Source organism: Sinocyclocheilus grahami, unplaced genomic scaffold (assembly GCF_001515645.1).
Source record: "Sinocyclocheilus grahami isolate Dianchi unplaced genomic scaffold, SAMN03320097.WGS_v1.1 scaffold231.1, whole genome shotgun sequence".
In the NCBI taxonomy this organism is placed as follows: domain Eukaryota; kingdom Metazoa; phylum Chordata; class Actinopteri; order Cypriniformes; family Cyprinidae; genus Sinocyclocheilus; species Sinocyclocheilus grahami.
The window spans coordinates 947,898-1,001,759 of NW_015505410.1; the positions used below are offsets into that span (position 1 = coordinate 947,898).

General features: G+C 37.4%; 5 protein-coding genes and 1 pseudogene across 5 annotated transcripts in view; 4 read left to right on the plus strand and 2 right to left on the minus strand.

Annotated features, from left to right (window-relative positions):
• The window catches only part of LOC107597390 (REV1 DNA directed polymerase), a 17,599-nt gene extending 10,096 nt beyond the window's left edge, over positions 1 to 7,503 (plus strand). Inside the window, exons 12-22 of the mRNA XM_016288422.1 lie at positions 1 to 114; positions 706 to 926; positions 1,151 to 1,323; positions 2,096 to 2,337; positions 2,588 to 2,781; positions 3,548 to 3,781; positions 3,896 to 4,007; positions 4,810 to 5,003; positions 5,139 to 5,289; positions 5,379 to 5,481; positions 7,075 to 7,503. The exon at positions 1 to 114 is cut by the window's left edge and continues 6 nt beyond it. Coding sequence (XP_016143908.1) covers positions 1 to 114; positions 706 to 926; positions 1,151 to 1,323; positions 2,096 to 2,337; positions 2,588 to 2,781; positions 3,548 to 3,781; positions 3,896 to 4,007; positions 4,810 to 5,003; positions 5,139 to 5,289; positions 5,379 to 5,481; positions 7,075 to 7,186 — 1,850 coding nt within the window. The 3' untranslated portion in view covers positions 7,187 to 7,503. The remainder of the gene's footprint in view (positions 115 to 705; positions 927 to 1,150; positions 1,324 to 2,095; positions 2,338 to 2,587; positions 2,782 to 3,547; positions 3,782 to 3,895; positions 4,008 to 4,809; positions 5,004 to 5,138; positions 5,290 to 5,378; positions 5,482 to 7,074) is intronic.
• Positions 7,504 to 16,631: 9,128 nt separating this feature from the next.
• Positions 16,632 to 21,256, plus strand: LOC107597391 (thioredoxin domain-containing protein 9-like). Its single transcript, XM_016288423.1, has 5 exons — positions 16,632 to 16,734; positions 17,476 to 17,684; positions 17,858 to 17,976; positions 19,747 to 20,001; positions 20,617 to 21,256. Exons 2-5 carry the CDS (start codon positions 17,499 to 17,501, stop codon positions 20,735 to 20,737), a joined length of 681 nt encoding a protein of 226 aa, XP_016143909.1. The 5' UTR covers positions 16,632 to 16,734; positions 17,476 to 17,498; the 3' UTR covers positions 20,738 to 21,256.
• A 60-nt stretch (positions 21,257 to 21,316) lies between these two features.
• On the minus strand, positions 21,317 to 23,082 carry LOC107597392 (39S ribosomal protein L30, mitochondrial-like). Its single transcript, XM_016288424.1, has 4 exons — positions 22,893 to 23,082; positions 22,781 to 22,812; positions 21,812 to 21,853; positions 21,317 to 21,714 (listed from the first exon to the last, which is right to left on the minus strand). Exons 1-4 carry the CDS (start codon positions 23,052 to 23,054, stop codon positions 21,582 to 21,584), a joined length of 369 nt encoding a protein of 122 aa, XP_016143910.1. The 5' UTR covers positions 23,055 to 23,082; the 3' UTR covers positions 21,317 to 21,581.
• A 769-nt stretch (positions 23,083 to 23,851) lies between these two features.
• LOC107597427 (ES1 protein homolog, mitochondrial-like) lies at positions 23,852 to 26,236 on the plus strand. The gene is made up of 4 exons (XM_016288475.1): positions 23,852 to 24,093; positions 24,511 to 24,682; positions 24,766 to 24,964; positions 25,957 to 26,236. Exons 1-4 carry the CDS (start codon positions 23,986 to 23,988, stop codon positions 26,150 to 26,152), a joined length of 675 nt encoding a protein of 224 aa, XP_016143961.1. The 5' UTR covers positions 23,852 to 23,985; the 3' UTR covers positions 26,153 to 26,236.
• A 1,111-nt stretch (positions 26,237 to 27,347) lies between these two features.
• Positions 27,348 to 29,881, minus strand: LOC107597428 (cis-aconitate decarboxylase-like). The gene is made up of 5 exons (XM_016288476.1): positions 29,860 to 29,881; positions 29,536 to 29,697; positions 29,348 to 29,437; positions 29,004 to 29,203; positions 27,348 to 28,371 (listed from the first exon to the last, which is right to left on the minus strand). The coding sequence occupies exons 1-5, from the start codon at positions 29,869 to 29,871 to the stop codon at positions 27,402 to 27,404; spliced, it is 1,434 nt and encodes a 477-aa protein (XP_016143962.1). The 5' UTR covers positions 29,872 to 29,881; the 3' UTR covers positions 27,348 to 27,401.
• A 2,217-nt stretch (positions 29,882 to 32,098) lies between these two features.
• Positions 32,099 to 33,082, plus strand: LOC107597429 (BTB/POZ domain-containing protein KCTD12-like; annotated as a pseudogene).
• Positions 33,083 to 53,862: the final 20,780 nt, after the last annotated feature.

A 53,862-nucleotide genomic window follows, 5' to 3' on the forward strand; every position in this document is an offset into this window, starting at 1 on the left:
ACATCCTTCTTGCTCGGATGGCAACTCGTAAGGCAAAACCAAATGGGCAGTACTTCCTCAGATCAGAGGAAGTGGATGATTTTATCAGGGATCAACCTGTCTCCAGTTTGCCTGGTAAGAACAGAGCATCTTACATTCACTACCATTCAGAAGTTTAGGTAGTTTGGAACGATTTTTAAATGTTTTTGAAACTCTTATTCTCACCAAGGCTGCATTTATTTAATAAAAAGTACAGCAAAAGCAGTAATACTGTGAAATATTATTACAAAACTTACTATAAAAGATAAGTTTTCTCTTTTAATATACTTTAAAATATAATTTATTCAGCCATTACTCCAGTCTTCAGTGTGACATGATCCTTCAGAAATAATCAGAATATGCTTGTGCTCAAGAAACATTTCTGAAACTGTTGAAAACAGTTGTTCTGAGTTTTGTGGAAACTATGACACATTTTTTCAGGATTCTTTGAAGAATAGAAAGTTTAGAATAACAGCATTTATTTGAAATAAAATTTGTAACATTGTAAATGTCTGTACTGTCACATTTGATCAATTTAATTAATCCTTCCTGAAAAAAAGTATTAATCTTACTGGTCTAAAACTTTTGAATGGTAGGATATTTTAATCTGAATGCAGTGTTTTACAGTGGAATTTATTGCTGTATTTGTGTATGTGTGGACCGGTGCTTCTGTGTTCTTATGTGCAGGTGTGGGTCGCTCAATGAGCTCCAAGCTGACCTCCCTGGGTGTGAGTACCTGCGGTGACCTGCAGCAGTTGTCCATTTCTCGACTGCAGAGGGAGTTTGGGCCACGGACAGGACAGACACTTTTTCGCTTTTGCAGAGGACTGGATGACAGGCCAGTGCGCAGCGAGAAGGAGAGGAAGTCTGTGTCTGCTGAGATGAACTACAACATTCGGTTCACACAGGTTTTGAAGTTACAGCAATCATTGCAGATCATCCTGTATCTGTCATTGTCCTCAGTCTGTTGACCTCTCTCATAAGTTTCCCATTACACTGCTCCGGGTGTGTGTTCACTGCTGTGTTCACTGCTTCCTTTGGATGGGCTAAATGCAGAGCACTAATTCCAAGTATGGGTCACCATACTTGGCCACATGTCACGTCACTTTCATTACCTCTAATACTTTGCTAGGTTGAAGAGGCGGAGTCTTTCCTTACGAACCTATCTATGGAAGTGCAGAAGAGGATGGAGGGGGCAGGGCTTAGAGGTCGCCGGATTACACTGAAGGTCATGATGCGGAAACCAGGGGCTCCAGTAGAGCCAGCCAAATATGGTGGCCATGGGATATGTGACAACTTTGCCAGGTGACTTGCACCAGGATAAATTAACAATGTCCTATCAAATAACCAGTGCATTTGTTTTTGGGTAGTGATCTGCTACAGATCATTTCTATTGTGACGTACATCTGAGTGAAACGGATTATTAAAAAAGAAAAATGTTTGGTTCAGTTTGTGGTTGTTGATTGAATGGAGGCAGATCTGAATGCAAGCTTGCAGTTGATTAGTAAGAAAGCTGTGGTGTTTAAGCAGACTAATGAGTAGAGTTTCAAGTTTTGACATTTTGATTAAGAATTATGAAAAAAACAAAAAAATTAAACATGCATGAATGAATCATTCACAATAAGTTCAATAACATGCATTTAGAAAACAGGCTCAATTTACATTTAAAATTCTGGCTAATAGGTAAGCTAAAGGTAATTCTTTTGATGTTGTTGTCACTATTACAATTCTATACAATTTTGTCTAAATATAAAATATCTGATTTAATTTTTTTATTTTTTATGCGGCAAGTGAATTTAGGCATCACAACATTGTAACGTACAATATGACTTTTTTTTTATTTTTTTACTTTTGCTTAAGAAAGAAATTATTCAATTATAAGTGGTTTTCAATATTAACGTTGTTACATGACAGCAAAGGTAATTAAAATTTAAAAAGCAAAAATGAGCATGCACAATTAAACATCCAATATCAACTGTTATAGATTTAATTAACTTTAATTTAAATCTTTAATATTGACTGATAAGCAAACTATTTTTGATACATGTTTGAGATTCTCAATACTGTCATATTGCAGGTCTGTTTTACTAGCTCAGCCCACTGACAGTGGTCAGCTGATTGCAGCAGAGGCCATTAAGCTATTCTATGCCATGAAGCTGGATGTAAAGGACATGAGGGGAGTGGGACTGCAGGTGCAGCAGTTGGAGGGATCATATGCAGATCCATCAGGACAAGGGCCCTCTCGTGGTCGCTCGATCAAAGACCTGCTGCTGGCCAAACAGCCTGCCCACAGCCCCAGGAAAGACCCTCTAGCACAAGGTCAGAGCAGTGTGAATAGGACAGAGTTCTTCAAATCCAGCCCTGGACTGTTCTGCAGAGTTTAGATCTAACCCTGATCAAACACCTACCGGTTACTCTGAAATTTTTTCTTCTCAGGTGTGTTTGATTAGGGTTGGAGCTAAACTCTGCAGGGCCAGAATTGAAGAACTCTGGATTTATAGGATATGAAGTGTAGGATTCATGTTGTTATCTAACTCTTAACATACTTTTCTTGTTGCTTGTATTTTAGATGGTTTAACCGGCCCTTCTTCATCCAGAGCTTTCTCCTCCAATCAGGAGAGAGTTACCCCTCCATCATCACCACCTTCCACCAGCTCGGATCCAATGCCTGGAACAAGTAAAGGAGGTCTTCACCATCCACACACCCCCAACCATGTCAGGACATACCTAAACGTCAGCATTGAGGTGCCATCCCCCTCTCAGGTTAGATTCTCCTCGCTTGAATGCACCTGAGGAACAAAAAAAAGAAAACTTCTGTTTTTTTATTTCAAGTATTTTTTGTGTGAGCAATTAACTAAGTGACACACAAATGTAGTATTTCCTGTTGGTGCAAATATTGTTGACAGCTCTTAATATGTCCTTAAAAATGGATGTTGTTTTTGTCATTTTGCAGACAATAAGGATGAAATAGAGCTTTGTGTGGTTTCTTTGTTGATTTATTTTTATTTAGAATGTTTATTGACTGTTTACTGTTTAGTCTTACACAGACAATGCTTAATATCCCGACAACAAGGTCATCTTTTTAAAAGAAATAAATACTTTTATTTAAAAAAAAGATGTATCAGATCGATCAAAAGTGACAGTGAACTTTGTTTATCAAAGAATCCTGAAAATATATCAGTTGCCACAAAAATATTAAGCAGCACAACTCTTTTCAACACTGAACAATCAGCGTATTAGAATGATTTTTGATGGATCAAGTGACATTGAAGACCGAAGTAATGGCTGCTGAAAATTAAGCTTTGCCATCACAGGAATAAATGGCATTTTAAAATATATGAAAATAGAAAATGTTATTATTTTTTATATATTGTCATTTTAAATTGTAAAAATATTTCACAGTATTGCTGCTATTTTTAAATAAATGCAGCTTCTTTCATTAAAAACAATTACAAATTTTCTGACCTTGAGCTTCTGAATGGTAACATATTAAATGAAATGCAAGCGCCTGTTTTCCCTCTTGTTTCAGGTGGACCAGTCTGTTTTAGAGGCTTTACCTGTAGACATAAGGAAACAGGTGGAGCAGTCCTGGAGACACAGAGAGGAGCAGCCCAGCACCTCATCTCATCTCTCAACCCCACCTCGAACCTCCTCATCTCTACCTCCAGGTCCATCGCTTGGCACGCTTGTATTGCAGCTCCCAGACCAGCCAGGTCAACCATGCACAACAGGCATTATACTAGAGCTCCCTGATTTCTCCCAGGTACATGCTGTTAACATTGCAACCACAGGGGGGAAACATGGTGAAATGGTGTTACGTTGACCATCAGAAACTAGTATTTTAGATATCCTCCTAACACACCTGAACTTTTAACAGGTTGACCCAGAAGTGTTTGCAGCTCTTCCCAGAGAGCTTCAGGAAGAGCTGTGCTCTGCTTATAGAAACAAGGGAAATGCTCAAGCCCATGCTCAAGCTCAAGGCAGTGCTGGTGAGTAAAAATGAATAGGGGTGCGCAAGATATCTGGACTGTATATACAGTATATATATATTGTCTCTTGAAGAGTGTTTTCCCTTTAAGGCCTCATGTTGGAGTGAATTGCTTTGCATGTACATAATAGTTGAACTGTGTGCATTTAAAAAAAAATTTGTTTCTAGTTTTACTTTGGAAAGTGCAGTAAACGTAGTTTTTCAAGACTTATCTAACCAACATCCAAAGCTCATTCCTCTATTATTATGAACACTCACACAGTACTTTTTTTAAAACTAATTTCATCTTACTGAAATCTGAAATATTAACAAAGTAGTATAGATATATAATATTTGCCAGTTATTGACATTTGCTGTAAAATAACAACTTTCAGCTTATCGATTTAATGTTGATGTGTCCACTAAAATTAAAGGGATAGTTCACCCAAAAATGAAAATTCTGTCATCATTTACTCACCCTCATGTCGTTCCAAACCTGTATGAGTTGCTTTCTTATGTTGGACACAAAAGAAGATATTTTGAAGATTGCTGGTAATCAAACGGTTGGTGGTTGCCATTGACTTTCATAGTAGGAAAAAATACTTTGGAAGTCAATGGCAACCACCAACCGTTTGATTACCAGCAATCTTCAAAATATCTTCTTTTGTGTCCAACATAAGAAAGCAACTCATACAGGTTTGGAACGACATGAGGGTGAGTAAATGATGACATAATTTTAATTTTTGGGTGAACTATCCCTTTAAGTAATCAACCACTACCACACGCCAAACACAGTGCCTCTAACCTTTCTCTCGTTTCTGTAGTGGAACAAAAAAACCCATTTCCTCAACTAAAGCAGCCTGCAGTGGGGAAATTGAAGCGCCGCTACAAAAAGAGAAATGCTAGTCCTGCTAAAAAGGGTCCAAGTCCACTAAAAAAACTATTTCCTGGAAACAGCCCTGCCAAATCCAGCCCCTCCAAAACTCTTCCTCTGCCACTCAAACAGCCATGCCTCAAAGTAAGCCTGTAATCCAGTTATAATATTCTTCTGTTTATCTATAATATCTTCAGCCGCTTGATACACTTTAAATACATCGGTGTTCAAAGTTTTGGGGGAAAAAAAGTATTAATTTGAGATGTTTCTCGTTGGTAGACTGAAAATGTACAGTGCCCATCCTCTCCGAGCATAGATGTCCCAGAGACACTGTCCAAATTGAATCCCCGCCCAGTCCCAACCCTAGCTGGAGCTTATGAATTCAGTGACATCAGAACTCTGCTTCGTGAATGGGTCACCACCATCTCTGGTATGGACGAACAGCAAGACCTTTTGAAATTACCAGTATATATTTGAATTGTGCAGTTGGTTTATTTGTGTGGTGCTACGTATTCACAGAACCAATGGAAGAGGACATTCTCCAGGTGGTGAAGTACTGCACAGAACTCGTGGAAGATAAAGACCTGGAGAAACTCTACCTTGTCATCAAATACATGAAGAGGTATTGCTCTGAATTCTCCCTTACTAATTCATATAAATAAACACAAGCACATTATAAATCTCACCAGTATTAGGGATCATATGATGCGATTTCAATTTTTCCTTTTTCTTTGGAGTGTTACAAGGTCTTGGTGCATAAAGAAGATCTGTAAAGTTGCAAAGACTAAAGTCTCAAATCCAAAGAGATAATCTTTAGAAAAGTTAAGAGTCAACCACGCCTACCTAAAATGGCTCGTTCTAACACGCCCCCACATGTCTATGTCACTATGTGGGAAAATTTGCATAACGCCGCCCAAATGTTCACGCAAAGAAAGAAGGCGTAACTTTTACTCTCGCTTTAGTATTGTTGCTGCCGCCATGTTGTGAAGGTGCTGTGTGTTTCGTTGTGAAAGAGAAACTACTTTGTTTGGCCTTCCAAAAGAGGACATGACTAGAAATCAAGTTGTATTTAAATCAAGTTGGTTAAGTTGTATTTACAACACTGTTCCAGAACAGTTTAACCCAAATATTCAGATGTGTTCAGCGCATTTTATGGAGGACTGTTTCTTGATCCTGGTAGAGTAGACTACAATGCCGGCTGTTCTGACTCACAGCCTGTAAGTATGTTTTTTATATTTAAAGAATTTGCCACTGATGATTCAAACACGAGTTTTGAGCAGTGTAGGGTAGCGCTTGTAGTTTGTCATTTCTCCGATCACAAATGCAGACATGGTTTTATGTTTACGCGGCACGATGCAATGCACCGCATAAAAAGACAGTAAGTCATTATAATCAGTAATTATGTCCCACTGGATGCAACAAATGCCTCGTTTATAATGGGTTTTAATGTATTTGTCTCGTCGCTCCGGCTGGACAGGGCATCACAATATGGTAAGGGCGTAACATTTCCATCACACGCTTGAGGTATTCAGCCAATCACAGCGCACTGGATAGCTGACCAATCACAGCACACCTCGCTTTTCAGATCGATGAGCTTTGTAAAAATCGACGCATTTCAGAAAGGCGGGGCATAGAGGAGAAACAATAATGTACAGTATGTGGAAAATAATGTGTTTTTTGAACCTTAAACTGCATAAACACATTTCATTACACCAAATACACAAAATAATGTTCTTTTTAGCAACATCATATGACCCCTTTAAATACACTACTTGACCAAAAGCGACAGCAAAGAGATGTAGTATGTTTCTATTTCAAGTAAATACTGTTCTTTTGAACTTTATATTCATCAAATAATCTTGAAAAAATTTCACTGTTTTCAACGTTCTACTTATCAATGATTCTTTATTAAAATGATTTCTAAAGTATCATGTGACAATAAAGATTGGAATAATGACTGCTGAAAATTCAGCTTTGCCAACAGGAATCAATTTCATTTTAAAATATAATAAAATCGAAAACTGTTATTTTAAATTGTAATATTGTTTCCTAATATTACTGTTTTTACTGTATTTTGATCAAATAAAGATGCAGCCTTGGTGAGCATAAGAGACTTCTTTCAAAATCTTACTGACCCCAAACCTTTGAACAGTTAGTGTAGGTTGATTGGGCCTTTCTGATTAAACCATGTCATTGTTTTAACTGTTGGTTTCAGACTTATGCAGCAGTCCTCAGAGTCAGTATGGAGCATGGCCTTTGACTTCGTCCTTGACAATGTGCAGGTAGTGGTACAACAAACCTATGGTAGCACTCTGAAGATCACATAGGAGGACCGTCCTAACCTCAGTCACTGTGACATCAGCCCAGACCTGCCACCTCATCATGACGTGTGAGAGAGACATCAAAACCACTCGAGCCTGCCAATCATTGTAGCATTGCTTGTCCTCTTGTGAAATCACTGATTTGAGCTTCTCAGAGAACCCAGAGAAGTTCCATGCCAAGATCATGCCAATGATGATGAGGAACAGATGAGCATACCAGCTACATTCAGAAGCAGCTGAACACTGAACTTTTCTTTCATCATGATGTCAATTCTCCAGACTAATGTCTAGAGGTATTTTGGTAACACTTTTCAATCAGGTTGTGTTTGTTAACATTAGTTAATGCATTAAGTGTCATGAACTAACAATGACTAATTTTTGACAGCATTTATTAATCTTGGTTATAGTTAATTCATACTATTTTACTAGTTCTTCTTAGTTATTAATGCATTAACCAATAGTAACATACAGTACATTTGTAACCTTTAAAGATGTATATGTAAAACTTAACATTTTACAGCACTTATTAATCTTGGTTAAAGAATTATTGTTTTTTAGTTCACGGTAACTATTGGGTTAACTAATATTAACATGTACAACCTGGTTATAAAATGTTACCAGAACTTTTTTGAATGTTTTAAATGCACTGACTGTCTTAAACCAAGCAGAGCAAGCTTCTTTGCTTTCTGTTAGCTTTTTGGATTTTTTTCTTTCTTGTCTTCATTTCTCATACTCCAGAATGTGTTTATCTTAAAAGCCTCAGAAATATTTACAGACTTTGTAGCAAAGCAGAATAGAGTGGCATGTTATTTGCCTTTTATGGGTCAGTCCAAGATGTTAAAAGTGGAAATCGGGAAAACCGCCTCTTCTATCAAAGTCAGTTTAGCATGTGGTTACTAACATTTTATGTAAAGCTAACATTTATGTTTTTCTAGAAAAATATTACTCCCTCTTCTTGATTATTTCTTATTGTATGTTTGTCCGTATGTATAAAAGAGCTAAGAGATAGAGAGATACATATTTATGAAGAAAAAGATTAAAACATTGGCCAGGTTAATTTTACTAAATTGAGTTTGAAATGTCCTGTCATGCTTCTCAGTCTTTTATTCTAAATTTGTGGATGTGGTGCTGAAGGAAAGGAAGGGTTTTCCAATCCGGTGGCTGTGAACTGCATAATAGGTCAAAGTGGATACTTCATTACAACATTCTAAATGAAGCATTTTCCTCTCAATTCTTGTTCAATGTAAGTCTGGCTTTATGTATAAACAGAATGTACTTGACTCCTCAAAGTTTGTACTTTCTTGGTTGTAAGAAGCTGCTCAAGAGACAGACATCTGTTATTATCTCACATTATCATGACATTACAGAGAGGAAGGCCTAAAAATTCATATTTGGTCAAAAATCTGTCACGACAGAATGACCCGTGCCTGAAGACCTGAAGCTGTGACATAATTTGTATGTTTTCTAAATTTGCTAATAAATTTGGATAAGATAATACTATCTTGTTTTTTTTTTTATTGTTTTTATTTATGTACAGTATTTATCATTTGTGGATCAGCCTGTAATTGATCTATAAATAATGTCACCAACAATGATGATGTAACAAAACATCTCATGCCAAGCTAATTTAATAAGATACCTAAAAAAAAAAAAAACGATAAAGAAAAAGACAAAAGGCATTTATCTCTGGTGAAATCTGTGCAGCTGTAGAGGACTATTTAATAACACTGAGAAAAGTTGCAGCTTGTAGTGATGTACAATACAAATAATGCCACAAACACCGAGGTACAACATTTTAATGGAGCATTTAAGAGGCAGAATCAAATTCAAAGATATAAATTTAGTAAATTTGTTTTGCATTCATATATTTGGTCATATTTGATAATTAAAAAAATTATACTGATCTAAGTTAAATAAAAAAGAGGAGATTAATGTTTACATATTAAAATATACTTATTGACCGAGCTGTCTTTTGTGTAATGTTGCAAAATACTACAGTTACAGTAACAATAATTATAACTATTGTTTTACTATGGTATATAAGTATGGTTATGGTTACCATGTACTGCTTTTTACATTTGTAAAGAACTGTACGATAGAACAATAAAATATTATTTTTAAATATATTTATATTGTTTCTAAATGCGTCGAAAGCGCTACGATTGCATGACGTGATCAGTCGACGCCATAGTTGTTCTTTTTTTTTTTTAAAGTTGCTTGAAAAAATCCCAGGTCGTGGGTTGAGGTTTTTTGGGCTTATTTTTAAAAATATGGTTGCTTGTTAGGGAAATCTGACAAGCAACTTCGTTTCTTTATTTAATGTTCGCCGTATTCTCCAATGCATTGAATGACACTAGGCTTGTTTGAGATGAGCAAAATCTGCGCAGAACCGATCGTAAGTTATGACTATAACTATGGATCTGTGAGACCGAAGGATGACCGTCACTAACGGTCTAAATAGAATAATAACCTTCGCCTTCTCTCAAGACCTTATGTAAACAAAGTCATGCCCATGACCCCGGAGGCGGAACTCCCGCACGTATAAAAGCGGGATTTACTTCCGGCTCGTTCTCTTACCTTGAACGCCCCAGAGATCCGAGCGACAAGGATTAGTGACGGTCATCCTTCGGTCTCACAGATCCATAGTTATAGTTTTGACCTCACTCTGACCGTCACTAACGGTCTAAATAGGATGACTCATGTCAACAGGGTCACGAGGAACTACAAATCCATACCATTCGCTCCTCGCTGGGCAACAGACATTAAAACAGCAGTGCTCACTGGTGTTGCGCTAGTCACATCAACTCCGTAAAATTTTGTGAACGTACATGGCATAAACCATGATGCTGCAGCACAAATATCCTCTACTTGAACTCCCTTTAGTGCAGCCCATGAAGTAGCTACACCTCTGGTTGAGTGGGCCCAAACTCCTACAGGAACTGGCAACTCTCTCACTGTATAAGCATGGGAGATAACATCAACCAACCAGTGTGACAAACGTTGCTTCGAAAGTGGCAACCCTAGCCTGGTCTTTCCATGACAAACAAAAAGCTGAGAATGAGATTTTCTCAAAGGCTGAGTAACATTCACATAAGTACGTAATGCCCTTACTGGACATAGGGAAAGCAAGCCTTCCTGTTTTGTCTGTGAAGGAGGTTGAAACTGAGCCATCTCCAGTATTTGATTCTTAAACTGGGGATTAATTACTTTTGGTAAAAAGGCAGGGTTTGGCCAAAGTGACACCCCTGTGCCCTCTGGTTTCCAACGTAGACAGTCATCGCTAACAGATAGAGCACATAATTCTCCTACCCTTTTTGCAGAGCAAATGGCCAAGAGGAAAGCGGTCTTAAGAACCAAAGCTTTAAGATCTGTGTTAGCCAATGGTTGATACGGGGGCTTAGTTGCGGGAGACTCTAATTGTTTAGAGTCTCCCGCACAGCATCATCTAGCTGCTGAGGGACGGGCTCTGCAGGGACCACACCCACAAGCGCAGAGCCATTGGGTTCTGATGCCAAATTTGGCCACCCACTTGTGACAGGAGATCCGCCCGTGATGGTAGCTGCCAAGGTTGACCCAGAATCAGCTGAATCATCTCTGAAAACCATGGCCTTCCTGGCCAACGTGGAGCAACTAGCAAAATCATGTGGCAACCTTCCCTGATTCTCAGAAGAACTTGAGGTATTAGGGGAAAGGGGGGAAAAGTGTGCAATAAGTCTGTCGGCCATTCTTGTGACAGAGCTTCCAGGCCCAAACTGCCGTCCTGTACTTTGAGAGAGTACCATCTCGGGCAATGGGTCATTTCCGCTGATGCAAAAAGAACTACATGGGCTGTCCCATATCGAGCCCAAATTTGGGCTATCACCTCTGTGTGTAGCCGCCACTCCCCTGGGAGAGGCCCCGTCCTGGACAGAATGTCGGCTGCTCTGTTCGCTGTACCCAGAATGTGGATTGCTCTTAGCGAGGACAGCCGTGGACATGCCCATGTTAATAGATCTGTTGCCACCTGAAGGCAACTTAGCGATCTCGTCCCTCCTTGGTGATTTATGTGGTAAATTGCAGAGGTACTGTCCGTTCTTATCAGCACATGTTTGTAGCAAATAATCTGAAATAGAGCTTCCAGAGCAAGATTTATGTGCTCTGATGACCAAGGGGGTTCCCACTTGCCGCTCACTGACCTGCCCTCCCAAACGGCTCCCCGACCTGTCAGTGATGCATCGGTTGTGATCACTGATCTCCTGTGGGGAATATTGCCCAATGGGGCTCCCCTGCAAAGGATACTCCTGTTCCTCCAGGGAAGTAAGGCTCGCATGCAGGCCTGTGAAACACAAAGCTTCTTCCTCCGGTCCTCTCTCGGATGAAAATGAAAAGATTTGAATCACCGTTGTATAGGGCGTACCCTCAACAGACCTAAGGGAATTACTATCGATGCCGCTGCTATCATGCCTAATAGCTTCTGGACCCTGTGGGCTGTCACAATCTTCTCTGTTTAGAAGTGATTTATTGCTTTTTCCGAGGAGTAAGACATACCTCCATTGTCAAGGAATTGAACTGTAGACCCAGGAAATCCACCTGCTGTTTGGGCTGGAGACTGCTCTTCTTCCAATTCACAGTGAACCCCAGGAACTGAATATGGGCTAGAACTTCTTCTGTGTTCCGAATCACCTGCTCTGGAGAATGAGCACAAATTAGCCAATCGTCCAGATATGGCAGGATCTTGATCCCGTGTAACTGAAGGGGAGCTAGGGTGGCTGCAACCACCCGAGTGAAGATTCTTGGTGCTAATGACAGGCCGAATGGTAGAACCCTGAACTGAAAGGCTTGGCCTTGAAAAGCAAAGCGGAGGAAGGGCCTGTGCTCTGGGCAAATTGGAACATGAAAATAGGCATATTTTAGATCCAGAGATGTGAACCATTCTCCTGCACTTATGGACTGCATTACAATCCTTGTATGGATAATTTTGAATGGAAGAACTTTCCATTCAAGTATTGGTTGAGTCCCCTGAGGTCTAGAACGGGACGATGACCGCAGTCTTTTTTTGGCACTATGAAATAAGTTGAATAAAATCCAGTCTGCTGTGCGTTGAAGGGAACCTTTGAAATTGTTCCTTTTTGTAAAAGATTTTCTATCTCTTCTAACAGTATAGTCTTCAGTAGTGGGTCCCTGACAACAGTCATTCGGACTTTTGAAAAGGGTGGAGGGCGCCGTCGAAATTGCAATCTGTACCCGTGAGCTATGGTGGATAAAACCCATGGGTCTGAGACTATTTTTTCCCAACTGGCCCGCAAAAGTTGGGAGCAACAGTCGACGGCTGGCCCCTGATCCCTATGCAGGTCCGTCTCTGCCTGCATACCTCTGCGAACTTCCCTGTTGCCCCCCCGGGGCTAAGAATTCCTCTGGGAATATGTGGGAGGATTCCGCCCTTGGGCACGAAAGCTCTGCCCTTGAACAACAGCTGGATTACTACCCGTGCGCCTAGACCAAGCAGGTTGCTGCATCCCCTGGGATTCTTTATACTTCTGACTGGAGGCTGTGGGAGGTTTATGACAGGCTCGCTGAACAGTTTCCCTCATTGTGATAGAGCGCTCTGCCCTATCCATATTGGTTGAGTCCCCTGAGGTCTAGAACGGGACGATGACCGCAGTCTTTTTTTGGCACTATGAAATAAGTTGAATAAAATCCAGTCTGCTGTGCGTTGAAGGGAACCTTTGAAATTGTTCCTTTTTGTAAAAGATTTTCTATCTCTTCTAACAGTATAGTCTTCAGTAGTGGGTCCCTGACAACAGTCATTCGGACTTTTGAAAAGGGTGGAGGGCGCCGTCGAAATTGCAATCTGTACCCGTGAGCTATGGTGGATAAAACCCATGGGTCTGAGACTATTTTTTCCCAACTGGCCCGCAAAAGTTGGGAGCAACAGTCGACGGCTGGCCCCTGATCCCTATGCAGGTCCGTCTCTGCCTGCATACCTCTGCGAACTTCCCTGTTGCCCCCCCGGGGCTAAGAATTCCTCTGGGAATATGTGGGAGGATTCCGCCCTTGGGCACGAAAGCTCTGCCCTTGAACAACAGCTGGATTACTACCCGTGCGCCTAGACCAAGCAGGTTGCTGCATCCCCTGGGATTCTTTATACTTCTGACTGGAGGCTGTGGGAGGTTTATGACAGGCTCGCTGAACAGTTTCCCTCATTGTGATAGAGCGCTCTGCCCTATCCAGCACTTCTTGAGAGTCTGAATGAAAGACCTGACCAGGCATCACTGACAAATTCATTAGCTCACTTCTTATGGTGTCAGGCAAAGTGGTTTGTGCCAGCCATATTTGTCTACAACATAAAATAGCCGAAGACATTACCTACCCCACATCACGTGTCAGTTGAGAGTGGGCAGCCAAAGCTGAATCAACAAGGTTCCTAGAATCTTGGTCATCCACGCTTATTGTTTTTTGCAAAGCTGCTAGCAGGATAGCCAAAGCATAGCCTGTACGGGCTGCACATGCAGCAGCATTAAAGGACCGTGAAACCAGATGGTCAGTTTTGGCACACTCCTTTCTGGGACAGCGAGGGTTATTGGAAGCACGGACGGGGCCTAAGGCAGTCCATACAGCAGTCACTCGTTCTACTGGCGGCATGTCCCCAATCCAGTTTCTGTAGGATAACGGGCATTGGCCAACCGTCTACAGCCCGCATTAAATTGAGGCTTTTGAGACGGTTTCTTCCAAGCTGTTCTCAACATAGACGTGTAGTCATCTGCCACTGGAATACAAGGTGCAGAACTATTCTGAGATATGCCTTCCCATACACCCCCAACAGGAGCAGGATCCAGTCTGCCAACGATCTTGGCTGCACTAAATACCTTAGTAATAAGGGTATTTGAAGGAAACTCCTCTTTCATTGTTGATTCATAATCAACTTCTGCAGAGTCTGAATGAGTTCCTTCACATTGGCTCCCTTCTCCCGACTGTTGTGTATCATCAAAGAGAGAGTGGGGAGCCAGAAGTGATAACACAACAGCATCCTTTGCGCCTTCCCCAGGACGGGACTGTTGCCCATCCATTGGAACGTCCTCCTTACCGGGAGGTAGAGATGAGGAGGAGGACCGATTAGCTTCAAACTGATCCATTCTCCATGATAAACTCTGAATAGCTGCTAGGATCTGCAGATGAGTATCAGTGTTACCACCTTCTGTTGTCGGAGCTGGTGTTGGACGTTTAGTTGCCTCAGCCACAAACTCACGGCTTGATTTGTGTGTGGAGTCATGATAGTCACATGAGTGTTTGCGTGGGTGATTATGACCATGCCTGTCCGATGAACGTTCCCTCACCCTACCACGCTCAGGTGCAGAGCTGCATGCCCTATTAGCCCGACGAATTCGTTCATCTCTAGGTAGATCACAAGCTGCAGTGCAGTGATTATCCACATCCTCTTTCAAATGAGCAACCCCCAAGCATGAAGGACATTCCCTATGCCCATCACGAGGGTCCATTGCTGAGCGACAAAACCTGCAGCACTGAGCCATAATACTCCTGGCGCAGTAGGTAAGCCACACACAACACACTGGCTGCGAACAGCAGTGAAATATATCAAGCTGACACTAATCCAAAGACCCACACCAGTACGCGAACGTATTTAGCAGGCCTTTATCAATCCCAACAACTGCAAACAGTGATATAGGATATGAGAAAATATACAATACTCATCAACATTTTGTAATGGAATATATTCAATATCCACTGATGAATACTCTGAAAAACAAATCAGAATAATCCCAATTGAACTGCTAGTATATATAACTAGCCTAATGAACAATAATGCAGTGATAGTAAATTCTACCAACTGCAATTCAGCAGAGAAAAAACACCACAATTCACAGGGACTCAAGGCACCTGCACCATCTGGTGAAGAATTGAATGGTGAAATATAAATTAGATCCTTCTTACCAGTACCAGGTCTCTCAAGGCAAGAAAGGTAAAGCAAATGAGCCGGAAGTAAAACCCACTTTTATACGTGCAGGAGTTCCGCCTCCGGGGTCATGGGCATGACTTTGTTTACATAAGGTCTCGAGAGAAGGCGGAACAAAGGTTTTCATTCTATTTAGACCGTTAGTGATGGTCAGAGTGAGGTCAAAACAGATCACCGGTGATCACTGCGAGATGCATGCCGGTTAGAAAAGTGACAGAGTTACGTCCGACTTGCTCTGATGTCATGCTGACGTGTGCCAAAAAACTCTCGCGACGGCGAGGCGGCTGTGTCGGATTGTGCAGTCGAGCGCAGTTGCTCTCCACTGACTGCCTGATCAAAAGCATGATGGGAAACGACTGACTGACGACACAGCTTAATGCTCATTGGTTCAGACAACCGTGATGCTGTGTTCTCTTCTAAAATATTTTATTTTCTATCTGATTTCATGTGATTATGTATTTAAATTATGCATGAGTGTTCCCAAACACTATGACAGTGCGATCTCTGTGTGAGATAATGTGATTGTTGTCATATTTCTATAAAAATCTAAAATACATGTTTGTATTAAAGTAAAAATGGATGATAAATAAAATCCTTTGGTATGGAATTAAATAGCAAGCACTTTGAGTGTCTTGTTCATCATATTTATTTTTATATAAAGGCAACAGAACTGAAATCATATCATGTTAATCAGCAGCACAGCACGTGAGTGTGAATTACGCAATATCTGCCTTTGATCTCGCAGGTATCTTTATTATTATTATTATTATGCCATACATCAGAACAATACAACGAGAAACATTCAAATGTAAAGGAAAATAGAAAAAGATGAACAACATTAATGTAATGAAACTGTGCCAGAGGACAGTAACAAAATAAGTAATCTCGTAGGTATCTGTTCACTTCGAGAGGTCAGAACTGTCCGTCTTGCCTGCTCTTATTTCACCCCTCCCCTCACTGCAGCCGCCTACTCTCGCCTTCATTTCACAGTTAATAGCCAACCAGTGCAATATTATAAGTGCTGCAGCGTAATTTGTCAAATGTTCCGCCCCCTCATTGGAGAAAATCAAAATCACGTTCAAAAAGAAGGCGCGTGACGCTGTAATCCAAGCGATGATAGAAGTAGACGTAGAGGAGTGGGATGACTTTCTTTTAGCCTATTTTTTTACAATGTTTTTGTAATGTTTTATCACGGGCTGTAATAAAAAACAAGTAGTCCTATACTAATACTAAGAGTAAATAGCCTCTATTTTAGTAGGCTATGTGGCTATGTTACAGCTCCTCTTTGAAGCTCTTGTGTTTTTCTCCTTTTCCATCTCTCCAATCCTATTCTGCTCACAGGTGATTTTTGTAAAATAGCTTCTGTTTTTGCTTTTCAGATAAAAGAGTGGTTTCAGTTTAATATGTTGCAGGCTCATTTATTGGTAATAAATAATTGATAGTAAATAATATTGATGATAATAAATCATCAAAAAAATATTGGGCTTGTTTTTGAAGCAGCGGTTGCTTGTCTCGCGAGAGTTGGCAACAGTGGTCGACGCCTCTAACGTTACGTGAAACCTGCGTCAGTGTGCCGCCTTCTAGAAAACATCATACGGCTTCGGTAAGTGCTCTTCCCTGACTACATAAAAATAGTCGTACATTTCAAACGTTATGTCAGTTAAAATTATTTCTAGTTTGTCGTTGCTTTCTGATTAACCAGACAACAGCTAATTATCAGTCTTTGTTGGCGATCAAAGCTGCCGTTACCACGGTGCGTGGAAGCTAAAGCAAGAAGCTAGCGCTAGCACGATTTGACAAAGCTACACATATAAATTTTAAACTCGACAGTCCTTATTTTCAAGAGCTTATTGCATGTTGAAATCATCAACTGTCGATTAGACTCTAACATAGGATTTAGAAAGAGCATGTTTGTCTTTATGCGGCTGTAGTCAGGCGCTGGCCCACTACCAGCATCTCTGTTGTCAATAAACAAAATGCCCATAAAACCCAGATGTCTATTGATTGTCGTGTGCCACACCTTTCATATGTGAGCGGCATTTGCTTCGTTAAACTTCATGCTGTATGCACTTCAAAAGTGTCAACTCGGAACAGTTTACCAAGTAACTTATTGCTTTATTTCAACAGACACCATGATACTAACTAAAGGCACAAATGCCATGTTGTTGTTGTTAGACGTGTGATAAAAACAGTTATTTAACAACTCTTAAGTTAATCTAGTATAAAGTGTCTTGTTTTATTTATTTTAATAATTAAGTTCACCGTTTACTTTTTTTTTTTTTAATGGGATGTTACATTTCTTGTCAGTATCTAATTTCGTCCAACAATGTGCTGTATTTCTAAGAGGCAGTCAGGAATTAAGAGGAAATGGCCAGTCAGTCCATGGAGGTTGTAGCGAAAGCTCTGGAGCAGCAGATGCTGCAGTCGGCACGGATAGTGGAAGAGAAGCTGGATGGCGAACTGGAGAAGTTGGAGCGCATGGATGAAGATGAGCTGGAGCGACTCAAGGAGAGAAGGCTGGAGGCCCTTAAGAAAGCTCAAAAACAGAAGCAGGTAGCTATTATAGATGTTTTAAAGAAATTTTGGTCTAAATTTGGAACTTGTTTTAAATGTAGTATTAAAATGTTTAATCAAAATGAGTTATCCACATTACAGTGCACTGAAACAGATCAGAACCCCCCACTAGTGTGATTAAACTTTGCGGTCTGTTGTATGTCTGTCCTCAGGAGTGGATATCTAAAGGACATGGTGAATACAGAGAGATCCCAAGTGAGAGAGATTTCTTTCCTGAGGTGAAAGACAGCAAAAGTGTGGTCTGCCATTTCTACAGAGATTCTACCTTCAGGTATTTGAGGACATTTTTTTCTTATACTAACCTTGCATTTTGTATTATAAATCAATTGTGTATACAGATTAGTGTTAATTTTGTCAGCCATTTTTAATTTAGTCTTAGTCTTAGTCTTTTAAATTAGTCTTAGTCCTTTGTCTCATACTTTTTAGTTATCACATTTAGTCAACCTTGTCCTGTTTTTGTCTAGTTGAGTTTTAGTCGACTAAAATGTCTGAGCATTTTGTCTAGTTTTAGTCAATGGAATCTTAGTCACATTTTAGTCATGCTGTATAATGGTTAAACTGATATAAAAAAAATATTTTTGCTCAAAATAATAATTGTAATCAGTGTTGTCATTTGAGAAATGTGTTTTTGCATTTCAGGTAGTGTACTTTCGCCAATAAGCACAAAACAATGAATGTGGAATGTGGATACACATGGTTTATTTTCTATTGTACTGATTTATTATAGGCTATTTATTATAGAAATTAATATCAAAGACTTATGTGCTCTCTTTGACTACATAATGAAAACTAGTAAAACAAGCAAAAAAAAATATTACAACCGTGAAATTCCTAATAGTAATTCCAAATTGTAATAATGTTTCTCTATTAAAACAACAGCGGTTGAGCAAGTGCATTTATTCAGCAACCACAATCAAACAAAATAGTCGAGATCTCATGACAACACAGACCGGCTGAATGACGCTTTCATTTAAGCTGAACATCTCACATGGAGATTTCTAAACGTCAGTTTACTTGTTTGCCGGTGTTTTCAGATCATCGTCGGCACTTCCGCAATGAAGAGCGAGCATGTGGACATGGTTGCCAGATTGCAAAAATTTAGCAAAACATCAGACAGAAAGTATCCTTTTAACAGAGAAGCTCTGATTTGGGGATTTGAACTGTTGCTATCTGGCAAACACAGACATGAAAGCTTGCGTAGTAGAGGTGTGTACAGCAGTCCAATTATATTGGTCAATAATACAGTCCAATAATTATTTTGAAAATAAAAACATATTTTGGTAAAGTTTTTATTTTTTAAAATACATTTAGGTCTCGTCTTTTATCGTCAACGATATTGCATGTTGATATACAGTGGGGCAAAAAAGTATTTAGTCAGCCACCAATTGTGCAAGTTCTCCCACTTAAAAAGATGAGAGAGGCCTGTAATTTTCATCATAGGTATACCTCAACTATGAGAGACAAAATGAGAAGAAAAAAATCCAGAAAATCACGTAGGATTTTTAAAGAATTTATTTGCAAATTATAGTGGAAAATAAGTATTTGGTCAATAACAAAATTTCATCTCAATACTTTGTTATATACCCTTTGTTGGCAATGACAGAGGTCAAACGTTTTCTGTAAGTCTTCACAAGGTTTTCACACACTGTTGCTGGTATTTTGGCCCATTCCTCCATCCAGATCTCCTCTAGAGCAGTAATGTTGTGCGCCGCGCACAAATGATGTTGCTGTCGACCGGCTTACGTCACTTCTTAGTACACACTGTCGGTGCGAATGCAACCCTTTAAATGGTACTGGGAAATAGTTTGCGCAAAATCGTCCCAGTACTTTAGTACCGTACATTTAGTTCTGGAACTAAAGCGGTGCGAAAGGGCCTATAGTCAGTTATCTTTTATTGACCTTATTGTCGTCTCGTCATCGTCTTGTTTTAGTCATGGGCAAAAAGCTCATCAACGAACATTGTGTCATAGTTTTCGTAAACTAAATTAACAAACATACAGATATTTTCAATGTTACTTTTTTTTTTTTTTTTTTTTCAAAGATGCAAAATTTTGGACAAGCATCTTGCTGTTTTGGCAAAGAAACATCTGGAAACAAAGTTTATCAAGCTGAATGTTGAGAAGGCTCCATTCCTAACCGAGAAGCTGAGGATTAAAGTCATTCCAACACTGGCTCTGGTGAAGGATGGGAAGACTAAGGATTATATTGTGGGCTTCACTGATCTGGGCAACATAGATGAATTCCCTACTGAAATGCTGGAGTGGAGACTGGGCTGCTCAGATATCATTAATTACAGGTGAGTGAAGGAGATATATATATATTCTATAGTTAAACACACTGAGGTCAGGCCACCATTCAGGGGTGCCAGAGTGGAAGAGCAGGGCATGCTCAATGTTAAGGGGCGTGTTGAGACGAATCGTGATGTCACGATTCTCCCGATTTATGGGCAAGGATAAAAAAAAATATTTGTATTTTAAACTAGGTTAAGTTTTAAGTTCTGAAACTTTCACCATGTTTTTATTCAAGAGGAACCTACAATAAGAACATTATTGTGAAGTATATGCGTAAATATCAAACATTTTGATTCTCTATTTCATGACCCCTTTAATGTTTTAAAATGTAATTTATTCCTGTGATAGCAAAGGTGAATTTTCAGCAGCCGTTATTCCAGTATTCAGTCACTTGATACTTCAGAAATCATTGTAATGTGCTGATTTGGTGCTCAAGATACATTTATAATTAATGAATAGAAATTTCACAAGAACAGCATTTTTTTATAATGTAAATGTCTTTATTGTAACTTCTGATCAATTTAATGTGTCCTTGCTGAATAAAATTATTAATTTCTGTTTTTTATGTATTTAATTTCGAATAAAAACTACTTTTACATTTCTGTCTTTTCTCGTTCTAGTGGGAATCTTTTGGAGCCACCGACTGTTAGACAGAAGACCGGGTCAAAGTTCACCAAGGTGGAGAAAAAGACCATCAGAGGCAAAGGTTATGACTCGGATTCTGAATCCGATGAGGATTAGAGGACTAAAACATCAAGCTCCGTCTTTCTCAGGGCTTCCTACATAACAGTCCTAAGTCTTGTAACACCACTTTTTTTTTTTGCAGTGTCTATTTAATTTCTTCTGTCTCTCACCTTTGTCCTATGTTTGCCCATTTTAAGATGACTGAATACCACCTGATAGGGTGTTAATACTTCATTTCATTTCTCTTTAAGTTTTAATGTACAGAAGTTAAACTTTTCTATGGAGCATAATTCTGGTGAAGGTTCTCTCTCTTTAGCACTGATTTATTATCGAAGGAAGATTGAGTTTTTGTAAGATGAAACAACAGGAAGCATTTAAACAATAGTGCAAAGACAAAATCAATATTTTTGCCTCTGGTGGACTAATGCTCCGATCAGTGAGCATCAAACAAGTGCCAAGAAAGCAAACTTCTGTATTCCACTAAGAATTGCCACCTCTTTCTCCCATTGATGTGAAGGAAGTGCATTTTTTTTCCTTTTATAGCAGTACATGACTTAATAAAAATGATATAATATGCCTGTTTTGCTCATGTCAATGAAAAATGTTTTTCTGTCTCACTGAACTATTGGTGATTTAAATATTACATCACATGAGGTACTGACATTTGAAAAGCACAGTTTTGTAAAAGAGGAAGATCTGGTAACATTCACATTTTACATTCATGCAGTCGGCTGTCACTTTTATCCAGAGCAACTTACATTTAATTCTAAGTATGTTTAAATTTTAGCAGTTCTTGCTTTCTCTGGGAATGCTCTACTGTTTGAGCTACAATAAAGAAGATTGGTATTCAAATCTTTATTAAACAACAAAAACACCACATAAACGGTAGGCCACAAAACTTTTACGACTCAATAGCTTTCAGCTCAAGTGGGTTCAGGAGATGTTTCACCACCAGCTCCCCTCTGCTATTCAGATAAGTGTTAGCCATGTCTTCCTCAGCAGGTAATCCATAGGGGACCTTGAGAGGCTCAATCCCGCAGATGAAGATATTATTTAAATAAACTTATTCTAATGGTCAGTAATCATGTTAAACGGATTTAAAGTGTTGTGAAATGTGCAAGTCCAACTTACCTAACTAGGTGCTTAATGATTTTGAGTAGATTGTTCACTGATGTATGGAAGCATATAGGTAGCGAAATTCAATTTTATATGCAAAATGGCATTGTATTTAAGTCATTCTTGAGAAGTGGGACAAAACGGGGCAAAATTTAAAAAATAAAACCTTGTACTCAGATAAATGAAACTACATTTATGTATCTTATATGTACTAAGCTACTGAGCTATGCTTTGATACAACCTCCCAACTTTTCTCTTTTTTAACAAAATGTGTTTTTTTTACCTTGGACGGTGTAATATAATTTCAGTTTTATCTTTAACAGCATGCAAGATTTTTTTAACATTTCAAAACACATTCTGGTGTTAGCAGACAGATTACACTTTCACATGTGACCAACAATTCCACAACAAATATAAAATATCATAATGAAACATTATCAAAATATTCAACTGACGGAGGTGACGAAAACCTGAATTTGTAATAATTTTAACTATCAAATACATGGAATCATTCAATTACTGTATTAAAACAAACACAACAAACAGTGAGTATGTTATTGTTTATAAAGCTTTTATTTAAGAGTCACATTTAAGTATTTTGATATATCAGCGTAAGACGCTCAAAGCTCAAGACGTTCGGATAGACGTTCGGTCGTTTGATTTTAGCATGAAGTACGCTTCATATATTTCTCTGTTCACGCGCCACTTCATCTGCAGTGAATTCCACGATCTTATCAGGTCTCGAGCTGCCATGCTTCAAACGATTCCAAACGTAACACGCTTCCACCAATCCCAGCCTTGTATGGCGGGCCAGACGGTCCAAAATTAAGACTAATGACTTGTTGCGGGAAGTCACTATACTATTGCCAGGAGCTACTGAGTTTGCCACGACTCACCTTCCTCACACGGCGGGCGACTCACTCTCCTCACACGGCAGGCGACTCACTCTCCTCAGCAGGCGACTCACTCTCCTCAAATACTGATGGGGTGTACTTGTGGACACGGGGTTCATATGCCTGATGATAAAGAACATGATGTATTGTATTTTTATATTTAATAATTTCTTGATATAATTGTAATTTTAAAAATGGATGACCTTCATAAGCCCCAAACTCTTTACAACCTTCTTTTCCCAATAGGGTTGTTTCATCGTGCTTTTAACTCGTGTTACTATATGCAGTTTATGTGGATATATGCTTGTCATGTTCTTTCGCTCGTTCCTCAAATACCTGAAGGACGAAAATGTGCTGCGAGTCATTACGTTCAATAAACTTAATCGAATAAAACGACGCGAGCACATTTGAACCGTCACAAACCCGTGGAGGAACGCGACTCTTAGTGAATTTAGTGCGACATGATGCGGCTCGTGTCAGATTCTGCGATGAGTTTAAAAAGGTTTTATTAAAACACTTTTTGATGACAGTCATCAAATCAATTATCACGATTTATCCATCGAGGTTAGTGATGAAATGTGAGAGTTTCACCTTTGTGACACTGGAGGCAGATGTTAGAAGAGCTGAATACACACTGACTGGCGTTGACTTCAGCGCTACTTAGGAAGGCTATTAGCTAGCAAGCTAGCTAGAATTAATCATGCCCAGTACAGCACTCAATAAGTGGACTATATAGTGGCCACAACTGCATAAAGGTATTTAAGGTTATTCACTCAAATACCCATGTTATTGCGATATGTTAACGGATAAACGTACCATAACAACTAACTACACTACATCGCATACATGTCAAATATGATGACTGGAAACGGAAACGGAAACGACTCTTTGTTAAGAGCCATTTCAAAATAAAAGTTCCTCGATTCGGAACATTAGAACGATTCATTTCAAATAACCGGTTAACAAGTATTACACGATTCGGCTAGATCGATATAATTTACATTTATATTAAACACCTTGCCTAAATGGACAAAATCGGACGTTCTAAATGTTCGAAAGAGACCATTCTCAGTTCAGCTCAGCTCAGTAAGTTGTTTACTCGGAACGAATCAGTCAGACTGTTTAACAGATTCACAAAAAAGATCCAATTCGAAAGAACGATTCATTTATAAATTGAACATCGCTACTGTCTTCCGCTGTGGCGCCATTCTCATCTTTGACGAAACGCAGAAGTTCGTAGCCTTTCAAGTTCATTGCGATCGTAGTTGAATTGGTGACCTCGCTTCGTTTAGAGACATGGGAAAGCGTGTGGCTGTAGTGCTGGCAGGCTGCGGTGTATTTGATGGAAGTGAAATACACGAGGCGTCTGCGGTTCTGGTTCATTTGAGCCGTCAGCAAGCTACTGTAAGTTATGGGAACCTCCGATTATCAGCTCTAATGTTCTCCACTGTGTAGAATACAATAGTGGAGATTAAAACCAGCACATAATATCATACCAATGCAACGAATATTTGACTAATCTAGAGCACAAGACTAATCAAGTTGATTCTATTTATATCAGATCTCACTTATTTAAACATGGACATCGCACAACCATATGAATGGATTGTGACAGACAAGCTGTCTTTTCCCCTCACATTTGGTTACACTGCACTCTCTTCACTCTTGACAAAGAAGCAGTGCATCTAAACGATTAAATATTGTACATTAGAGCGTAACTTTTGTTTAGCTGGTTTAAAATAATTTTCAGCCTACCTTGTAAAATAGCATTGTTCCTTTACGTTGTACAGGACTTTGGTAACAGAACTAACCTTCCCACAGGTCAAGATATTTGCACCCAACACTGACCAGATGCATGTTGTAGATCACTTGAAAGGCTCTCCAACAGAGGAAAAGAGAAATGTGCTTGTGGAGAGTGCCAGGCTCGCCCGAGGTGATATCCAAGACCTCTCTGAGCTCAACATAAAGGATCTGGATGCCATCATCTTCCCTGGTTAGCACACTACTTCTGGAAGAATGTCCATACACTAATCAGCTCAGCATTTCGTTTAGTATTATTTTAACATTATTTTGCAGGTGGCTTTGGAGCAGCGAAGAACCTGTGTAGCTGGGCTGTCCAGGGTAAAGACTGTGCGGTCAATGAGCAGGTTAAAACAGTGCTGGAGGCCTTCCATGCTGAGAAGAAGCCCATTGGCTTGTGCTGCATCTCACCTGTGCTGGCAGCTAAGGTTTTCCCTGGCTGTGAAGTGACTGTTGGCCATGACAAGGATGATAGGTAAATTGTGACTTATAATAGTTTTAGGAAATATTACGTTTGTGTACAGGACAAACTCTGCAAACATACAGAAACTTATGTTTAATGCAGCTAGTATTCAGTTATGTCTTCAATTTGCATATACACTACTGTTCTAAAGTTTGGGCTCAGAAAGATTTTTTTAAAGAAATTAATACTTTTATTCAGCAAGGATGCATTACTTTGATTAAAAGTGATAGTAAATACTAATATAATGACGGTAAAGATGTTAATGTACTATAAATATTTTGAGTTAGTTTTCTTTTTTTTAGTTTTCATTTTAATTGTAAAGTTTTAGTAATTTTGTTGTTAATCATATTATTTGTTTTTTGAATATGTCTATATAGTTTTTTTCATTTTCATTTCAGTTTGTTATTTTAGTAAATCAAGTTAAATTAAATGAAAATGGGAACTTTTAACTGAAATAAAATAACTGAATTAAAATAAAATGTAAAATAAGTTAACATTTATTTTATTTCAAGTTATGAAAATGCTTTTTTTATGGTTTTAGCTTTAGTTAACCCTGTTTAGAACTGTCTGTTCATCGAATAATCCTTAAATAATGTTCTTGGTGTTCACAAAAACATGCAGCAGCGCGGATGTTTTCAAAATGCATAATAATAATAAAATTATTATTATATTTAAATTATTATTAAAGGCTATAGATATTTGATCAAATAAATGCATCCTTGGTGAGCATAAGAGACGTCTTTCAGAAACATTAAGAAAATCCTATCAATTTGAATGCTAGTGTATCAGTCATTATCATTGGAATGATTTGTCCTTGTTCACAGCAGGAATATGATGGATCTGCAAATGAACCGATTTTAACCCACAGAAAAGGCAGAGCTCTGTTTATACAATTCCATGTGTTTTATACACAATTATCTTTGTTTCCGTAGTGTTAATGAAAGTTTTGTTATTGATACAGAAAGACAGTACTGAGGCATACTGTCTGAATCTTTGGCTTTCAGGTATCCAGATGTTCCAGACACGGCGGAAGCCATTTCTCAGCTTGGCTGCAAGCATATCTGCAAGCATGTGAATGAGGCTCATGTCGATGGGAAAAATAAGATTGTCACCACCTGCGCTTTCATGTGCAAAGCTCCACTGCATGAAATATTTGATGGAATTGGAGTGATGGTACAGGAGGTGCTGAAACTTGCCTGAATTCCTGCAAAATGTCTGGATTGGCCCTGTCTTTCTAATGTTTCTATATAACAATTCCAGCGTCTGAATAAACAAGTAGCATAATTGTCATTGTCTCATTAAGACTGTTTAGATTTAGTCACAGATGAATGATAATGAGTCCAAGCCTTATTTAAATATTTATTGATTCGAAAAGTCAATTATGCTGACATATGAACATCTAACTAGTAATGCTTTTTTTTTTTTTTTTTTTAAGTCTTAAGGTCAGTCAGGAGCACAGATGTTAATTTGTTCGTTTTCTAAATATGCACTATAAAGGTCATATATAAACTACCGTTTAAAAGTTTTTTTTATTCGAAAGTACTTCTATTCAGCAAGGATGCATTACATTGCTCAAATGTGTTGAAATTTGTTTTTTTTTGTTGTTTTTTTTTTAATGGCTGCTGAAAATTATTTTCTAAAACTCATCACAAGAATAAATTATATTTTAAAATAGAAACCAGTTATTTTAAATTGTAATACTATTTCACAATATTAGTTTTACTGTATTTTTGATCACATAAATGCAGTGTTGGTGAGCATAAGTGACTTTTTTCAAAAACATCAAACTTTTCAATGGTAACGTAAATTACTTTATTAGATAAACAACAAATATACAACAAAGGTAATTTCAACATGGAATAGAAAATACAGAAACAGAACAGAAAACAGTGATGTAAAAACAAAAGAGGTAAATGACGTGAATCCTTTCATTCAGAAATGTGAAAATGAACAAAACTGTATTCTCTCTTCATTTTCAGTTTGACAAGTGAAAGGAACTTGCTCGCCACTTTCTGGGGAAAAAAAACTACATCTGATGAAAGAGCTCTATTACTTAATTCTGTATTTGAAAAACTAAAAAATCTGACATTACAGAAATACTGTAGGTTAGCCAGAATATATTCGAAATGCATATCAAATATATAGACAAGGTCCATAATAAATACTTGCCAATCACCAAATGAAAGTTGGTTTTGGTGAGTAAATAACTTGTAACAATTTGGTTGGAATACAAAATGCAAGATTTAAGTCACAATACCACAGTGGTTCTCATGCTTTTACCTCATCAGCATTTACACGTATCATATTCACCATCAAAAGTTTGCTAGGAACTACTTCAAAACTCTATGTGGCACATATCCACCAAAACGAGAATATAAGGAACAAAGTCATGACATGGTTCAACAACATACTTTCTATTAGCCTAAATGATGCCACAATACACAATCATTCAGGCCAAAGCTGAGGAGCGACACTCATCTCTATGCATCATGTGCTTATTAAAGTGCATGTATGACCAAAGCATTGAACAGTCTTGGTTTGTGTCCAGATGGTCTACAGTATAAATAATACCCTCCACGACCTCAGCGCTCAGCACAGTCGAAGCATTAGCCCTGAACTTCCTCACCAGATCCTCATGACTAAGAGGTTTCCTCCAGTGACCGTAAAAAGTGTTGCAGCGTGCAGTAAACATTTCCCCCTGTGTTGTCTCCACTGCAATTTCGCAATACATCTTTTCAAAGCTCGAATGATTGTCTTGTGGATTTTCCAGCTGTACTTTCAGAAGCATCTCCTTTAGGGCACTCCTGTTCATATGGCTTTTGCTGAAGGTCTCGATAGTGACCTCTCCATCCAGCAGTGCGGTACAGCAGTTGAACTGGAAAGAGTGTCTGGCCTGGTGCTCGCTAACTGGAAGAGGGCAGTCTACATATCTGGATGTGGGCACTCTGAGAGTGATCTTCTTGATTTGACTGAGATCTGCATTTGGGCATTTGTCCAGAAATTTCGCCCTTGCTTCTATTGCTGCATCTGCCACCCAGTGCATCCCGAGATGGGCGGGAAAGCGCTTCTGTGCAATGTTCTGGTCTTCTAACACCCACCTATAATGAGAAGTAGGGGTGACCTCAGCCAGTGGGTGAGGGACATAATCTGGATAGAAGGCCCCGAAGCCTGATTCCAGATCCAGAATCTGTGTGTTACCCTCAAGGCTGAGGAGAGCGAGTCGGGTGGCCTCCAGACCCCCTCGGGCAGCATTGCCCATGTGGAGAGGTTTGGTTTGAGTCGCAGCATTTGCCATGGGCGCTCCAGCAGATGAGCAGGCTATCGCTAGAGCTGCTATGCTCTGGGCCGCTGGGAGACCCAAAAGTTTAGCCGTAGCTGCCGCACTGCCCATAACCCCAACAACTGCAGGCGGGTGAAATCTGAGAGGGACACATGAATCAGAATAAATATCTAATAAATAAAAAATATTTATTAATCAGCAAAGGTGAGTACAGTCATATGGTTTTGCATTAAAATCAAATTCCATTAGAACAGTTAAAACAGTTAGAAATGTACATTGCTGTTCAAATATTTGGAGTTGGTAAGATTTTTTTGGAAAGAAAGTAATACTTTTATTTAGCAAGGATGCATTAGATTGATCAAAAGTGATATTAAAGACTTACATTATTACAAAAGATTTCTATTTGAAATATTATGAAATATTCGATCTAAAAATCTATTCATGAACGAAAGAATACAAAAAAAAGTGTCACATTTTTAACATTGAAATAAAAAAAAAATGTTTCTTGAGCAGCAAGACTGGAGTAATGATGCTGAAAATTCAGTTTTGCGTCACAGGAATAAATTAACGCAGTGCTTCTAATTGCTTTGATATTTCAAAAATACACCCTGAAGTTTCAGTTTCATCCCCAATTACTAAAATTGAAAATGCCTATTATGTAAATTTGAAAGTCAAAATCGCATGATTAGCTTTAAAAAAAATTTTTTTTAACTATTTTTATTAAATATTTCATTTAAATGCATAACTGTACACTTTAGAAAACACTGTTACCTTTTGGGAATGTTGTGTGCCTCTTTAGAAAACCTCAGGAGTCTCCCCTGAACCTCTATGCCTACATTGAAAGCCAGCAACAGCTCCAGGCCAGAGGGTTTAACAGGCAGAGTTTCAGCCAGTGCCAGAACAGCTGGCAACACAGCACCAGAGGGGTGAGTGGCTGGATGCCAGGTGTCATCAAAGTCCATAGAGTGTACCTAATTTATCACAGGAACACATTCCATTATCAGTCTGAGAAAACACACATGTGCTTTAGCATGACCTGCTTGATTATGACGAGTAAATGATTGTTTTATCACAAGTATATGTATTTATCAGAGTATTTATTTAAAATGACCTACCGCAACCCCATTAACAAAGGCAGCATACTGAGGTGGAAGAGATAATCCTGGTCTTCCCCAGACCTTGCTGTTTTCCAATGCTTGCTGCCTCTAAATTATAAATTACCAAAAAGAAATGTGCATTAAGCATAAAATACATCAAAGAAGGACCAATTAACAATATTCCTCTATGCAAACACCATCCTTACTTGGCTGCACTGAAGTACTGTGTTAAAGACTGGGGTGCTGGTTCCAAGCAATCCCACTCCCAGCGTGTCCAGTATCATTCTCTTGCTCCTCCTGATCACTTCATCGGTCAGATGAGATGTGCTCAGACAGGAGACTGCTGCCCCAAAACTCTCAGTAACTCCCTGAGAATATAATAATAATAATATTGCATAGTACACAAACAGCACAAATACACATTGGATGCATTTGAATTTTAAATGTAGCAAAAGAAGAAATATATGTGTAAAACATAGCTGGATGAATGATCTAACATTGCTTTATCATGCAAAGAAATAAGTCAGTACCTTTCTGATCATTGTGTGAGGTCTGAATCCTGCTGTGACTTCAGTGTGGCAACATTCGCCTTATATACTAATGTTCCTGTTACTAAAACTGGCTCACCAACCACTACTTTCCCAAGGTTACTTAACCACAATAGCGTGGAGTGCATTGTTTCACAATTTGCAACTACCTAATGGCATTAAATCACAATTTAAACTTCGCACAAGAATATGACAATTTTTTTATCATACTGTATGTTTTGATTTTACAATATATTTCCACAAAATAAAATTAGCAATAAAAAAAATTAAGCATAAAACGTAAGACCAACAAATTATGAATAATAATAATTATTATTATTATTATTATTATAGAACTTGGCTTACACATTAACACATTAACATTGATCAGATCATTGTCTACCCAGAAAAATATTCTCTTTTTACAGAAAATGAAAATCACTTCATGGAATCAGAGTGCTTTCATTGAATGGAATTGAAAACAGGACCATCAAATCACATGATATTAGGATATGACATTATATTTCATGAACTTGTATACACAGTGTGCATCTCCAGCATTTGTGAAATCTGGAATTTCTTTTGCAATTGTTCTGTCAGTCTCTGGTTCCTCATAGTGTCACATGACATGAGTGTGACCCGTGTGAAGTGAAAGAAATATAGGCTATTGTATTGTTTAATGTATTTTTGTAGACAGTATTAAATTACTGAACTTTCCAGTGGTTAATGCCATCAATATTTACATGACAGTTTTCAAGATTCTAAGTTTTGGATTTATTATTTTAGTGTCTTCCAAGTGTTTTATTGAACAGTTTAAAGTCAGTTTTCCTGATGCTTTAACGTCATTCTTGTTCAATAAATGACTTAATTTCCCATTAATATTTTTTTATTATGCATGAATCATTATGCAGCTCATCATTTTACATGCTGTATGACCTGAATTGGGTGACAAGTAAAGGTGTTAAATGTGCAACTGGTGCTCCGGGATTGAAAAAACACTGTATAGAAACATATGTTTTATATTCTTTAGAGTTATGGAATAATTCATTTACTTGGGGTTTACAATATTATATAACACTATGTTATAAAGTGGTGAAGTCTTCAGTTCCTGTCTTACTAGTGGACAGAACCATGGTGCGACCTTTAATTTCACCCTTAGCCCCTTCTGGTGTACAGATGCAAGCACAGCCTTTAGCTCCAGCCAGGGCCCGTTTTGTCTGACAGTTAACCTCTGCCTCACTGAACCCTGGAGCTTCTGCCTCCACCTTCAGTCTAGAGGTTTGCTTGTATTAAGCCTACAGTATATATTTATTGCTGGTGGGATGTTGCATTCATGGATTGTAAGAGACTGTTTCTTTTTCCATAATTTGCTAGTGGTCTCTTTATTCAATCATGTGTTATTGCTGTATAAAAACAGTATATTTTAATTAAAAAGCTATTTAACTGTCCCTCAAGCATGTCTGGATGAGGTTTTCTAGTTAAAATTACTTGTATTACATTGCTGTATGTGCAATTATATAAATTTAGAGTTTGATTTCACTTTAATTGTACTTTTTAAAATTAAAACACAATGCATTGCAAAGTACACTTCTATGTTCTCTTTGTAACTTTATTTCAAATCAGGATTTTGCTGATAGCTTAACATAAATGAACTGTCATACATTACATTTTGACATTGAAACAATGAGTTTTTTTTTACAGGGTTAGATTTAATAGTTTTGATAAACCAGTGGAAACATAATGGCTGACTCCACATATATAGGCCTTCGGCAGGGTATTGCCATATTTAATTTTTGATGAAAATGAAATGCAGGCTGTGAGGGATGGAAGTACATGCGTTCAATGGATTGTAGGCCTACTATTGCTTAACAACATACTAATTGTTCAGCTGATGAAAATATCTTCCCTAGAGAACAAAAATTACTAGACAAAAACTAACCTGACTAAATTCCGATGTAATACCTCTAGATGTCCCTATTCTCCTTTGTCATGGAGCGCATGGGAGAAAATGTCAATACTGTAATTTATTAGATCATGTTTATCCTCTGTGTGTGGGGAGAAGATTCGTTAAGCCAAATGTCTTTGCATTTTTCCATTTATTATCTGCATTTAAGTTTAATGTATATCCTTAAAACATGAGTTTTCAAGAAACATCAAAAAAGACTCAGTGGAGCATCTAGCAGGCACTGATCATTGACAGCAGGAGGCACGACACCAGTTGGTCCCATTTTGCCAATGAAGCGTTAACACCAGCCGTCTTCTCTCCCCTCCCACAGCCTATTTAAACATACATTTGCCCTTATCTTGAGTCTTTAGGAACCCCGTTGCACACAGAATAACTAGCATCTGCTGTTAAAGAGACGTGATGGCTTTGGCAGATCCCGAGTGCGGAATATCAAACGGCGCGGATTCCGCCTCCCCGTTTTCTGATATTGTTGAACTAAACGTGGGAGGACAAGTGTATGTGACACGGCACACGACTTTAATAGCCGTACCGGATTCTCTCCTGTCGAACATGTTTAGTAAGAAAACACCGACCGAGCTGGCACGGGATAGCAAAGGTCGCTTCTTTCTGGACAGGGACGGCTTTCTTTTCCGCTACATTTTAGACTACCTACGGGATCTAAATCTGGTTTTGCCTGACTATTTTCCAGAGAAGAGCAGATTACAGCGGGAGGCTCAGTTTTTTAAGCTGCGGGAGCTGTCCAAGCTCTTGAGTCCCAAAACGAGTAAAGACAACTCCATCACCGATGAGATCTGCCAGAGTGACTCGGAGGAGCCGAGCGCCACTCCGCTGGTGGGACCCGACGCCTCGCGCACGCTCTCCGTCGCCAGCACCGCTCATTCACCTTTCTTGGAGTCCAAAAAGTCGGGCTACATCACAGTCGGTTACCGGGGCTCATATACAATCGGTAGAGACATACAGACAGACGCCAAATTCAGGCGGGTCGCGAGAATCACGGTGTGCGGGAAGACTTCTCTGGCTAAGGAGGTGTTCGGAGACACTTTGAACGAGAGCAGAGACCCGGACCGGCCTCCGGAGAGGTACACATCGCGCTATTATCTGAAATATAATTTTCTCGAGCAGGCGTTTGACAAACTGTCAGAGTTTGGCTTCCATATGGTCGCGTGCAGCTCCAGTCGCGTGCGCTTACTCCAGCAGTGACCCAAACGAGGACAAAATCTGGACAAGCTATACAGAGTATGTTTTCTGTCGAGAATGAGCCAAAATGTGTTGCATTTGATTGTGTATATAGGCATTCCACTATAAATAAAGTAAAGTAAACTTAGAGTAAGGTTTCAGCCGTCTTGGAGAGGTGTAGCCTATTGGAGTGTTTCACAAATTTCTAGTTCTTCATTATAGAACTGTCTCAGAGACTTTAACAGCCTTTAACAATGTTGCTAGAATTAACGAACGCAGAATAGCTAGCTATCATTTCACTTCCCTTTATAGCTTTTTCAGATTTGAGGGTCTATTTGTAAAAAGTCCCAGATGTGTTTTGTACTTGCTGTTCTTGTTGCATGTGTTTAAAATGAACACATGAAATATTTTTCTTCCCGGGACAATGATTTAACGGACGATTCCACTTTCAGGAAAAGTCGATTGCTGACACATTAGGCAACATTCTGGAAAGACCCTGACATTCAGCTTCCTTTGTGTTCATGAGACTGTAGATCTCAATGACACTATTCCTTGATAAGTTCAGTTGTATCTTTTCACTGTGAATAACCAACTAAAACTGAAAACCTAAGTTTAATTGCTGCCTTAATTTCTTTAGTAAAATTAAAGTGGTGACAAAGTTACCTGCGATTCGTTGCACTTTTTGACCACTTTGAATTTCATTACAGATTAAGAAAATCGAGTGGAAGCTCTTAAAACTCAAAATCAAAAGAAGTAACAACTTTGTAATATAGATATTACAAAGATATTATTATTTTTTCAAGTAAGTATTACCTTGTTACAGCATACAGCTGTATTGTACTGAATTTTGCACATATTTTGTTTGGGCAAGAGTGGGAATTGTTTTTTTGTTTTGTCTTAGGTTTACTGTTTCTATGTCTGAATTACAACAAAGTTCTCCTCTTTATTCCAGGATTGTAAGCATCTGTTGTCTATTCAAAAGTTGATCATACAATAAATTATAATCTGTTATAATCTTTCAGCTTCAGTCTTAATTTTATTTGTTTCCGGTGTGTCTTGTGCAGCTCTAAAGGCTGGAGGGCTAAACAAGAACATGTGTAACTAGCTGTTGAACAACCCATATTTACTCTTCTGTTTGGTACAAATGCATCCCATGCTTTAAGCTTTTTTTTTTTTTAAATAACTTTTTTGTGGCATTGACGTTGAAGAGGGTTTACTGTAAAAATGCATGTTTGAGTTTAAATAGGAAAAATGCTAAAATAGTTTTAGCAATAACATAAAACATAAATTTTTAGCATAACCTTTGCCTAATCTCATCAAACGATGATAGAGATTGAGGGAAAAATGTAATTACAAGGAAATAACTGGGATTAACAAATCAGTCCTCAAGATTGCTTTTTAGATGGATGAAGTATTATTAACTGCTCTCAAGAGGTTTTCGGGTCAGCCAAATTATTTCAGTGGCCTGCTCGTGGATCATTGCCAGTATTAATGAATACAATAATTGTACCAGTGTACAATAGTTCCCTTTCCGTTTTTTTGTGACACAAATGTTGTTGAAATGCAGATGGCGCAGCTGTGCACAAATTTGGTGGCATTATCATTTCGAGTGTAAATAATGAAAGGATCCAGCTGCAAGATTAAGGTTACAGAACGGGTCTCTCTGTTTACAGCCAGTGAAGGTCCTCTATTGCATTTGCATTCAACAATATATACTAAAACATTTAAAATTTCTGTTCATTACATATAAATTGGGGTAGGAATTATTTGAAAATTGGGGGGTGGACAATCCTTACACTCATTAGTCTTCTGTATATAAGTATCCACTAAGTTTTTCAACACACAAGTACGCTATTTTTTGCAACTAAAACAACAGGTGCAGTTGTGCATTGTCTGCATTGCAGGGATAGTAGAACCCATGTGCCTTCATGATTGGGCCAAGTGAGGTCATGTATATAAATAGAAGGAGACCAAGAATGGTCTGAGATTAGTTCTGTCTCATCTGGCGTCCTTCAGGGGTCGGTTTTAGGTCCTTTACTTTTTATATCCAGCTTAGTTTTCTCAAGAGAGCGGGCGCAACTATTTGTAACTTGAATGTGTTTGGCTTCTGGTGTCTTTTGCTTCCAGTTATTTTACCTGTACAAAAAAAGCCCATTATACTGCTTCATACAAACTTTTAATTATTATCATATTATTTTAACTTCAGTATCATAATCATAAATTCACGCGATTTCACCATACTGCCATACACTAGGGTTTTCTGAAACCCAGCCACTGGGATAGAGAAGGAAAACATAGTAGCCTACACTGGCAGCTGGGTTTCCAGCCAATGACTGCATTTAATTTGACCTCACTGTAATTCAATTACATTTTAGGGTTGAATAGAGAATCCAGGAAGCAAATGTATTCTTTAATAAAAATAAAAATAAAAAAATGACCAGAAGGTCATCAAGATTTTATTGTTTTCAACACATCTAGCAATAAGTGAAGAATGATAAATGAAGCTTGTTATAATGATGAGCAGTTAACTGTGACTGTTGATAAATGAATATTTATATTCAGAGGTGGACAGTAACTAAGTAAATTTACTTGAGTATTGTACTTAAGTACACTTTTTGAGTATATTAAGTATACTATTAAGTATTGCAAGTATTACATACAACAATAAAACAGTGCATTGACATAAAAAAGGACATTTACTTTTGGTACTTAAGTACTTTTAAAAGCAAGTACAAAAGTACTTGTCGTTTGCACAATATTGAAGTATATATTACTTCAGTAAAAATCTATCTTTACAACTTTTACTTGTAATGGAGTAATATTTGACCAGCAGTATCTGTACTTTCACTCAAGTAATGGAGTTGAGTACTTTGTCCGCCTCTGTTTATATTTAAATCGTGCAACATGCATTATTTATTTCATATTCATTTTAATTTTTTTATTTGGGCTGAACCAATATAATTAAACAGCAATGGAACCTATCGGTACTGACATATAGGGCAACTGTGTCTCTGGCGACCCGTGTTCGATTCCTGGCTTAAGGTCCTTTGCCGATCACATTCCCCACCAATCGCTACACTGTCCTGTGTAATAAGCACAAAAAGGCAAAAAAAGAAAAGAAAAAGGTTGCACTTGCAAATTAGTGAGCTTTACTTTACAGTTACATGGTTGCTACTGTAAATGAAAACAGTGAAAATATGGTTATTCTTCTACAGTAAGTTACTTGTCACTTGCTGCCAGTAAATTACTGTAGTTCTTTTCTACAGTAAGTTACTTGTCACTTGTTGCCGGTTAATTACTGTAGTTCTTTTCTAGAGTAAATTACATGTCACTTGCTGCCGGTTAATTACTGTGCTTTTTATACAGTAAGTTACTTGTCATTGACTGCATTACTGAGATTAAAATATGGCTGGATAATAATTTCTTGTGCTTGAACGGTGGTAAAACTGAAGTTATGCTCATTGGTTCCCGTTATCAAATTTCTAAAGCTGGTTGTCTGCCCCTGACTCTTGACGGCTCTGTTTTGGAAATCCAGAGTCGAGTGAGGAACCTTGGAGTTATTTTTGATGCAAATATGTCTTTTGATTCTTTTGTCCAGAGCACTGTAAAAAAACTATTTTTTCCACCTCAGAAATATCGCAAGATTGCGTCCCATGTTAAATTTTACAGTCGAGCGAAATGCTAATAAATTCCTTTGTCGTCTCTCGGTTAGACTATTGTAATGCTCTTTTAGCCGGAGCTTCTAAATCTACACTTAATAAGTTGCAATATGTACAAAATTCAGCTGCTAGGATTTTAACTGGGACTAGGATTGGCAGTCATATTACTCCAGTGTTAGAATATTTGCACTGGCTCCCGGTCAGGTTAAGAGTGGATTTCAAAATTATGATGCATACTTTTAAAGCATTACATGGACTGGCACCACATTACCTTATAGAATTGTTACATCCATACACTCCTAGTCGTAGATTGCGTTACTCTCAGTCAAACTTGTTGATTGTTCCTCAAACACGTCTAAGATCTATGGGTGATAAGGCTTTCTCTTTCTATGCTCCTGTCCTTTGGAATTCGCTACCTCTTGAACTTAGGGACGCTCAGAATTATGATGTTTTTAAGGTTCAACTTAAGACATATTTTTTTAAACTTACATTTGCTTGTTGATTTTGTATTGTTTTTTTATTGTATTGATTATATTGTGTTCAGCGCTTTGAGAAGCTGCTTTTAAAGGCACGTTATATAATAAAGTTTATTATTGTTTTTATTATTATTATTATTATTATTATTATTATAAGAACCGAACCATAAGGCACCCCATTGGTTAGTTCATGTGATTTGGACACTCAGCCTCTTAGGGGAACCTTGAAGAATTTGCTTGTGAGGTAAGACTCAAACTAGCAAAGTGCATTTGTCGTGAGGCCCAGGTCAGAGGAGAATATGGGAGAATATGGTGGTTCACTGCGTCAAATGTAGCAGTCAGGTAGATAAAGATATATAAATCCTGAAACTCTGGAGAAGCTTCAGATGAGGATGAAAAATGAACAGATGAAAAAAAACATTTGTATTCACTTATATACATCAATTCAGGATCAGACTCATGCATTGCAGCAGACAGATGGCCATTTCTGAATATCTTTGAAAGTGCAGAGACCTCTATCCTCATGCTGTTCCAGCTTCCAGCATACTCTTTGTTCTCCTAGAAAACCTTTCTTTTCTGAGAAAATCAGATCAAACCATTGCGTAAAAAAACATACCACTAGACTGACTTCAGACACACAAAAAAGTGATTATTCAAATTAAATTCTTAGCTAAAAATAACCAGTACTCTCAGCTGGGAAATTTATTAATGGTCTATGTGCTCATTCCACAGCTCGGTTGTTTCTCAAGGAGAGTGTTAAGTGAAGTGCAAATTTTATATATTTGAAAATGTATTAGCTTTTACACTTTTGGAGAAAAAAAAATCTATACCTTTAAATTTAACGCATAAGATTCCTTGTCACTAAAACATACAACAAATCTTTATGTACAGTAGGTGGAATTTGTGCAATGTCCTTAATACTGTATCAACCATTGTGCACACGCTCAATCTTAGTTGCATTCATAATCTGTTGTCCAATTGATTTGCTTTCATTAACCCTCTGGTATTGTTCATTTGGGGGTCACACTTGTGTTGTTCCCGGTCAAAAGTGAATGAATACCTGAAATGTAACTTTTTTTGTATATATATGTAATATATTTTTGTTCAATAATATTTTAAAAAATAATAATAATGTTTAAAAATATTTTTTATATGACTTTTTAATTATGGCAGTATTTCATGTTAAAATAGAGAGAATGCCTTTAAAATCCAATTTTTTAAAAGGCAGATTAGTATGGAAGCCCGTTTCCACTACTAAATAAAAAAAATATAATTCTGTAAGTCATAATAATGAGAAACTTTCTCGTAATAATGACTTAGTTTCTCGAAATAATGACTTATTTTCTCATAATAATGACTTAGTATCTCGTTATAATGAGAAACTTTCTCGTAATAATGACTTAATGGCTTTGACCAACAGATGGCGCTAGCGTGCTGTCACTCTTGCGTTCCGCAGGCGGCGAGGAAGTCTTTTTTTTTTTTTTTGATTTGGTTAAGTAATTATTATGAGAAAGTTTCTCATTATTACGAGATACTAAGTCATAATTTTGAGAAAGTTTCTCATTATTATGACTTACAGAATTATATTTTTTTATTTAGTGGCGGAAACGGGCTTCCATAGATTAGTGCCATTTGGTGGGAGTAAAAAAAGAAAAACATCTGCCATTCCATGGTTTAGCCACTAGATTCCTATATAGATCTATATAAAAAGGCTTATAAATTCTCTAGTTGTTTTTAGACATAAATACTTATTTTTATTAAGTTGTGGATTTGGATATACAGTGGGTACGGAAAGTATTCAGACCCCCTTAAATTTTTCACTCTTTGTTATATTGGAGCCATTTGCTAAAATCATTTAAGTTCATTTTTTTTCCTCATTAATGTACACACAGCACCCCATATTGACAGAAAAACACAGAATTGTTGACATTTTTGCAGATTTATTAAAAAAGAAAAACTGAAATATCACATGGTCCTAAGTATTCAGACCCTTTGCTCAGTATTTAGTAGAAGCACCCTTTTGATCTAATACAGCCATGAGTCTTTTTGGGAAAGATGCAACAAGTTGTTCACACCTGGATTTGGGGATCCAAGAACTTTTTGTAAAGGGTTAGATTTTTTGTGTTTGAAATGTCAGTTTTTGCATTAATTTGACTACAGTCAAACCTGAACACAGAGAAAGAAATTTTGTTACACATAATATCAAAATTCAACAAAAATGTTACAAAAATGAACAGGAATGCTTTATCAGAGGTTAATCAATCTGATTTCAACCTCTTACTTGAGTCTTCTGAATTATTGCTTTTATTTGCAAAAACATGCTTTGTGTTAAAGTCAAACTAGTTCATGTATGTATATTTTATATTAGTGTGTCTATTTTGCACTCCTGATATTTTAAAGTGTCACCCCCTCATTGATGTGCACTTTTTTTCTGCATCGTGAATGATTTGTAGTTTGTACACACAAATTTTTTTTGTATTTTTATGTTATGACTATTTAGATTTTTCGAATCAAATACAGTTTTTTTGTGGTCACTTAGCGACTGCCATATAAGTCATTGAGTTTCGTACCATTCCGATGAAGAAGTGATTTTTAAAAATGTAAAACTTGTTTTTTTTTTTCGGTCTAAAATGACCGAATAACACCAGAGGGTTAAGGTGCTAAACTGCTAATGGGGTTACCATCACTTGTGACTCAGGAACTCAAAATAATTTAATTTGAGAGTATGTTCAACATTCCCTGAGCTGGTGTTGACAGTCTGCCTATGAGGCATTTATACCTGTGGAAGTGCAATGGCATCATTGCTTACAGCTGAGATTCTATACGTTTAAAAACCTAGACTCATATCATTCTCAAACTGACAGCACATCTACATACACTATGTATTTTTAATCTATCACTGTTTGCTTGCAAGTACTTGCATGATGTATACTGTTTCTTTTCTTAAGGGAATTCATTTTAGCCCTTCATAATGGTTTAGTGTATAATTTGCAACCATTTGTTTTTTACATTTTTTTCCAGATCAATTTAGCGGCGGCAAATGCAGAGTGATTAGCCTGGAAGGGAAGACAGTGGATTTTTGACATCTTTGAAAGCATTTTGAAATAAAGCTCTGAAAATTCAATTTTCTAACAACTGTGGGATGCATCTCCATGAGAACAGACATTAACAGTTTAACAGTTCATCGCCTTGAACACTTGACTTGAAAACCACTTTATGATGTAGTTCTTTTAATAGACTATATTTTAGTGTTTCATCAGCAAATTGAGTTGTAGTGTTTAAAATCCTCCTGCATTATTCAGCTGTGACTGAAAAACGGATTGAGAGGGATTCATGTTTTGAATGGCGTGTAATATAGAAATTGCATGCAGAGTGATGTTTTTGGTATTTTTACACCATTTTCTTTCAGTGATGTCACTACAACGTGTCTGTTTAACATCTGAAAAGATCCAACACAAAAGATTTCAATTATAGGATTTATTGTAGTCTTGACAAGAATGACAGCATCTTTTCACTGAGCAGAAATTATAAAGGCCTAAAATGTTCTTAAAAATTGGAAAGCATATTGTTTTGGCACGCAAAAGATTCTACAAATGTTTGCAAGAGAAAAAACACATTAAAATGAGTGTTATGACTGGCAGTTAGCTTTTATCATCCTGGTATATGTATAAATAATAGATTTGGTGGTCAGATTGGGGAAACATTTTTCTTGAAACAAATATCACAATGATTACACGTTTTAATGTACAATGGTGAAGGCACGATGTAATATTGTTTACTTAAAAAAAATTATTTCACAAATGGTATAATATAATTAGCTAATGTCATGAAAAACTGTATTGTGTACATATTATATAACTAAACATTAATATTTCATTAGCATGCTCTAATGCAAACAAGCAGATTCCAAGTCCAACAAATAAACCTAAATGCATTTCCTTTTAGAATATAGATGTCGGTCTCACAATTGCTTTCACTTATTTAAGCCAGGGACTGTAGTTGTCAAGGCTAGTAATTTCTAAATAGTGCTCACTAGCTTTCTTAAATACTTTCTAGAAACTCAGTCTGGCATACACAACTTTTCCCTGTGAGACCGTTTGTGATAATGTGCATTCAACATGCCAGATACAAACGAATGTGTCCTTTACGTGACATTTTACAATGGTTAAACATCTAGCAACATTATATTGTCTTAAATGATTAATCATTTCACATAATTAATCACATTCAATAAAATAGAAACAAACTAATGTGACACAGATATGTCATACTAGCACTGTGTTTAAATGTGAGCGGGTCACTTTAAATCTGCAATGATAAAAGTCTTAGCAATTATGCAGTGATGAAATCTAATGCAATTGCATTGTTTTCTCATTGAAGTAAGCTCAACATAAGTTAAATCAAAAGAAAAAAAACATAATGAGCTAATTAAAAATTTATTATTATGAAACTGATGGTTTATATAATTTTTTAATGGATACACTCACACATACATTCATCTAAAAAGCTGTCTATACTTAAGAAATGAAAATCCCAACCAGTGACCTTTGAAAATATAAGAATTTGTCGTTTGAATTAGACTTTCCAAAGCTCTCCTTGCAAACTACATACTTGAAGTTTACTAGCTAATTAAAATGTCCATTATGGAAGGACACTTCAATTCAATATTGAAAAGTTTTGAATGCCACTTTTGTAGTGACCTGCTTTCCTTCCACATCCATAGCTTCTTCTAAAAGCCACTGGGCTGGCATGACCCTAGTCTCATCTTTAATCTACTCCTTACAATAAACACTTCACACAGATGTTATGCAAAACACTTGGAGGCTGTTTGGAGTAATACATTAAAAGGCAAATGGAGTTTGTTGGCCACAAGCCCTGCTTAATCCAATGAATAATTTGCTGAAGAAGCAGGTGACATATGAAATGTTTTCCATAAACACATGGTTATGTTCTTATTCTCTCGTGTCGTTGTGAGGGTGCAGTGTGTTCTGCTCCTGATGGAAAGATCGTCTGACAGTTGCATCCATGGTGCAAGAGTAGTTATGGCCATGTATGTAACAGACATACAGCACAAATTACACAACAGATGGTCCATCTTCATAGACCAGATGGCTAAGCATATCTTAAGGAAAAATCTTGAACGTTTGTAATCATTTCTATTTGAAATAACTATAGACACTAAAAAAACTATAGATACATAATATTCCTTTGCTATTTTCAATCTTTGCATTTGTATCACTTGAATTACAAATCACAAATTAAATCACACTCTCAAATAGATACATAATTTTTTTTTAATCTATACTACCATTCAAAATTTGGATGCACTGTCAAAAGTGATAGAAAAGATATTTATAATGTAAATTATTTGTATTACAAATAAATGCTCTTCTTTCTAATATTCTACTCAACAAATAATCCTATATCACAAAAAAGTATCACAGTTTCCACAAAAATAGCACAACTGTTTTCAATATTGATAGTAAAAAGAAAGCAGCATATTAGAATGATTTCTGGAGGATCATGTGACACTAAAGACTGGAGTAATGATGCTGAAAATTCAGCTTTGCATCACAGGAATAAATGACATATTAATATATTAAAATAGAAAACATTGTAGAAATTTCTCAATATTACTGTTTTGTGATCAAATAAATGCAGTATTGGTGAGCAGAAGAGACATCGTTCAAAAACAGTAAAAAAAATCTTACCCGCTCCAAACCTTTGAACGTGTATTTGTTGGGTTACTCATCGTATAATAAGCACTACAAAATGTGCAGTCACACAGGCAATGTGATCTTGGTGAAAAACACATCAGTTCATTATTATATCACCAGATGTCGGCTTCTACCTTCCCATGTTATTAAGAGGGCACAGCTTCAGTATATCTGAAGAGATTGCTTCCACATTAAAAAACAGTTCAGCTGTTTTATGCTAGCATATGCTGTCTTTGAAGCATGAAATATTTCACAGCAGTGACCTGGACTGTGATTTCCTGGTTGGCTTGCTCCAGAAATACAAATCACTCCCAAGTCCTTCTTTAATATGATCAAATATGGTAAAACAGCTATTTTTGGTGCTATATCCTTCAAAGAAACAGTCTAAACTCCAAACAAATAATACATTAAATAATATGTGATTTTCTGCAATACCGTGGTGAGTATCTGATACGCTCTTCACAGGTTATATGGAAGAAGTTAATACAGAGATAAGTAAATTCCTCAAAGGAAATCCTATTGATAAGTCAAACTGCATAGCTTCTGAGGCTATGGCTGCATATTTGGATTCGCTTCAGCAGAATCATCTATGGCCCAGGTTTGAGATTATAAAAGTCCAAATGTGAGGCAATTGACTTCATTTGATATTATCAGGTTGAGCTGGGTTGAATTTTTAAGACAAGACACTACAGGCAAAACCATTGTTTTTTAATGTAAGCATCAATTTTGAGATTTTGGGCTATTTTGCTCTCATCTTATTTCTTATGTCAGATTAGTGGGAAGAAAACATCCACAATACACATTTACATGTTTATTTTATTACACTGTATCTATTTATGTCTGTAGATTTCAATTACATTACATATCTTTAAAGGCTGTTTTCTAAAAATGAGTTTTTTTCTCCTGCGCCGAGCTAGAAATCTTCTCTTCAGTAGCACTTACATACACCACACTTTACAGTTTTATTCCGATCTATATTCTGATGATTTTTACATACTCGTTTGTTAATATATCATCATACCTGATTTACCTGACCTAATATTTTATCCCTAAAAATACAGTGATTTTTTTTTCTCTGGCTGTTGAAAGTATTTTCTGATGTATGGGGTGATGAATAGTGATTTCCAAAATCCCCTGTAACTCTAATATGTCAACAAAATAAAACAAGAATTTTGAACCTGGCTTCTGTTCTGGGAATGTATGCAAATTAATGCTTATTTAATTACATTATGCCATATTTGCATAATCAAATATAACATTTCAGCATGTAACTTGTAATACAAACCACTGTCTTAATAGACAGTGATTAATCAACAGTGGGACGTATGGTGATATCTATAAGATTAATGTTTACTCTATTCACCTGCGGTTACTTGATTTAATGTTTCTGTAATGTTATATATCTTCATTTATTTTTGCAAAACCAATTTAAAATATTCACTGTTACTCATATACTTCTAGAAATATTAGCCATTGTTTAAGAGATACATGGATCACAATGATCAATACAGGCCGTAAAAGGCCAATAAGCAACTAAGTGGAAAAGGAAACAGCCCAAGCACAACATCAAACAACCCTCTAATCATTTTACCCACAAATCTGCTTATCTTTATCAAGTAGTCGTCGATGGATTGTTTCCAAGAGGGAAAGGGTTTGTTTCATAGCTAGCTGAATTCTGTCGACCAAATAACCTGTTATTAATCATAGTAACAGCACTCTGTGGTTTTCAGAAAGGCAATGAAAAGAGTAAAAGTGCTGCTTTAATGTCAGGTGATCAAAACTGAATAAAGTCAATCAAACATTGCAGTTTCCTTGGGAACATGGACATGTTCACCTTCTGTTCCTGTGAATGCTCCCTGCCTTTTCATGTCTGATGAAATGCAGTGCATATTTCTGCATTACTTCTTTCTTTCATCTTAGCTGAAATGCAATATTAATATGAATATTGTTAGCAGATAGTTCCTTATTATGCAGATTACAATGCAGTGCACAAATTCTGTTGATGCCGAATACCAGGACTGTGAGCTGCACATAAAACCAGCCAAGAATGCATTTCCAATACGTATTTCCACTCTAAAAAAGATCTTTCAAAACTAGATGGTATCCTTGGATATGCTTTGAAGCACTTTTCATACTTTGCACATCCCATTCATGCTGCAAACCTTCATTGTTCTAAAGTCCAGTGCATTTCAAATGGTCCTGCCTGTGTTTATCAGGAAATAACTGGCTTTTTGGAAGATAGCCAGGAACAAAGACCAGCCATTTCTGACTCAACAACAGAAAAAGCTCAGCCAATACTGAGAAAGTTGTCTTTTTAGCTCAACCAAATGTCTTTATATCTTTAAATTTGGGTAATTTGTTAAATGATTTCATTCTATGAAAGACAACCTAGGTAGAGTTATGCTTACGCATATGTGTGCTTGTTTGTAGATGTGCACGTGGATTTACACGTGAGTGTGTGCTTGTTTTAGCAAGGCTGTGAGTGTAAAGTATTGCTGTTATCCATCACCTCAGTCTCTCCCATCTCAGTAGCTCACTTAGAGATAAAGCTATTGTTTATATGGATACAGACAAGACATAATTTTCTTTTGCATGTTCATTGATGTTTGCTTCTGCCATTGTTTTCAACGAATGCTCATTTGTCTGAGTGCAGGAGTCAATTGAATTTGGAAAAAAGACAATTACCGGTTCCTGTTGTGTTGAGGAGTATAATCCTTCCTTCAAGTAGTATTCCTCTTGGTAATTCTATTTGAGAGAAGAGAACACAGTGTTCAGTGATCTTGTGTTATATGGTCAAATAAAATGTGCTCATGCAAGAAAATGTGACGTTACGATATTCTGTAATGGCCAGTAAATAATCCAATTAAATTAACATCATGATAACATTGGTTTATCTCATAGAGATCATATATTTTCTTGCAAAAATGCTATCCATCTTCATGTGAATTGCTTCAGCAAGTTAATACAATTTGATAATATTATAGTATTAGTTATTAGGAGACTTACTGATGAACAGACTATGAGATCTGTTTTTATGGAATATGGTATCTACTCCACAGATTTTAATATGATGCCACTGCTGAATATAGTTCAGCAACAACAAAGTATGTATTTTCATGCTGAGTTTAATTATGTATTTGACATCTGTTTTGTGTCACTTCACACAAAATTACAGTCAAAGGGATAATCTTTTTGGGCTGAATCTCAGCAAATTATAGCAATCTGGAACAGATCTGATCACATTTATGCATGAAATATTGATTGTACTCTGAAAACAGGTGACTCGACTTCTCTTTGAAATGTAAATCTAGATTCACATTCATTTCAGATGCTGAGAATTTTGGGTTTATGATTATGTCAACAAGTTTGCTCCAGATGGGTCTGTGTCATGCAGCATTTTAACTATGGCATTCAGAAGCTCAGAGATGTCCATATCATTCACTCATTTGTATTAGAATATATATGACTGAGTGAAAAGAGTAGCTACTGTTGTTCCCAATGTCATTATGGCTTTGCTACTAGGCCTCAGTGCGGAATCTGTAATGCTGTCTTGTCTCGCTGTTACTCAGATCAACAGCAGTTTGTGCTGTGAATATAGCTGTTACAGTGGGTATAGAGAATAAAGAATCACCCCCCTTTAAAATAAACACATTTTGTTGCTTTGCAGCCTGAAATGAAGACTGACACAGTTTTTGTTGTATTCAGCTGTATTTACTCAGTGCAACTTATAACATCTAAGTGAAAGATATAACACCAACATGCCAAAAAAAACAAACAAACAAACAAACAAACAAACAAAAAAAAATATATATATAACAGAATCACTGAGTTGGAAAAAGGATCGCCACCCCCTCCTAAAAATTACTTGTAAACTCAATCAGGTGTAGCTAATCACCTTCTGGCACACAAAGCTATCTGACAATTTGTTCCAGGAACTTTTTTCCCCTAGACCCGTTGCTGTCTGCATTTCCATCGCGTCTTAAAGTACCGTGAAGATTAGGCAAATAGTCTGGTGACATAGATAGGACTGTGCGCGACTGCTCCTCCCAGTCCAGGAAGGGGCTCTAATGTCAAACAACGATAACGTCATACAAAGAGACGGACAATCATAATTTTTTTTGTCACTGTTTTCTGTTCCCACTGGATTTCATCCTCTGCACTGCACCAGCACCGCACTGCAACAGACTTTTAAAAATGGTGGTTGAAATACAATGCTGCGTAGAGTCAATCAATCCAAATGCTGGGTGAACTCAACCAATCAGCATGTTCAGCGTCCAAGTCCCAACCCCGAAAGTTCCAGACCTTTGAAAAAGTACTACCTTGTGAGTAGGGACTTTCTGAGGGGCAAATTTTTACCTGGAACTTTATTTAGATCCTGGTTCCTGAGGTGGAAACACACTGAGTACCGCCCCAAAGTCCCGAGTTCCTGGGGAAAGTTCCTGAAGTGGAAATGGGCATATGGATACCAAAAAATTTCAAAGGCTTTATCAATGCCTAGAAGCACAGTTAAGTCTATTATTAAGAAGTGGAAGGTATTTGGTACAACAGACCCTCCCTGGATCAGGACGTCACTCCAAACTGGATGAAAGAGCCAGGAGGAAACTGGTCAGAGAGGCGATCAAGAGGCCTGCAGCAACTCTGAAGCAGACGCAGAAATTTATGACAAAGAGTGGTCATTGTGTGCATGTGACAACAATATCACAAATTCTCCACAAATGTGGCTTGTATGGGAGGGTTGCAAGAAAAAAGGCACTCCTCAAGAAAGGCAACATGCAGTCACGACTGAGCTTTGCAAAAACACACCTTGAAGATTCTGAGGCAGATGAGACTAAAATTGAATTATTTGGCACCATCCAAATATCAGCATTCCTCCAGTAAAGCATGGAGGTGGTGATATCCTGTTATGGGGTGTTTCTCTGCAGCAGGGACTGGAGCACTTGTGAGGACAGAAGGAAAAATGGATGAGGCAAAATACCATCAAATTCTTGAGGAAAATCTGCTGCTCTCTGCCAGAAAGTTGTCAATGGGAAGAAGGTTTACCTTCCAACATGACAATGACCCAAAGCACACACCAAAACTGAGCACACAGTGGTTGAAGGAGAAAAAGGTGAATGTCCTTGCATGGCCTAGTCAGAGCCCAGACTTAAACACTGTTGAAAATCTATGGAATGACTTGAAGACTGCAGTCCACAAACACTCACCATCAAATCTAACTGAGCTTGAGCAGTTCTGCAAAAGTCTAGATGTGCAAAGTTAGTAGAAACATATCTCAACAGACTAAAGGCTGTAATTAAAGCAAAAGGTGGTTCAACAAAATAATGACACAAGGGGGTGATCCTTTTTCCAACTCAGTGATTCTGTTTTAAAAAAAAAATTTTCTGACAAGTTGGTGTTATATCTCACTTGGATGTTATAAGTTGCACTGAGTAAATACAGCTGGATAAAACAAAAACTGTATCTATCTTCATTTCCGGCTGCAAAGCAACAAAATGTGAGTATTTTAAAAGGGGGTGATTCTCTTCTATACCAACTGTATACAATAGTTAAAGTAATATTGAGTAACTTACATTTTAGACACTATAAACAGACAACAAGCCCTACAAATTAATAAATGATTACAGACACGCCATGTTAAATGGTACTGGATGAGTTGTAGATTGCATTTAATAGATAACACTTTAGAAAACATTTGCAATTGGCCCTTTTCAAAATGGCGAATCACTTTGCAAAGTAAATGGTTCAATTGATTCAGAGTTTTGAAAAACTCAGTTTCTCCCATTACTGAATGTGTTTTTGCACAAATCAAGTGAACAATTCAATGACTCACTAATGAAGACAATCACCTGTTCCATTGATGAATGAAGCAAAGTTTTCCAACTAACTGCTTGGAGTGAACGAATCAATGACTCATAAAAGACCATCAAGTCATTTGTCAACACCTACTTGCATAACAATGTAACCTGCAGAAAGAATCACTTAATCCTCCAATAATCATGCACAGACTCCATCTGAAACGATTCAACACAGACAAGTGGAGTGACATAAACAGCATTAGACTCTTATGTAGAAACTCTAAGAATGCAGTTTGACCAATCAGAACGAAGAACCGGAAATAACGTTAAAAAATTGATTTAAATGAATATTTTTACATTTTAATTTAACAATAATTATTTATTTTGCAATATTTATAATAATCAAAATTCAAAAATGTACTCCACATCATGTGTTCTTTATCCATTGTTTGTGATCATTGTTTGAGAATTTTAAAAAGATGACAAAGATGTGTGCCAGTGTGTTAACTGTCCACATAAACTCAAAGAGAAGCGCAGTTTAGCATCATTGAGAAAGTGAGGAGAGGCATCATTTCTTCTTTTAGTTACACAAAAGGAGGTCTGGTTTAATCACTGAACACGCTCACAAGACACACTTCCACAGGATGGGCCTGCCAAGTGCCCCATCATCCTCCATTTCATCTGCTTATCTCACTTTAGCAGCAGGGGTCTTGCCATGCTGGGGTCTGTAAATGGCAGCACGAGTGCAGTTTTCCTGAACCAGCACAGGCAAGTCTATTGATCTGGTTCGGCCACCGGACTTGGTAGGGGGTGGTATTGTCAATAAGGTGCAACCGGTACAGCTGTGGAATCAGTTGGTAGCCATTTAATTGAGGATTACATGCTGATGACCTATCCTCTTCATTGGAAAAGCATCATGGGAGATTGATATTGATAACGAACAGTAACATCTGTCACTCACACCAGTGATAACCAAGGAGGTCTATAATTCTAAAGCTATCTGTTAGTATTCACATTTATCCCAATGGCAGTTGCTTGGCTGCTGATGAACCCCTCAGATGTGCACAATTTGAAATACAAAACAATTTTATACAACAATACAAGATACAAAAAGTAATTAACATAGTATCTGCAATGGTGTGATTTAGGACTTAGAGCAAACGCCCTCATAAAACAGTGTGAAACTGAATTCAGAGTAAAGCACACGCAAGTTGATTTTATGACAACAAACAATATCCATGAAATTCATCAAGCACTGTGTAATCAAAAGACTCTTCCACTGCAGTCTGATTCATCCCACAAATGTCTACCTGCCTCTAGCTTTCATCATCAGAAAAGGATGCTACTAAATAAATACTATTATTGGTGTGGGCCTTTCAGTAACTAAGAGAGTTCAGTACATACATACCGGTCACACATGCAGATCCTCTAAAGATGAATGAGTCCATGTAGATTGCTTTCTAAGGAATATGAAGTCTTTAAATGTTGATTAATATAAGCCGTTGATTTTATTAAAGGGCATCAGTAGTGAAAAGGTTTCAGGGAGGCTGAACAGACCTGCCTCAGGAGGGCACACAGGGACATGCACCGTATTCAACACACAGCCTTAATATTTCAAATTCAGAATGCTGTTTGACTTGAGTTTAAAATGAGAGAAACAGAATTATCCAGTGAGAATTATACATTTATATTATACACTACCATTCTAAAGTTTGGGGTCTGTAAGGTTTGTAAATGTTTTTAAAGAAGTTCCTTATGCTCACCAATGCTGCATTTACAGTATTTGATCAAAACATAAAGTAAAAACAGCAACATTGCGAAATATTACTATTTAAAATAACTGTTTACGTTTAAAATATAATTTATTCCTGTGATGGCAAAGCTGAATTTTCAGCAGCTGTTGCGCCAGTCTTCAGTGTCACATGATCCTTCAAAAATCATTATAATAAAATCATTACAATAAAAATAGCAATTTAACAATGTAAAAGTAATCCCCATTTAATGCATTTTCAATAAATACATAAATAATCTCAGTGACCCCAAATGTTTGAATATTGTGTCTACTGAACTATAGTTCGTAATGAAGCCAACTAAAAACAAAACAAAACAAAAAAAAAAAAAAACATAATGAGAACAGCTGCAGTAAACTAAATATTCACAAGATTTAAAGGTGACATATCATGAAAATTTTAATTTTTTAGATTTTAAGTGCTATAATCAGGTCCCCAGTGCATCTACCAACCAAGGAAACGTGAAAAAGATTAACCCATTAACTTTTTCTGCAAGCGTCTGAGAAAACGAGCGTGTCTGATTTCGCTCCCTTGGTGACGTGGCAAAGGGATCTCATTATAATATTACCGCCCCTTAATCTGTAAGTTTCCACCCACGGCGCCGTTATTGTGTTTTCGCAAGCGACAATGGTGTACCAGTTCTAATGTCATGGTGAAAGTTTGAGCAAAACATGCTAACTGTTCTGTCGTTGGGTGCACAGATGTGCACAGAACACCAGTCCCAGCCTCAGAGGAGACAAGAGAGCAGTGCATTTATTGATTTATTTACTGTATATTGCTCCTGCCACACAGATCTAAAATAAACATGCGATTTATTTCCCAGCTGTTTACCTTCATAGACATTTTTGTAACTTGTGTGTTTTTAACGTAAACTTGTGTGTGAATGAGAACTTAGTTTAGTACTCACATGCTGTGACAGGCGCTTTCTGTCCGTATGCTTCGGATGTGTGCGCTCAGAAAATTGCATACAAGTTTTATGGTTTAAAACGCATGATTTCAGCGCAATAAACATGATAATCAGAACCAAAACATAATTTTTAGCAGGTCAGGTACAAGTTGTAATGGCGTAGCTCTATTCTGGAAAAGGGGGCGGGGAGCAGCAGCTCATTTGCATTTAAAGAGCCAGGCCCGAAAAACAGTGTGTTTCTTCTTCCACTCAAAATAGGCATTTTCAAAATGATATAATAAATGATTTGTGGAGTATTTTGAGCTGAAACTTCACAGACACATTCTGGGGACACCAGAGACTTATATTACATATTATAAAAAAGGGGCATAATATGTCTCCTTTAAATAATCCTTATCTACTTCATTTGTACCTCCAGTTCACAGCAGTTAAAAAGATACCAATCTAAACAGTGTGTATAAGCACAGTGTAATAACACTTGAAAACAAAAGATGTTAATAACTATTTGGCAGTCTGGCTCTCATTGTCCATTATGGAGATGGAGAGGTAATGAGTATTCTTCCAAAACAAACAAGCTAAGCTGGGCAAAGAGTGGGCATTGGCGTCATTCCCTCCCGTGGGTCTTCCTCTGATGCAGATACTGCTCGATTCCTTCAAGCCCTTCAGTCAAGGGGGCAAGAGGAAGATTACAGCTGACTTATCCTGAGGACCAGAAAGCCACTCTTCAGCATTGTTGTCTACATGCCTCAGTAAATCTCCATAATTGCAAAATTCAAGATGCATTCTCATTATACAAAGGTTCTACATTTATTACTATATAACTGTCTGTAACACAGTTGCTGTATTTCTGTTTTCTTGAAGACGCCACTGTCTAGTTATGAAAATTCTGTACAAAACTTCTAAAATCGATCTGCTGCTGGTAATTTATCACCAACATAGATCTGCAAAATGTGAATTACAGGGTTATTTGCCATAATTGCTTAAAATGCTACATATAATATGATATTGGGTAGGCATCAGACAAAGACAAAGAATCTCCACCAGGGGAAAATGACACATTCATTCTCACAGTGACTGGATAACAATAGCTGCATCCCAAATGATGCACTATACACTGTACACTTATACACTATGTACTCAACCATGTAGAGTATGAATTATATAAGGTAATTTTGTCATTCATAAATGGAGTCTGGTAGCCCCTCCCCCTTCACTACGTAATTAAAGACAGTTGAGTGCATGATGTGTCCAACATTACACACTTTGTTTTTTTGGTTAAGTGCATCATCCGGGTATTTAAAGTGAACTTTTTCTTTTTGGAATTTTCAGTGTGAACACTACTCGCACTATTTAGGCCTATGCTACAAAATGTCACAGAATTGTGCATAAGCATGCAATTTGGGACTCACCTAATGTTTTTAAAAAGCAGAACAATTACATTTTCCATGTGGCATGAGTAACATCACTGAGTAAAAGGGTTATGAAAAAGTTGATGCAAAAAGTTGGACTGGACAGAGATCAGAGAGGAATCAGTACTGCTGTGAGAAGAAATCGGATCATTCAATGAGAAACAAATAGGCTGAAGGAACTTACGTTTTAGGTCACATAAATGTATATGTAAAAAATAATAGTAACAGTCATTTTGAAATAAACTTATTTAACTTCAGATTCACTAATTTTCTGAAGTCTTCGAGACCCCAAATAATAAAAACTAAAAATAATAAAAACTAATTTGCATTTAGTAGCAAGTTTGGCCACAGGTATTTGAAATGAAATCGAGTTATGCAAGAAATAAAAGCAGTTTTATTTCATACAGGAACTGAAAATCGCCACAGTTAACATCTTAAGGAAGGGAACACTATTAGATATGGTCTAAATAAGCACTATTTGCCATAAGACACGGTAGCAAATGGTATGCAACATTCAGGTGATTAAAAGTAGCTTGACATATTCACAGCAGTGAATAAGGATGAACCACCTGAGGAGGAGGATTTGTGCCGCTCTGTTGCCCATCTTGCCACCTTGCAAATACGAGAAAACTATGTAAAATTCATATAATTCAATCCACTGGGCAATCAGTATTCATTGATTCCCTGTTCTAATCAGAGAGCATGTTCTCAAAAGTTGAAAAAAAAGTGTAAAACATTGCAAAGAAGAATAAGATAGCCTCAAACCACACTTTGAGTTATGATTACAGGCTTTAATTGTTTCTGTAATTTCACAACGGTTGCAGACTAAGGGAAGCCTCTGTCTTTTAATCCAGTTAGAAATAGTACCTTGGCTCACCTCCATTCTAAGCCCAGGCATTTGTTTCTATGACAACAGCTGCGTCACTGACCCCAGAGAACACTTAATCAACCTACTGCCATCTTTAGAAGATCTGAGGTCACTTAAAGCTAGGATAAAAATAAACCTTCCAATGTATGTATTGAGTTTCTCAAACATAATCAAAGTGATTCAATTCTGTTTGATAAAAGTTGCCAAATCCATCATATAAACACAAGCAGCATTCGGGACATTGTT

Bases quoted from the DNA above. Each gene is read 5' to 3' on its own strand.
- LOC107597391 (XM_016288423.1), top strand. From the start codon at position 17,499: ATGGCCAGTCAGTCCATGGAGGTTGTAGCGAAAGCTCTGGAGCAGCAG. The intron at 17,685-17,857 runs GTAGCTATTATA...GTCTGTCCTCAG, and splicing joins AAGCTCAAAAACAGAAGCAG to GAGTGGATATCTAAAGGACA. The intron at 20,002-20,616 runs GTGAGTGAAGGA...TTCTCGTTCTAG, and splicing joins TCAGATATCATTAATTACAG to TGGGAATCTTTTGGAGCCAC.
- LOC107597428 (XM_016288476.1), bottom strand. The intron at 29,438-29,535 runs GTAAGGATGGTG...TTTATAATTTAG, and splicing joins CAGTACTTCAGTGCAGCCAA to AGGCAGCAAGCATTGGAAAA. The intron at 29,204-29,347 runs GTAGGTCATTTT...GTGATAAATTAG, and splicing joins CCTTTGTTAATGGGGTTGCG to GTACACTCTATGGACTTTGA.
- LOC107597392 (XM_016288424.1), bottom strand. From the start codon at position 23,054: ATGACTCGCAGCACATTTTCGTCCTTCAGGTATTTGAGGAACGAGCGA. The intron at 21,854-22,780 runs ATCAGTATTTGA...ATGCTTCCATAC, and splicing joins CGTGTCCACAAGTACACCCC to ATCAGTGAACAATCTACTCA. The intron at 21,715-21,811 runs GTAAGTTGGACT...CTTCATCTGCGG, and splicing joins ATCATTAAGCACCTAGTTAG to GATTGAGCCTCTCAAGGTCC.
- LOC107597427 (XM_016288475.1), top strand. From the start codon at position 23,986: ATGGGAAAGCGTGTGGCTGTAGTGCTGGCAGGCTGCGGTGTATTTGAT. The intron at 24,094-24,510 runs GTAAGTTATGGG...ACCTTCCCACAG, and splicing joins TGAGCCGTCAGCAAGCTACT to GTCAAGATATTTGCACCCAA. The intron at 24,683-24,765 runs GTTAGCACACTA...ATTATTTTGCAG, and splicing joins GGATGCCATCATCTTCCCTG to GTGGCTTTGGAGCAGCGAAG.